Consider the following 72,089-nt stretch of genomic DNA (forward strand, 5'->3'; position numbering starts at 1 on the left):
GGCTACAGTCCATGGGGTCGCAAAGAGTTGGACACTACTGAGCGACTTCACTTTCACTTTCACTTTTTACCTTATACTTTATTCTATCCTGGATGGATAGCAAGATTTGGACCAACACATTGAAAGTTAGAATGAGGGAATGTTTTCTAGGTCACTATGAATTCAAATTTCTTCATCTCATTATGGATACATCTTTCAGAAGATGGTAATAATGCTTTCAGAAACAATAATTCTGTTTTAAACTCTAATATGTAGTATAGAAAAATAGTAATTATAAAGCCAAGGAATGTGTAAATTGTTCCCACTCTCTACTTGAAGATTAAATGAATGCATACTAAAGCCCAGCAAAATCTGCAAATATCTTAATTGTATTTTACCATATTTTACACTGAGAATACTGTTGATTAGCTAAGGATTTAATCTTTGACCATTGTCTAAAGCAAATCATTTATGTTTCATGTTTATGTAAGTTAACATGAAGCTAAAACAACTTAACTAAAACTAATGTTCATTTCAAAAAGTTCCTCAAATTAAGCAGCATGTTCTTATATTCAAACTCATTTCCACTCAATAGTTCCAAAAGATTGAAATTAAAAAACATATGGGAATCTTGTTTTATATATGCATTTTTTTACATTTGTAAAGACACACTGCCCTCTTTTGAACAAATGTTGTTAAATTTCAGGGGAAAACATTTCCGTGTAAAGCAAAATCAGAACACACAGAATGAAATAGGGAGAGGATGCTAAACAGACCAGAGTATCGTTCCTTTTTTACAAAGGATTAAAGAATGATTACTATGTTGGATATTAATTTCTTAAAATCAAAATTTCTTTAGTAGACTTGTCTTTGTTTACCTTCATGAAAGCATTTGAACATTACTTTCTGTTTAGAGAATTTTTATACATATGCAAACCCTTATCTTAAATATATCCAATAATTATAATACTTGATTTTAAAAATTCTGAAATTCTCTGCAGAACCTTTATAATTTATCTGAAGCTGTTTATGACCACATCACTGTTTATTATCACTCACCTCTAAGAATTTTTTGTCCTTAACAACTGTGTACCCATAGTTTAGCAACAAGGCCATTTCAATAAACCTGTCAGTGTGAGGTATATTTTATGTTTATAAGTTTATGAGATAGTCTCTCTAGTAGATGGCGCCTTCAAATTTATTTCTTGAATTTCTTGAATGCTACAATTATATTAACTTTTTCTCTTATTTTATAACCTTTGGACATTTTGCATTGAAAAACTGATATAGATTATAAAATGAATGTGGAAATTTCATAATGATTGCCAGGGTTCCTTTTTTTTAATAGAAAGACTGCAATAACATGACAAAGGCTAAGACCTCATTTTCCATGAAATATTGATGTTATAGAGATTTTAATCACCAATTCCTTAGTGAAAGTGGATGAGTGCAGAATGGGATAACACTGTAGTATATTTATTGCAATGACTATCTTAAATAGATATAATACTCATTGCACTTAATTTTATTATTCACATTCATTAAACTCTATTGTCCTTTGGTGATCCAGTATACTCCTTTGTAAAGAGTGGGTCAAAATATTTTCTTCTTGCCCTCCCCCAAGATGAAGTGTCAGATACGCACTTCCTCTGTTATAGTCAAATGTGAATGATTGACTAATGAGTTAATGCAATAGATACTGATTTATAAATTTCATTGGCAATAAGAATGACTATGTGATTGAATGTACAGCTAATTATCATTGCTTCTGTTAAAAAGTAATAGGTACCTTTAATTTCTGGACAAGGTGATAAAGACAATCACCAATGAGTTGAAAATTTCAACAAGTACAAAGATGATAAAAAGAAGATGAAGTAAATGAATAAAGTTAATTAAGATAATAACAACCTAATATAATTAAAGAGAAGGAGAGGAGGCAATGGAAATACAGAGGCTCTGTCCAGGGTTCAAAGCTATCAGTATAAGCTGGGGTGAAAATAGTGTGTTAATCGTGTCTCCACTCTCAAGAACGGAATTGACCTCACTCAGTACATATTCCACTACACTTTATCCCTATCTCTAGGAAAAATAAAATGAAACCAAATTTAAAGAATCTAACAATAGCAACAGCATAATGTCGATAATTTAGGGTATGTTCTACTTAAAGAGAAAAAAGATTGTCTCTCCTGATAGACTAGAAATTCTTCAAATTTATATTAGACCCCTCACAAAATGGCAATCAGAAAAGTTCCTAGGTGTCTTAGTCCATTCAGGCCACTGAACAAGATGCCATAAACAATAGCAATTGATTTCTCACAGCTTGGAGCCTGGAATTGCAAGATCAGAGTGCCCTCTATATTAGTTTCTGCGTCTGGTGAATGCCTGTTATCTGGTTCATAGATAACCATCTTGTCACCATAACTTCACTTGGGGAAAGGGGCTAAGGAGCTTTCTCATGCCTTTTGTGTCGGACACTTATCCCATTCATAAGAGTTTCAGCTTCATGACCTAATCACCTCCAAAGTTTCTGTCTCCAAATACCATCATCTTGGGGTGAGGTCATAAAATATGAATCAGGGAGACACAAATATCCTGTTCATAGTATTAGATTTAACTGGATATTGCAGACATAAATGCATTTGTTTTTCCTGAGATTCCAAAACCTCTTTAGCTACTTGACTAAATACTGAACCTAAACATAATGAGTCCGTTTAGAACTTGAAAGACTCTTCAACAGCTAAGTATCCCTAATGGAATGTCTTTTATACATGAGTGACCTGGAATTCTTATAATTTTAACTCAATTTCAGGGAAAATATAAAAATTCATTGTTTATTACAGCTTCATCCTTGCTCAGGTTGCAAAGGCCTATCTCTGCTTTATTTTAGGCCAAAAAATATTGATGCTCTCACTACTAGTTCTAAGCTCTACACTTTACCTCATGGTTTTTCACACAGTATGTACACTACTAACTAAAGAAACACACATGTTTAAGCTGAGAGATTAACCTGTTATCTGAATCTATTCATCTCTTTCCAGCATTGTTATCCACATTGTAACACCTTAAATGTCACCATTCTCTGGGCTTTACCGGAAAAATAGAATACTTGCTATTGTCATAATCATTTAAGAAAGTTTATCCTTCTCAGATTTATTAAAGATTTCCACTAAGAACACTGACCTAATATTATTAGTTCATGAATCATGTCTCAATACCAAAACTAGAGGTTAATAAAAAGCTTGTTCTATCATTAACAAAAATCCTTCTTTATTATACAGTCCTATATCTGAGATAAAATTAGTCCAGATGGCACAAAGACTGCACGATCTAGCAGGAAGAAGGCAATTCTGATTCCATGTTGGAACTGTTTCTTTGCTGTGCTTTTTGTTTGTGTTTTGCTATTATAATTATACATAATGGCCTGACTCAGAAGATCCTGTCTCTCTGCCTGACTGTTAAACTAAAGTTCCTATATTCAGACCTCTGTTCACCTGTAGATGGCAAGAAGGAAGAAATTAACACATTTCCCTCCTAAGACTTGGCATTCTAGGAGATACTGGGCAAGATTAATGGCCTTTTTACTTTGTTTCCTCACCTCACCCCCATCTCTGATCCATAAAAGAACCTGGCATCCAGACCCCAGTAAGATGGTTATTTTGAGACATTAGTCTGTCATCTTCTTGGTCTGCTAGCTTTCTGAATAAAGTTGTATTTCTTGCTCATCTTTCAGATTCGTTGGCCTCTCCGGCAGTGAGAAGAGTGAACTTGGATTTGGTAACATTAGGGCTTGTCAACTAAACAACATCCTTGAGTACACATATATGCAAATAGTAGACATGTTTTTCAGTAGTAGATGACCTTGTTATGCTTTGGAAAACAAAAGGGAATTTCTCACTTCTGATGGAAACTTCATCAGAATTATACAAATTAAAGAACACTCAAATGCACTATTGCATGCTAGAGAGACATTATTCTAAAATCTGAGGGCAAAGTGGAAAAGAAAATATTAAAAAAATATGGAAGACAAAGAAAAATCTCTAGCAGGTTATAATATCAAACAAATAACTAAATATTTAAAGGATAAATATCTCCAGGGATTCAAAGAGGACATTATAAGGTAGTAATGTTTAGCTGCTGATTTTGAAAAGGACAGATGGAAAAAAAATCTGCTTGCATCATTCACTCAGATCATGTTTAATGTTCCCTAGACTTCAACTTGTTCACATCAGATGATTTCAAATGAATATGAGCTAAATTTCCTCACAAAACCATATATCACAATACAGGAAAATCATTTACTGTTTCAAATTGGCAAAATGGGAAAACACTGAAAGAAAACTTGAGGTTACTTTTGAGTTACAGCGGATGTGCCAACCACATAATTCTGAAAAAAAAAAAAAAAGGTGGCACTTGGCCAGAAACCAAATCTTTACTTGCCATTTGAATATCTCCAGATGTAATTCATCAAGTTTCTGCCATCTGTGGGATAGAAAAATGTCTCAATCAGTTACATCTATTTTCAGGGTGGGTTAAAACATTTTTTTTTTAAAGGTACATCTTTTACAGTTGCTAAAAACCTGCATGATTTTAAGTATTCAACCCCAGGGCAACCCCAGGGCATACCAATTTTTATATTAAGTGAGGGAGACACACACTTTTTGGGAACCATTTAAAAAGAACTATTTATGTATGGATATACCATTACTTAGCTGCAAAATCTGCACTGTAGTGACCACTCAGGATCATCTGGAAAGGTGGAAGAAGGAGCAATATCTATGTATAAAAATTGACAAGATTTCAGAAAATTTTGAACTCCCTTGTCTAAAGATAGACCCATAGACATTATATACATATAGTCTGCTCCCTCAAGCACACTCTCTTAACCCTTTTGAACTGATAACTGGAAGATACATGCATTTAGTGGTTTATTTCTGACACCAGACTTTGCCTTACTAAATGGGTATGCAAAATATTGTCAGGGATTCACATACTGTAACCAAATCTCCTCAAGAAATTCAGATGTTCTTCCTACAACATCTTACAAAACATATTTTTTGTGATCTTCAACCATGGGATTGTATTTATTGAAAAAGAAATAAAACATTTGAACATCATTGAAGGAATCATTTTAGGTTCTGTTAAGAAAAAAAAAAAAGGAAGTCAATACTTGGATTCACATTTCATAACTAAAGAGATACAGTTCCTAATTCCACACATTTGGAAGGCTACTCTAAGATGGGAGCTCAAACTGAAGATTCTTGGAGATCCCCTAGAAACAGCCAATTTCAGAACTATACATCTAAGCCAAGACCATTGGAACAAAGCAGTGATGTTAGTGGAAATATTCCCTCCAAGATGTTGGACCAAGACCTCTGTGTAATCTTGTATTCTTTCTTTTGCCTGGTTGTGTATAGTCTTTTTTTTCCTCCCTCATTTTCTATAGACCCCTTGTTGTTACCCACTCATAGCGACCTTTTGCTCTGTTTTCTTCTCCATTTAGTATAATTGTTGGATCACAAGATACCCAAAACTATCCTTGAAGAAAGTGAAAGTGTTAGTTGCTCAGTTGTGTCTGACTCTTTGCAAGCCTGTGGACTGTAGCCCGCCAGACTCCTCTACCCATGGAATTCTCTAGGCAAGAATACTGGAGTGGGTAATCATTCGCTTCTCCAAGATATCTTCCCAGCCTAGGGATCAAGCCCAGGTCCCCTGCATCACAGGTGAATTCTTTATCATTTGAGCCACTATCCTTAGTTTATCTCAAATCTTCAGCTTTAGCTGATTGCTAGATATGACATCCATTACCAGGACTACATCATAAAACCCTCTGGAAAAATTTGGCTCCATTAAATATGACAATATAGAGTTTACCTTGTGACATTTTCTCTTGTACCTGTAAAGGGGGATGACCTTAAAAATTCAAACTGTCAATTTTATAAGTTCCCCTATCACCACAACCCCCATAAAAAGAGCCAAGTATTGCAATTTATAGATCAAATTGTAGATAATTTAAAATTTAATTCCATCTAACACACTTTGTAAGAAAATGAGTCAATTTCTTTTAAGAAAATGAGCCTTTTGAAAGAGATTAAAAGACACCCAAATATGTTACCCAAGTTATTATTTCCACAGTTAATAATAGACATAGTCATATTAAGTGTTTCTCTTGATCACAATCTCTCTTTTCTAAAAGTAAGGCAAAAAGTATTACTGGTAAATTTTCAGAACTAATCATAACTTTGAAGGATGTTTAAACATAATTTTTAAGCCAAATAAATAAAACATGGTCTCTTGACAATTATAAAATGGAGGAATAGTCCTAAATTGATGGATTAATTTGACTTCCAAATTAGTAAACGTTATGTAAGGATACCAATCAAGGTTTTTCCTTCTTTGTTGCCCTCCTTCCTTTTTATTGGCAAAGATTATATTTACTTTGTTACAAAATGAAATACAAGACATTGCACCATGTTAAAGACAGAAATGTGCACATTGAACACTTAGTGCATTACCAAAATCGCTGATGACTGATACTAGCAAAATTCAGAGGGACTCTATCAACACACACACACACACACACACACACACACACACACACACACAGGCACTTGCTTTGTATTACCAACTCCAAGCATTTCTGCTGATATGAAGTGATATAACTTGCCCTGCCACTTGGAATCAATTATTATTTCCAACTATCATCATTTGTCCTGTAAATGAAGCTATAGGTGATTGTTTTTTGTTTAGTCTCTAAGTCATGTCTGACTCTTTTGCAACTCCATGGACTGTAGCCCACTGGGCTCCTCTGCCAATGGGATTTCCCAGGTAAGAACATTGGAGTGGGTTGTCATTTCCTTCTCCAGGAATTGAACCCACACCTCCTGCATTGGCAGGAGGATTCTTTACCGCTGAGCCACCAGGGATGTCGTACTAATGTTTGACTCTTTGCTACCCCATGGACCATAGCCATCAGGCTCACCTGTGTATGGGATTCCCAGGCAATAATACTGACATGGGTTGCCATTCCCTTTTCCAGGGGATCTTCCTGACCCAGGGATCAAACCTGGGTCTCCTTAATTTTAAGCAGATTCTTTACCCTCTGAGCCACCAGGGAAGACTTTGATATCATAGTACTTTCTAAAAAAGAAGAATCTATGTTACATATGAATATTTAATTATACAAATGTTCAAGTTAATAAGGTAATGTAAAGACACAGATAGAACTCAGAAACTTTTGTATGAAGAATTATCTTGCTCTGAAATGAAAAACAATGCTAAGTTTAGTATCATTTTAATATATACTTCTACTTAAATGTAAAATGGAAATATCAAAAACTGAAACACAGGAATATAATCTTTCTATTCAGTTAGGGAAAACACAGTTGTCTTTGACAGTATAACTACAAATATTTATTACAACCACATTTTAAAGAGACTAGGTATACTTTTCTGTGGTATTAATATAATTTATTAGTCACAGTTCATAGGTTATTGGATATTTGACATGGATGGTGGGTACTAAAAGCATCCTGAAGAAAAAAACAAAATATTTCTGCTTAGCCTTTTAGTTTTGAAGTAAGACAACAGGTTTCTTGTGACAATGAAAAATATTGTGTATTACACATCGCAATAACCTGAGGAATGGGATGGGGAGGGAGGTGGGAAAGGGGTTCAGGATGGGGGATACATGTACACCCGTGGCTGATCCATGTCAATATATGGCAAAAACCACTAAAATACTGTAAAGTAATTAGCCTCATCTCACATGCTAAAAGTAATGCTCAAAATTCTCCAAGCCAGGCTTCAGCAATATGTGAACCATGAATTTCCAGATGTTCAAGCTGGTTTTAGAAAAGGCAGAGGAACCAGAGATCAAATTGCCAACACCCGATGGATCATCAAAAAAGCAAGAGAGTTCCAGGAAAACATCTATTTCTGCTTTATTGACTATGCCAAAGCCTTTGACTGTGTGGATCACAATAAACTGTGGAAAATTCTGAAAGAGATGGGAATATCAGACCACTTGACCTGCCTCTTGAGAAACCTGTATGCAGGTCAGGAAGCAACATTTAGAACTGGACATGGAACAACAGACTGGTTCCAAATAGGAGAAGGAGTACGTCAAGGCTGTATATTGTCACTCTGCTTATTTAACTTAATGCAGAGTACATCATGAGAAATGCTGGGCTTGAGGAAGCACAAGCTGGAATTGAGATTGTTGGGAGAAATATCAATAACCTCAGATAGGCAGATTACCCCCAAGCTTATGGCAGAAAGTGAAGAAGAACTAAAGAGCCTCTTGATGAAAGTGAAAGAGGAGAGTGAAAATGTTGACTTAAAGCTCAACATTCAGAAAACTAAGATCATGGCATCCAGCCCCATCACTTCATAGCAAATAGATGGGAAAACAGTGCAAACAGTGGCTGACTTTATATTTTGGGGCTCCAAAATCACTGCAGATGTTGACTGCAGCATGAAATTAAAAGATGCTTACTCTTTGCAAGGAAAGTTATGACCAAACTAGACAGCATATTAAAAAGCAGAGACATTACTTTGCCAACAAAGGTCCATCTAGTCAAGGCTATGGTTTTTCCAGTAGTCATGTATGGATGTGAGAGTTGGACTATAAAAAAAGCTGAGCACCAAAGAATTGATGGTTTTGAACTGTGGTGTTGGAGAAGACTCTTGAGAGTCCCTTGGACTGCAAGGAGATCCAACCAGTGCATCCTAAAGGAAATCAGTTCTGGGTGTTCATTGGAAGGACTGATGTTGAAGCTGAAACTCCAATACTTTGGCCACCTGATGTGAAGAGCTGACTCATTTGAAAAGTCCCTGATGCTGGGAAAGATTGAGGGCAGGAGAAGAAGGGAACGACAGAGGATGATATGGTTGGACGGCATCACCGACTCAATGGACATGAGTTTGGGTAAATTCCAGGAGTTGGTGATGGACAGATAGGCCTGGTGTGCTGCGGTTCATGGGGTCCTAAAGAGTCAGACACAACTGAGTGACTGAACTGAACTTAATTAGCCTCCCATTAAAATAAATTATTTGTTTTAAAAAGAGAGATAAAATATACATATTATGGAATGAAGCTGGAAAGTAATCATATCTTTCCAGTAGTACTACTATTCTGTGTATGTGTGTTTGCTAAGTTGCTTCAGTCGTGTCAGACCCTTTGCAGTCCTAGGGACTGTAGCTCACGAGGCTTCTATGTCCATCGGATTCTCCAGGCAAGAATACTGGATTGGGTTGCCATGCCCTCCTCCAGGGGGGCTTCCTGACCCAGGGATCAAATCTGTGTCTCTTATATCTCCTGCATTGGCAGGAAGAATCTTTACTAATAGTGGCACTTGAGAAGCCCGCTACTATTCTACAATAGCTCAAAAGGTTATTGCTTAGTCATGTGAATATTGTTTCTCACACATACATGTGTGTGCACGCACACACACACACATACACAAATCGTGATAGTTTTATCAATTGTTTGTTCATTTTGCTGCCAAGTCGCTTCAGTCGTGTCCGACTCTGTGCAACCCCATAGATGGCAGCCCACCAGGCTCTGCCATCCCTGAGATTCTCCAGGCAAGAATACTGGAGTGGGTTGCCATTTCCTTCTCCATTTCCTTCTCTTGTTCATTTTACTCTTATTTAAATACAGGAGAATACCATGCTTTAAATTTTGGAAAATGGCATACTCAATTTGAATGGTGGATGTTGTGGCAAAGTCTTTCTGTCTAATAATTCTTAAAAGAATTTTAACTATAACTTCTTGGGCCAAGCATGGGAATCTTATACTCATTTTACTGTTTGGAACTTACTTAAATAAAACACAGTAAATAAAGTTCTGTCCAGTGGTGAGTGATATATTAATTCAAATACTAATAAAATAAATTTTCATGTTATATATATCACATTCAACCCATCTAATAAATTCATTATTATATTTATACTGCTTAAATAAAAATTAACCTTTCCTATAATTTCAATTCCTCTAATTCTTTCCTCGGAGCTTCCCTGGTGACTCTGGTAAAGAACCTGACTGCCAATGCAGGAGATGTGGGTTCGATCCTTGCATGGGGAAGGTCTTTTGGAGAAGGAAATGACAACCCTCTACAGCCTAGGGAAATCCTCTGGCTGGTGGGCTAGTCCATAGGGTCACGAAGAGTCAGACACAGCTTACTGACTAAACAATTCTTTCCTTAATAATATAGCTCTAACATTTTCTAAACAGGCCCTCCTATTTTAAACAATGTTCTCCTCTTTATTGTCAAAAAGCTAATAAATATCAGTAAATGTTAACATTTGTGTCAATACTCTGCCATACTGTTTGTGAAGCATTTTTAAGTTTTCTCTTTGTGAGCTACCCTGAGAGAGATTTTTGACATAATTGCAAGTCATATCTTTCACATTTATCTTTTGAGGGCTTGTTGAGTGTAATTTCCCAAGTACAAGTAAGAAATTTGTAATTGTTATTTATTAGTGTAATTTTTATTATATCAGAAAAATTTCTCACAATAAAACACAGACCTTTATAATTCTAACAAAAGCTCAATCCTCACTTTTAAAAAAAATAATATTTTCTACATCATAAAAATGTGACTATTGAATTACTTTAAGAAGCTAAATCATAAAATAACATTTACTTTTTGGTGCTGTGAATATTTAAATATTGAATTTAATCTAATATTTAGCTATACTGAAATTCTATAGATTTGTACTAAATATTGATTTAAGTAGTGTAATTTTTAAATTATTCTTGAAAAAACTTAATTTTGTTAATGTTTTAATTTTTAAATCTCATAACTCTAATGAGTCTGATAGCATCATCTAACAAATGCTGTATATAAATAAATTTCTGTCGCTTAAAATCATAAATGATGACAAATTAAAAATTGTTTCTTAAGCTATTTATTAATATTAGATTTTAGAGAATGTCAATATATCAAATTCTTAAAATAAATCTTACACCTGGGATTAGCAGCAGCCAGTGATTCTGCAAGCTTATACTAAATCAATACAGCATACGAAAAGCAAAACTACAAACTTTTGTTTGAATATGAGAGCTAATATTTGCACAAAAATATTTCCTATAACAGCAATATTGAAAGAAAAATTTGAATTTTATTTTAGGCTAGCAGTATTCGTTAATTTATAAGAATTTAAGTGTTGCTAGGATGCCATTAACTTAATTCAGGTATGTGTTCTCTATAGTCTACGTACTGTTTTTGAAAATTATTTCTATTACCCATTTTTCTTGAAATAGAAACTAAAACATATACAAGAATATTTAAGCAGGGAATGTAATATGTATCTTTTCATATGAAGCTAGTATTACAGGAGTCATCCTTTGATATATCAGTTACCTAGAATTTTCTACATGAATAATTAATGTTTTCAAGATGGTAATAACTTTTTATGCTTTTTGAATGGTAATACTACTGTATTTGAAAACATGCTTGTACAAATCTAAAATGTAAATTAAAAAATCAAAATGTAAATGCTCAAGTCCTGTAAATTCAATAAATATCGGGGCTTCCCAGGTGGGCTAGTGGTAAAGAATCAGCCTGCCAATGCAGGAGATGTAAGAGATGATGGTTCAACTACTGGATGGGGAAGATATCCTGGAGTAGGAAATGGCATTCCACTCTAGTATTCTTGCCTGGAAAATTCTATGGGTAGAGGAGCTTGGCGGGCTACAGTCCATGGGACTACAAAACTTGGACAGGACTGAGAGCACGACATGACAATTTTTCTGGAATAATTGTTTCAGAAAGTCTTATGTAACTTATTAAAATAGTTTTTACTAGAATAAGCATCATACTCTTTGTTACTTACGTGGTTATCATTATAGTTTCAGTAAACTACTTAAACTGCTGAAATTGTCTTGCTCCTTTACAAGCTTCCAGCGGGTATTAAATAAATCCACACATGCAAACGTCTTAGAGCAATGACTGACCCACAAAGACCATTCAGTATGTATTAACCATTATTAGAATAACTCTAGTCACTTGTAATTTAAAATGCACTGAGGCCTGCCAATAACAAAGCCAATTTTGCCCTTATTTTCTTTCCACCATCCTGCCTATACTTCTTTCCCAACATTCTCAAAATGGCATCATATTCAGAGATTATTTTGAACTCTGTGATATTCATAGTTTCACTTCTAAAACTGCCAGGCATTTTTTTTTCCCTCCTCTGAGTTAACAGTTAATGAAGATTCCCAGCAGAGTGTTAAGGTAGCAATTACAGTGGAATATTTGAGCTGTAGCACTGAGCTGAAAAGCAAATTCTGTCTTAATCAAAGCCCGATCAAGACACTGAAAGCAAAAGAAAATTCAGTAGCTACACTGGCGGGTTATCTGAAATAAAAATAATGCTGCTCTTATAGCCCTACAATACCTATTTTCAGGTAGCCATGTTTAGGGAAAAAATATCCATTCTTATTTTCACACATCAGTTCTGTTCTTGAAATACATTTTTAATAAAAAGAGATCAATGAGATTATTCTTTTTGTTTTCATTTTTCTAATCACTAAAGTAAATATGGTCATTGTATAAAATTTGGAAATCATGGAAGGGTGCCACAAAACAGTAAAAAGGATTGCAAATGACATGCTATTTAATGATATACTAATTTCAGCTAAAATAAAGTCATCTCAAAATGTATGTTCAGATTTTGCTTGTATCTAAATATTTTATACAATATTCACTGAAAATTGCCGGGAGCCAGCTCACGAGATCCCACCCATGACAGAGTCATGAGAAAGAGGACTGATTTGAGCACGGCTTCTCAGGCCTCGGGGATTCTCGAGAGGCTGCCTCAGCGCTCACCTTAAAAATTAGATCTCTCTTTCTGACGCTTGCTATAATAGACCTCTTCTTGTCTTCTGTGACTTGGACAAAAGGCTTTTCCTGATTCTCTTCTGAAATAGATCAGTCTGAAACCCCAATCAACAAGGCCCCTGAACGGTAGCACCCTAAATAAAATTATCTGGAATATAGAGCATGCTGATCTAAATTCCTTTTGCTAACATATTGGTTTGTTTAATAACTGTACCTGTGCCTTTGGAGCTAATGTGCATGACTGTTCCTTAATAATAAAACAGCATTGAGAGCCTCCACACGGAAAGCCCCTATGGGCACAAAACCCTTCGCAAGAAAAAAGGCTTGTTGGGAAACATAGGAAATGTTGCTTTGTGAAACTGTTGCTTAGTCTATATTTACTCGCTATGTTTTTACTCTTAACGTATTTAGCCTATATAATAAAAGCATAATAGTTGAAGATTTACATAAATAGAAGTTTAGCTGTAATACAAATAGTGAGACAATTGTTGATTTGACTGAAGATTCTTACTTAGAGCTGACCTTCAGCTTGCTGTTCTATGACTTTATGGGACCACATTCTTTTCTGTTAAGCTCGAGGCGTAGAGTAAATAACCGAAAACAGGTTTTGCCTTGAAACTTTCTATTGATGGATTCTTTCCTGCTGTGCCTGATACAAAAGTGTTCTGACTGATCAACCCTTATCAATAGGAGAGTCACAAGATGTTAGCAGGCCCCCAGGCCAGAAGATGATGTAAACAAAATGAACTAAGATATGCAAACGATGTTGGTAAATGTCAACACTGTTGACCCATTAAGCTGATTTGATATGACTCTATGCTTTTGTTTCTATGTACCACTAAAGATGTAAAAGCTGTCTTAAAAAACAATAAAGGCGGGAGACACTTGGAAACACCGATATTCGCTGTGTCTTCTCATTCACATCGCCGACGCCGTCCATCCTGAGGGAACCCCTGGACCAGCTGGAGCAGGACTCCGGCAGAAAATTTTCAGATGAACAAGTCAACTGCCAACTGACTTGTCAATTAAATTGATTTATCAATTAAATAGCTTTCCAAAGATAGGATGAGAAAAATACTGAAGCATAGGATTGAGTCTAAAACTGATTTATATAATGTGAAAATCATTTTTCAAATGGTGAATAATAATAATGATGATAATGATAATAATGAGCTTGCTGTGTAAATAAGCACAAGAGTCTAACTTGCATTTCCTAAATGTTTCATTCTTAAGTTCAACATTGGATAAGCTTTAGGATATTGAACACTCATTGTCTTAATAACACGTATAGCTACAGTTCAAGCAGAAGTAATTTAATTTACAAAAGTGAAAAGTCACTCAGTCGTGTCCAGCTGTTTGAGACCCCATGGACTGTAGCCTGCCAGTCTCCTCTGTCCACAGAATTCTCCAGTCAAGAATACTGTAGTGGGTAGCCATTTTCTTTTCCAGGGTTCTTCCCAACCCAGGGATCGAACCCAGGTCTTCTGAATTGCAGGTGGATTCTTTACCAGCTGAGCCACCAGGGAAGTGCTACTTTACAAATGGATTGTGGCAACTAGGCAATCTTATTCCCTATAGCATGAGAGTCACAAAGACTCTGGCATACACCAATTGACTTTCTCTAGACTTGCAAACAATCTGAAACAAGGTATGCAATGCAGTTGTATTGGCACTTTAAATAAAGTGATTCAACATTAAAAATTTCTGTTTGCTTAAATTGAAAAAGAGTTTCATGACAGTGAAAGGAGCTCTAAGTACCAAATGTTAAAAGATGTGATATTGGTATTGACTCCATATTTGAATAAGTAAAGACTTTATGCAGTACTTCTGAAAGATCGTCATAAAAGGTGTGAAGTAATGAAACAAAGGCAGGTGAATCAGATGCAATGTGGGCAGTTTCAAGTTTTACAAGTTAAAAAATTAAGTATAGTAATTTGCTAAAGATGAAACAGGTTCTGTAAATTCTCTAAGAATGAGAAATCAGGGCAGAGTTTGAACTAGAATTTATCTCCAATGATTTTTTTTTTTTTTTACAATTTTTTCCTTCAAAACAGTCAAATCATTTATATATTCAGTTGGTCACTGAAAAATAGAACATCATGTTGCATATAGGAAACAGTGTTCTTCTTTAAGTTCACATAAAAATATACTTTAGGATTATATTAGAGAAATTTTCTGAAAATTAAAATAAAATGGGTTTTGAGATATCATCCTAATTATTTGTAAAAGTGTGTTCATTACAAGCATTTATTTGCTAAGATAAAGGCATGATCAACAGCAATAAAACAAACAAGCTGATTGAAAAATGCGGAAAGAACTTGAGATATTTCTCCAGAAAAGAACCAATAATCACATGAAAAGATGCTCATCATCACCTGTCATTAAGGAAATACGATTAAAACTGTAATTAGATACCACATCACACCTATTACAATGGCTATTATTGAATAACCAAAACAAAAACAATAAAAAAAACAGAAACAAAGAAACAAAATCCAGAATAAACCAGCGTTGGCAAAGATTTGAAGAAACTGGAACCCTTGTGCATTGCTGGTGGAATTCAAAATGATGCAGTCATTTCTGAAAATAGTCACAATAGTCAATAAGAGGAAACAAACCTGTGCCCACCGATGTATAAAATTTGGCATATAAGTGCGAGGTAGTATCATTCAGCCTTAAAAAAGCAGGAAAATTCTGACACATATTACAACATAGATCATTCCTAAAGAAAGTATACTAAGTGGAATGAATAAGCCAGCTACAAAAGGACAAATACTGTATGGATCTACTTGCGTGAAGTTGCTATTATAGTCAAATTTATAGAGAGAGATTGGTGGTGGCCAGGGGCTGAGAGGAAGGAGAAAGGAGGATTTAGTGTTTAATGGGTTCAGAGTTTCAGTTGGGAAAGATGAAAAATTTCTGCAGATAGGTGGTGGCAATGGTTTCCCAATAATGTGGATGTATTTAATGTCTTAGGACTGCATACTTTAAAAAGATTGAAATGGTAAATTTTATGTATTTATACTATAATTTCACATATATGTACATACTTATAAACATAAGTATATGACTCCACGTGACTCTATAACATAATTTTACCCCCAAGAAAACTTACTTTTAGCTTTATCCAGATATTCAGCATAAACTATTCCATGGACAAATGTTTTGATTTTTCCATGAAGAAAAGCTATACAAATGTACCAAATGAGAATGACTGTCCTATAAAGTAGCAAAAAGAGTCACTTCCAGAAGAGAATTTAGACGAGTGTCAGCATCTTTGTGAACCAGCGAAATTAAAATTTACGCTCTTTTGTCTCTGTCTCAATATGTGATTAAAGCTAGATTTATTTTCTTTCAGCTGGTCACATTTCTGAGTCCAGTGAAAGTTTTTATTTGAGTGATTATTCAACTTAAAGCCATCCCACTCAAAAATATTTTGTCTCGGGAATGCAAATTGAACATTACCTTAAACAGAATCACTATCTTGGAAACAACCAGAATGTAGAAATCTGAATGGCCAGTTCTTTCTTACCAATAAGCTCCTTCAAGTGTCCTGTAAAAAACATTTGCCTTATCTGAGAAGAGATATCCGTTCTTTTTGGTTTGCTCTTGGACTGGCCTAATATTTTGCTTTGTTGATATTTCCATTAATGAAATATTGCAGTAATTATGAATGCAATATTTAATATATTTTATTAAATATAATTAAATATAAATATTCTTAAATTATCTTGTTTTCTAATTTTAGCTTTAATAATGTGCCTTATCTTTTAGTATTTGCCTTAAAATAAGAGAAATTATGTCAAGGAATTATTTCCACACACACAAAAATAAAGATAGCATTAGCATTAATGTGACATGCTGGAAAAAAACGGTGGTCTGGAAGTTGAGAACTCCACCTTCTTCTTTGCCATAAATCACCTCTGTGGTCTTGATCAAATCTGCCAATATCTGTGAGTGGCAATTAAATTTGTTAAATAAGCAGAATGGATTTGAATTAGAAGGTGTAAAGTTGATAGCAAACCCTAGTTCTTTAGCATTTATTTTAACACTTTTTACATATAATAACCTGATGAGGATTTTTAGTCTTTTAGCCATTCTATATTATTAGGCAAAGATATGCAGTTGAAAATGACAAAGCTGAACCATTCTCTCATATCTCAAGGGCTTATATACATTTTCTACATCAAATTTTCTAGACAGAACGCTGTGTCAGAACATTTCAGGAGATAACATTTCTGTACACTTGAAGGCCCTGGATAAATCTGTGTCATCAGTTAAAGGTCCCGCTGGCAGAGTCAAGGAGACGGTCCCAACCTTTTCAGGGAAACTTTCCAAGTCAGCATTAATATTCCCTGGGAATTAATCAGAAATGGACTAAGGACTAAGAGAATTGTCCTAATGCTGTACTCAAGTTAATTATTACCTGAGACCCAAGCTTGAAATCACTATTATAACAAACAAACAAATAAATGAATCAGACAGGATGAAAGAGAATAAGGTCAAAGGTGTGTTTTGTACTTTTCCTCAAAGAATTTATCCCCCTGAAACCTACATTTCTAAGGATTACAAAGGTAAATTGTACAGCTCAGGAATAAAGAGTCCTCCTCTAAAGCTTTATGGAAAAGCTATGAAACAATTTTTCAGTCTGATGTTTCCTGCAGCTAATTCTGATGAGAAAGAGATGTTAAGTCAGGGTGAACACTTCTCTGATATTCTTAGTGAGATGGCAAACTGGCCAGTGTAAAAACCTATGGCCAACCACAAGGCAAGGAGAGTTCATACAATCGCAGTTCAATAAGAAAAGAAGACACATTTTTGCTGTTATTTTGTCTGTGCTGTCGCTGGAAATTTTTTTTCTTTGATGATAGAAATTAGAAGGCACTAAACTTTCTTGTTACAAACATGCTCAGTTTTATTTAAGTCATTTGTCTTTTGTTAGACTCTTTTGCCTAACATGGGAAAACTATTATTTTAATGTTCCAAATATCAAGTTTATTCAAGATAACACTGTGGTTTCACAAAGGTTACACCAGGAAGGTAAAATGAATGTGTGATAGTATTTATTTTTAATTCACACAAAAATCCTTAACAAATATTAGACTATTAAAGTTTCACAAAATTTAATTTAGATTATATAAACTGGTTGTTTAGCACTGCTGATTTATGACTGCTGACTGGGGTTCTTGGCCTCTTTAATCAATAGAAATTGATCAGAGGCCAGAAATAAATTCAGGCAAGGCTTTATTGGGGGCCCTGATGCAGCAGGAGGGAGCAAGGACAAGTGACATGTTCCCTAGTTTGTTTGTTTGCTAAGGGGTGGAGGGCTAGTTGGCTTCTTGTAGATTGTGAGAGTAGGGGTGTGTCCAGGGGTCAGAGTAGGTGTGGGTTAGGTGGTTTGCCCATCCATTTGGTCGTGTTGTATGCAATACCCTGCTTTTGCTCCCAGCTTTTCAGAAATGGCAGTTGGAATTTTTTATATTTTGTTGTCCATAATTTGCCCCAACTGTGCAAGCACACAGTTATTTTTAGCCCCTTATAGTTTCTTTGTACTATATACACACAATCTATAACATATTGTATACACATGTTACACATAATTATAAAGACAGTGCATATTATGTAAGTATTCAGTTCAGTTCAGTTGCTCAGTCCTGACCAAATCTTTGCGACCCCATGAACTGCAGCACGCCAGGCCTTCCTGTCCATCACCAACTCCCGGAGTCCACCCAAACCCATGTCCATCGAGCCGGTGATGCCATCCAGCCATCTCATCCTCCGTTGTCCCCTTCTCTTCCTGCCCTCAATCTTTCCCAGAATCAGGGTCTTTTCCAATGAGTCAACTCTTCGCATCAGGTGGCCAAAGTATTGGAGTTTCAGCTTCAACATCAGTCCTTCCAATGAACACCCAGGATTGATCTCCTTTAGGATGGACTGGTTGGATCTCCTCGCAGTCCAAAGGACTCTCAAGAGTCTTCTCCAACACCACAGTTCAAAAGCATCAATTCTTCAGCTCTCAGCTTTTTTTATAGGCCAACTCTCACATCCATACATGACCACTGGATAAACCATAGCCTTGACTAGATGGACCTTTGTTGGCAAAGTAATGTCTCTGCTTTTAAATATGCTAAGTTGGTCATAACTTTCCTTCCAAGGAGTAAGCGTCTTTTAATTTCATGGCTGCAATCACCATCTGCAGTGATTTTGGAGCCAAGAAAAATAAAGTCTGACACTGTTTCCACGGTTTCCTCATCTGTCTGCCATGAAGTGATGGGACCGGATGCCATGATCTTAGTTTTCTGAATGTTGAGCTTCAGGCCAGCATTTTCACTCTCCTCTTTCACTTTCATCAAGAGGCTCTTTAGTTCTTCACTTTCTGCCATAAGGGTGGTGTCATCTGCATATCTGAGGTTATTGATATTTCTCCTGGCAATCTTGATTCCATCTTGTGCTTCCTCCAGCCCAGCGTTTCTCATGATGTACTCTGCATATGAGTTAAATAAGCAGGTTGACAATATACATCCTTGATGTACTCCTTTTCCTATTTGGAATCAGTTTGTTGTTCCATGTCCAGTTCTAACTGTTGCTTCCTGACCTGCATACAGGCTTCTCAAGAAGCAGGTCAGGTGGTCTGGTATTCCCATCTCTTTCAGAATTTTCCACAGTTTATTGTGATCCACACATTCAAAGGCTTTGGCATAATCAATAAAGTAGAAATAAATGTTTTTCTGGTTCTCTCTTGCTTTTTCGATGATCCATCTGATGTTGGCAATTTGATCTCTGGTTCTTCTGCCTTTTCTAAAAGGCATTTCTAAAATGTCCAGCTTGGACATTTTGAAGTTCACAGTTCACGTATTGCTGAAGCGTGGCTTGGAGAATTTTAAGCGTTGCTTTACTAGCATGTGAGAGAAATGCAAAAAAAAAAGCAAAATGACTGTCTGAGGAGGCCTTACAAATAGCTGTGAAAAGACTGGAAGCAAAAAGCAAAGGAGAAAAGGAAAGATATATCCATTTGAATGCAGTGTTCCAAAGAATAGCAAGGAGAGATAAGAAAGCCTTCCTCAGTGATCAATGCCAAGAAATAGAGGAAAACAATAGAATGGGAAAGACTAGAGATCTTTTCAAGCAAATTAGAGATACCAAGGGAACATTTCATGCAAAGATGTGCTCAATAAAGGACAGAAATGGTAGGGACCTAACAGAAGCAGAAGATATTAAGAAGAGGTGGCAAGAATACACAGAAGACTTGTACAAAAAATTTCTTCACTACCCAGACAATCACGACAGTGTGATTACTCACCTAGAGCCAGACATCCTGGACTGTGAAGTCAAGTGTGCTTTAGGAAGCATCACTACGAACAAAGCTAGTGGAGGTGATGGAATTCCAGTTGAGCTATTTCAAATCCTGAAAGGTGATGCTGTGAAAATGCTGCACTCAATATGCCAGCAAATCTGGAAATCTCAGCAGTGACCACAGGACTGGAAAAGGTCAGTTTTCATTCCAATCCCAAAGAAAGGCAATGCCAAAGAATGCTCAAACTACCGCACAATTGCACTCATGTCACATGCTAGTAAAGTAATGTAAGCATTATATATGTATTATTCGATGCATGATAGAATAATACATATATGCATATATGCATAATTACACATACACATGTATATTATGCATTCATATTTGTGTTTGGACCACAGTGTATCTTTAGAAGCTGTTTATTGATTTAGGTATTGTAGGCAATTAAAGGACTCCCTCTATGAAAAGTAACTAACTATATATTTCAAAGGCTTCTCTGATAGCTCACTTGAAATCGTTTTATATTTTGGAATGGAATCAGAGACAGTGAATGACTCTTGAAGCTAAGGTGATGAATACTTGCTTAAATATATTATAAAGACTAAAAAAAAAAAATTGAAAGGCTAATGTTAAGCCTTTCACAGAGATATTTCATCATCTTCTGAGGGTATAATATTAAGTGCTAAAGAATGACTGACTTTTTGAAGGTTTGTCATTTAGTATTTAAAAGAAAATTAAAATAGCACTATCTTACATTCTGAGAGAAAAATTTTATAACAAACTACACTTAAACTTGACTTGACTTTAGACACAGATATAAAATTAATTATTTGAAAATTAATCAGAAAGAAATAATATGCAAAAGTATAACAAAAATCCTTCTGTTTATAAAAAATGCTATGGTATAAAAGCGGAAAATGATGTGTACGAGGAAATATTGACATATATCTATATGTATATTGCCTGAGTATTTGTTTGTTTAGATGTATATTAATATTTTAGGAAATAAAATATATCTTTTTTACTTACTAATTATAAGTAATAGCAAATAGGATTTAAGAAAATGATACTAAATCTTGACTTCATCATTGAAAGCGGTCAATAAACTAAACTCATAAACATAATAGACTTCATCCACCACTCATCATACCTTCACATTTTACTTTCAACCTTCTGTTACTGTTTTTTTCATCCTTCTACAGGGAAAACAGTTCACTGTGCACCAGTTTCTAATAATCCCAAAGGACTCTGTCTCTCTATCTTCAGTCAGTCAATTTTAGTCATTGTTGAAGCAACTTGTGACTTCCCTGGTAGCACAGCTGGTAAAGAATCCACCAGTTCGATTCCTGGGTCGGGAAGTTCCACTGAAGAAGGGATAGGCTATCCACTCCAGTATTCGTGGGCTTCCCTGGTGGCTCAGACAGTAAAGAATCTGCCTTCAATGCCGGAGACCTGGGTTTGATCCTTGGTTTGGGACGATCCCCTGGAGGAGGGCCTAACAACCCATTCCTATATTCTCCCATTGACAGAGGAGCTGACTGGCTAAGGCCCATAGGGTCACAAGAGTCGGACATGACTGAGCGACTAAGCCCAGTACAGCACAGCACAGAAGCAACATGGCTGTTCTTCTGAGGATGAGCAGTTATAATATCCAAAATCTACTTAAAACATTCATCTCCAGAAAGGTACAACAGAATTTTCACCACATTAAATCAGGAATAATTTATCAAATATCCATGCATCACAGTCTTGTCAGAACTATCCTCTCTGAACTTTCTCTTATCCAAAGCTGCCTTTCGCATCTTACTCTGAGGCTGTGACAATGACTCTTGCTTCTGAGCTCAGTAGTTTGCTCTCAGTTCTAGAAATATCAGTGATCTTCAGTTCCAACCAACAACCAAATTGCTCAGACAAAATGGGCCTCATGCAGTGCCAGATTTTAATTTTTCATTACATGAAAAACACAAAACATGGAAAAGATGCATTCACAGCAGTAGTATGTTGCAATTTTTGTGTTTCCTAAATGGAACTTCCAGAAGACCCATTTGTTGAGTTTAGGAACTACATAATCTCTAGAGAAACTTGATGGGTACTGAGAATATCAATCAACACAGAGAACCAAGCCATCAACCCAAGGAACCCTTTGGATTTCAAACTTTGCTAGTTATGAAGTCTCTCAGGAATATGGACTAGCTTCTGTTTTATGGCACAGCTATATCTTATTAATATTGCCAAAGTATTAGTTAAATAAAAAAATAAAATCTAGGGCTCTTCTGGTGGCTCAGTGGTAAAGAGTTCTCCTGCCAGTGCAGGAGACAGGTTTGATCCATAATCTGGGCAGATTCCAAGCCCATGCACCACAACTAATGAGACTATGCTCCGGAGCCTGGCGGTCGCAACTGCTGAAGCATAGCTCCTGTGCTCCACAACAACAGAAGCCCCCACAATGAGAAGCCTGCAAACCACAACTAGAGAGTAGGTTCTGCTCGCCAATACTAGAGAAAAGCCTGCACAAAAATGAAGAACCAGCACAGCCACAAATTAAATAAATAATCTAAAACATGTGCCCATTTCATGATAGCCTAGGCCAGATTCTAACTCAACTTGGACTTCCTAAGGAAGAGCTGCAAGATTTGTTCTATCAAGGGTCTAATCATTAAGCATCTCTAAGCAGAAATACATGGGTTTTAGAATCAGTTGTTAACCCCTTCCCTCAGTTTACATGCCTAGCCATTTTTAATTACATGCCTAGCCATTTTTAATCTCGTCTTTGTTGTTTAGGCATTTACCAGAATAAGACTAAATATATATATATATACACATATACATATATACATACATATATGTATGTATATATATATACATTTTTTTTTTCCTAATCAGTTCTGTCTGAACTTCAGTTAACCTTTTCAATCTACATATTTAAATCCATTCTTCGTTTCAGAGAGTAATTCTTCTAGTGCTTTTTCTTTAATTAATTCACCATCTCCTTCTACCTGGTATGTTTTATCATTCCTGTTATTCTATTATTCAAATATTATTTTCTAATATCTATCTACCAATTATTTTTCCTAAAATAATTGCATCTCTCTTTGTGTGTTTACTTCATATCAGTTCTTCTGCTTGATTTCCAGCCCCCTATCCAGTCTCAACATTTACATCCACCTAGTACATCTGTGAACTGAAGTGAAGTGAAAGTCGCTCGGTCATGTCTGACTCTTCGCGACCCCATGGACTATACAGTCCATGGAATTCTCTAGGCCAGAATACTGGAGTGGGTAGCCTTTCCCTTCTCCAGGGGATCTTCCCAACCCAGGGATAGAACCCAGGTCTCCCACATTGCAGGAGGATTCTTTACCAGCTTAGTCATAAAGGAAACCCAAGAATATTGGAGTGGGTAGCCTACCCCTTCTCCAGGGGATCTTCCCAACCTGGGAATCGAACTGGTGTCTCCCACATTGCAGGCAAATTCTTTACCAACTGAGCTATCAGGGAAGACCTTCATACATCTAGAAAATTTTCTTTTCATGATTTGTTAACTTTCTCTTGATAAAGATGAACTGTGGAATCTAAAAAATGTTACAAATGAACTTATTTACAAAATCTACTCACAGACACAGAAAACAAACTTGTGGCTACCAAAGGAGAAATGGTTGGGAAGGGCTAAATTAGGAGTTTGTAATTAATATATATACACTACTATGTATAAAATATATAACCAACAAGTTCCTACTGTATTACATAAAGAACTATACTGAATATCTTGTAATAACCTAGAATGGAAGAGAATGTAAAAATATGTATATGTATGTATATATATATATATATATATATATATATGAATAATGGAATCACTTTGCTGTACATCTGAAGCTAACATATTATAAATCAACTATATTTCAATTAAAAATATAGAAAGTTGAGCTGTTCTTCCAAAGAGAACTCAAGTAGCCAGCATGTGCTTTTAATTCTGAGAAATTTAAATCTGAAGGATTCAGGGATTCAGGATGTCTCCAGAGCCTCATTCAGAACTTTGTTTTTTTTACACTTTATCATCTTTTCTTCTGAACCAGAGAAGAAAATTTCGATGCTGACCTTCTTTTTGACCAAAGCAGAACCTAGAGAATTTCACATATTGAGGATACAGAAATTGTTAAACTAAAGGAAGAACATTGAATAGATTAGAGTTGAGGAAAAGGGACAGGTAGTTGCTTCTTCGTATTTCTATAATCTCAGACATATGTTCCCATTTTTGATCCATTATAAAATGTCATCTTTTCATGCATATTGACCATCTATTTCTTAAACTCACATAAAAACTTTTAACTGTATTAAAATCTCCATGAGCCTTTATGAGTCAAGATTTTTTTGCTGTGCGATTGAATAGAACTGCATTTTCCCCTGTAAATCATTAGCTTCACAATCAAATGTCTAATTATGGTAAATGCCCTTGTAGAATAAAAAAGTCACTTTTTTTTTCTTTAGTAGTTGATAAACTTATCTAGAACTTCCTAAGTGTGCAGTGGTAAAGAATCCACCTACCAAAGCAGGAGACGCAGGAGACATGGGTGATTCCTGGGTCAGGAAGTTCCCATGGAGAAGGAAATGGTGATTCATTCCAGTATTCTTACCTGGAAGATCCCAGGGATAGAGGAACCTGGTGGGCTACAGTCCACGGTGCTGCAAAGACTGGAACACAACTGAGCCACTGCACATGCATGCACATTTACCTCAAATATAAAAATAATTATGCTTATAATACTCTGGATTTTAAGGGTAAATTCATATATTAATCTGATTTGAAATTAATTATTCTTGAAAAAATAATTATAAATATTTAAGAAGGAATATATAATATGATCTAAGTTACATAGGTAATTGGGCTTCCCTTGGGGCTCAGATGGTAAAGAATCTGCTTGCAATGAGGAAGACCCAGGTTCAATCCCTGGATCAGGAATATCCCCTGGAGAAGGGCATGACTACCCACTCCAGTATTCTTGCCTGGAGAATTCAATGGACAGAGACTGGAAGGGTATAGTACATACAACCTGAAAGAGTCGGACATGACTGAGAAACTAACATTTTCACTTTCAAATAGGTAATAAACTGGACAATAAAATATTAGCTAAGTCAATGTGAAAATATCATTTAAATATATTAATTATCGAGAAAATATTTTAAAATTATTCAAAAGAATGGTTCATATTTACCAGTAGCACGGGCTTTGGAATCAGAAAAATCTATGTTTTAATTTCAGACGTTATAATTTTTATGCCTTCAGACAAGTAATTCATTCACTTGACCCCAGTACTAGTTCCTGTAAAACTGAAGTAATGGTCTTGCACTAAATTCTAATCCCTCCTTCTTTGTGTTTAATCTTTCTCCTTACTCCATATTTTTCCCCTTAAAAAAAAATGAAGCAGTCACCGGGTTTCAGAAGATTCTTAAAGATTCAAATGTATATTTCATGCAGAAAAGTGGTTAAGTAACACATCCTTTTAAGGAAGTCCTGTATCTTTTATTTGTAAGTTATGAGAAGGACAGTGACTGATGGATAAAATGTTGCTTATTTGCTTACCTTACTGAAATATTTATTTTCTGTCCCTCTTTACCGTATACATTGAGTGAAAACAGGGACTAGTGTGGAATATGATTTTTAAGTGATATAAAAATAATCTCCACTGAATTCAGATCACATGTAGATCTGATTCAATTATCTTAACAAGCTGACTTTTCTGATGATTTAACCGTATTACTAATGTCTGTAGATGGCTAAGGTATGACATGATTATTAATTAATCAGGAAGGATATGGATGATTTATCTTAATCTTGGACAAATTGAGTCTAAAGATCATTGAAATAAATAAAATGTCAAATTGTTAGCATAATATAACTCTTTATACAAACATCAGAAAATAGAGATAGGTGAATAAAATGTAATGAAAAGAAGAGCATTAACAATAGTTAAAGAATATAGCACAAGAATTTTTAGCTAAAGGAAATGTGTTGTTCTTAAACTCAGATGTAGCCTTAAATTTCTAATCTTCATCAAAACTAGGAATAACTTTTCATGAATGAATGGTTTTTCTCAAAAGTACCAGAGCAACACAATATATTTTTACAAAACTCAAGCAAAAAATAGAGCTTCACTGACTCATTAGAGGATCTGCTTCTCATCAATATGCTCATGCAGTTTGCTTCTCCCAGAGCTTACTGAAAGAGATTAATTTTTCCAGTGTATGTGCATTTTAGATTTGTGCCTTTTTATGTATGTCTATTCTCTAACATCCATTTTCAGACATTGAATTATTCTGAATGTTAAAACCAGAACACACAGCCATGGATAAGCCCTGAAACAGTCATTTTTGTTTATATCTTCAAGCTTTAGTTCCACTTTTATAATATTTAATAAGATAATAAGTAGAAAAATTTAAGCCAGTAAAATGTTTCTTCTTCTTTTTTTTTTAACTGCTTGGAGAGAGAGAGAGAAATAATGCATTGTGTGGATGTTAACTTACTGTTTGAAATGTGTTAGCTGGTTTCTAGTAACTTCTAACAGTTTCCATATAAATGACTTTGCTTGGTTGTTGGTGTCAGATCACTGGAAGGTAATAGCACTCATTCTCAAATTATTATACAACACCAGAATTTTTCAATTACTTCTGTTGCAATTTAAGGCACTTTTTACTCTTTCAATCTGACCATCTTTAAGTCACTTTTAAAGAAAGAGATAAACTAGTGTACAAACTATATTATTTTTTACATGCTTATTTTATTTAAAAATGTTATATCTTATTCTGTGATAAATTACAAATGATATTCCATCTTCTGCTTCCTTGGAAATCTTCCATTTAGATTCTACCTCAGAGAGCCTATTGAAAGTATATCCTTTCAAGATTTTACCTCTTTTCATTGGATCAGATGTGAAATTCAATGTTTATTTAAATTCATCAAGGTAGGAACAGATGCAAAGAACACATTTAAAATCCTTCTTCTCAAGATTAGAAAAAAAATTTTTGCCAATTTATTAGTCATAGCTCTTGTTTTATTTTTTGTTTGCACCCAGGAAGAGATTTTAAATAAGAAACTTTATTTTCTTTGAAAAAGAGTGTTAACTGTGCTTTAAATCATATCTTGGCAGCTGGTAGTCAACTTCCAAATGGTCTGCTTCTGTTGTGAGAGATAACAGAAGCCCCACTGAGACCATTGTCCATGGGATTTGCTCACAGCCAAAGGAACCAGGGGAAGACTGTAATGCAGTGCATCTTCCAAAACTCACACAGCTAAATAGATCATATGCATGATTTTATACATTTCCAAGGGCATTTTTGTTATAAATATAATAATTATCTATTATAAATATATCAACTTATACATATTAAACGCATGCACACATGTAACTATTTTTAATTTTTTTATTGGGGTGTAGTTGCTTTATAATATTGTGTTAGTTTTTGCTGTACACAAAATGAATCAACTATATAGAAGATGCAATCAGTCAATCCTAAAGGAAATCAGTCCTGAATATTCATTGGAAGGACTGACGCTGAAGCTGAAGCTTCAATATTTTGGCCACCTGATGTGAAGAAATGATTCATTGGAAAACACCCTGATGCTGGGAAAGATTGAAGGCAGGAGGAGAAGGGGACGACAGAGGATGAGATGGTTGGATGGCATCATCAACTCGATGGACATGAGTTTGAGCAAGATCCGGGAGCTGGTGATGGCCAGGGAAGCCTGGCGTGTTGCAGTCCACTGGGTCTCAAAGAATTGGATACGACTGAGCGAGTGAACTGAACTGATACATATATGCCCCACATCCTGGAACTCCCTCCCGTGCATGTTTTAAAAAAGAAAAAATATTTCTCTTCTCACTGTAATTTCTCTCTGCTCATTACAACAAATCAAGAGATAATGCTTTAAAAAGTTGAGTGAACCTCTGCACCAACTTTCTATAGCCGGTCGGTAATACTTGAGAGGTAGAATATAGGGCTAAAGACAGTTTTAAGGCAGAAATTGAGTATCTTCCTCAAAGGATTTGGTTTGAGGACTGCAGTAGATCGTGTGTGTGAACTCTAGGCCCACAGTAAACAAAATGTAGGTGTCTGATTTTAATTAATTAACTAATTAACCATAGATAATTAAGGCACTATATTTTAAGAATAGGAAGGAAATGCACAGTCTGGAGTCTGGAGTCCTGAGCTCAGATTTCAGACCTCCCACTTACTGTCCCTGTGACCTTGGACTAGGTACTTAGCATCCCCAGCAGCTCACTTCCATTCTTGTTCTCTGAAATGAGGTTGATGTCGGGTCTCTGACTCAAGAGCTTGTAATAAGGATGAAAAAAATGACTGTTTGTAAAGTGCTGAGAATGCTGTATAAGTACCTACTACAATATTGTAAAGTAATTAGCCCCCAACTAAAATAAATAAATTTATTTAAAAAAAAAAAGTACCTATGGAATAAAGTACCAACTACAAAATAGAAGATTCATAAGAAATAATTAATAGAACTGAAGCATCTCAACAAATTAAAGTAAATCTAATGACATATATAAGACACAAGGAGATTAATAATTAGTTTTATGTTGTATTAACACTCGTCACAGAGATATTCATTCTTCATATACACGTGCCTATATATATATATATACATGTATATATATATGTGTGTGTGTGTGTGTGTGTGTGTGTGTGGTGTGCTCAGTTGTGACTGACTCCTTGCAACCCCATAGACTGTAGCCCACCAGGCTCCTCTGTTCATGGAATGTTGCAGGCAAGAATACTGCAGTAGGTTGTCAATTCCTTCTCCAGCGGATCTTCCCATTGGCAGGCAGATTCATTACTACTGTGCCACCTGGAAAGTCCACATATATATGTATATATGTATATGTATATATACCAGTTATATTATCTATGGTGAGGATCCTGATGAAATTCCAGACTTCCTATGTACTCTGTGTTCACTTGTCCTTAACATGCTTACTTCATCAGCCTCTGCTGGTGAGATGCCCAGCCGCTGCTTCATCGAGAGGTCACTGGCTGCCCCATGTTTGTGGCAATGCAAGCTCCACCTCCCACCTTGGGAAGCACTCACACTGCCTCCTTTGAAGCCAACCCAACCTTCCAGCCACAGCTTCTCTATCAAGTGCCCCTCTTCTCTTTTCCCTACAGTCTCCTCTACAGTGACTTCAGTAGCTGCTCTTTCCTTTATGACAGCCCCTGATGTGAACAGCCTACGCAGCAGTGTGTGTGGAAGTATGACTGTTACCAAGCTTGCCAGCAGTACGCACAATGAAGTGCAGGTTGGGGATGACACTTTAAAAGATGGGGGAGGAGCAAGATCAAGAGAAAACAGTTACAGACCCGTGGTTTTCCAGGCCATAGGGTTGAGCTGGGTTTCAGGATGAAAGCAAAGTGCTAGTTCAAGCAAAAAGAGAATTTGGGGCAAGGTGACACAATGGAGCGAATTGGGGTACAAGTAAATTGTTAAGTTAGTCTCAATACTGAGAGTCCCCCAGTATCTCAGATTGTAGAAATTTCTGAGAACATTAAATATAGTACTATGAACCATATTTCAAAATGTTATAAAAGCACATTTTTCCTGTTTCATTTTCTCTGAAGTTCATCATCACTGAGCATGCCTACTGAGACCCTGTTAAATGCATGTTTGATTAAGCAGCACTAAAATTAAGATCAAGAAAAATCTTCTTCACTAGCTAATACTTTGTTGGCTAAGCAAAGGCAGTTATTGTCTATCATTCTAATTTCGTTTTCACTGAGATTATTTTTGTTTCTTTTGGTTTTAATTATGCCTCCCATCCATGCACTTTTATTTACATTTATATTTTAAATCAATGTTGTATATCATTTAAAATTACACATTTTGAAACATCTGGTTTAATTATGCTTTCTCTCTTATTACCATCTCTGCTGCAGCTGTTTCCCTCATTGACTGCTACCAGAAGTTTATTTTGCCTTATTTTGCAATTTTGTTTCCTTGTTTTATGTAAGAACATTTTGTTTCCCCCACATTAGAGAATCTATTCTCTTCATTATTTTCTTTTTCTAATACTTGATTATACGTCCTACAAGGAAGATACAGTGTTGATGCAAACCACAGGGGATAAACAATAGTGAATGTACTGCAGGAGGAGAATAGCTTTGCCTGTTTAGCTGGAGATTTGCTGCACTTGACTATGGCTTCCACCCAGCCTGACCCCACCTTTGGCAGGGCTTGATGAGCAGAGAACCTGAAACTGGGAACACAAGACTGAGGCAAATTTCCTGGCGTCTGACACTACCTCAGGAACTCTCACTGAGATCTTAAATAACATTAGGAAATACTCATGAAACAGATACTCATGGAGGTTTCCATTTTAGAGGCATAGTTGTTTTTTGTTTTGTTCTTTTAATTTGCTGAGCTGGCAATTACTTTAGTGCTTAAGAAAGAAGCAAAAGAGATAAGGGTTGGGTATAACTTCTTCTAGGTTAGATAAAATACACTACAATACATGAACCGTGAAATTCCAGATGTTCAAGCTGGTTTTAGAAAAGGCAGAGGAACCAGAGATCAAATTGCCAACATCCAAAGGATCATCTAAAAAGCAAGAGAGTTCCAGAAAAACATCTATTTCTGCTTTATTGACTATGCCAAAGCCTTTGACTGTGTGGATCACAATAAACTGTGGAAAACTCTGAAAGAGATGGGAATACCAGACCATCTGACCTGCCTCTTGAGAAACCTGTATGCAGGTCAGGAAGCAACAGTTAGAAGTGGACATGGAACAACAGACTGGTTCCAAATAGGAAAAGGAGTACGTCAAGGCTGTATTATCACCCTGCTTATTTAACATATATGCAGAGTACATCGTGAGAAACACTGGGCTGGAAGAAACACAAGCTGGAATCAAGATTGCCGGGGGAAATATCAATAACCTCAGAAATGCAGATGACACCACCCTTATGGCAGAAAGTGAAGAAGAACTGAAGAGCCTCTTGATGAAAGTGAGAGAGGAGAGTGAAAAAGTTCGCTTAAAGCTCAACGTTCAGAAAGCTAAGATCATGGCATCTGGTCCCATCACTTCATGGGAAATAGATGGGGAAACAGTGGAAACAGTGTCAGACTTTATTTTGGGGGGCTCCAAAATCACTGCTGATGGTGATTGCAGCCATGAAATTAAAAGACGCTTACTCCTTGGAAGGAAGGTTATGACCAACCTAGATAGCATATTTAAAAGCAGAGACATTACTTTGCCAACAAAGGTCCATCTAGTCAAGGGTATGGTTTTTCCAGTGGTCGTGTACGGATGTGAGAGTTGGACGGTGAAGAAAGCTGAGTGCCGAAGAATTGATGCTTTTGGACTGTGGTGTTGGAGAAGACTCTTGAGAGTCCCTTGGACTGCAAGGAGATCCAACCAGTCCATCCTAAAGGAGATCAATCCTGGGTGTTCATTGGAAGGACTGATATTGAAGCTGAAACTCCAATACTTTGGCCACCTCATGCGAAGAGTTGACTCATTGGAAGAGACCCTAATGCTGGGAAGGATTGGGAGCAGGAGGAGAAGGGGACGACAGAGGATGAGATAGTTGGATGGCATCACCGACTGGATAGACAAGGGTTTGGGTAAACTCCAGGAGTTGGTGATGGACAGGGAGGCCTGGCGTGCTACGATTCATGGGGTCGCGAGGAGTCGGACATGACTGAGCGACTGAACTGAACTGAACTGTTTAAATCTTCTTAATACAAAGTTGAGTTTTAAGCCCAAGATGGCTAATACAATATTGAGATTAAACATAGATCCTATGTTGTACCATTAGAATAATATCTAAAATTAAAATATCACTTCTTAAAGGAGAGCTGACTCATTTGAAAAGACCCTCATGCTGGGAAAGATTGAAGGCGAGAGGAGAAGGGGATGACAAAGGATGAGATGGTTGGATGGCGTCACTGATTCAATGGACATGAGTTTTAGGAAACTCCGGGAGTTGGTGACAGACAGGGAGGCCTGGAGTGCTGCAGTTCATGGGGTCGCAAATAGTCAGACATGACTGAGCAACTGAACTGAACTGAACTGAACTGAAAGGAGACACGGAGCAGTGCTTCTATATTTATAGCATTATATCAGAAACACCTACAGTGAAAAAATGTTTGTGATAATGAAATAACTGATGTTCAATTGCACTGCATACGTGCATGCTCAGTCACTCATTTGTGTCTGACTTTTTTGTGACTCCATGGACTATAGCCCACAAGGCTCCTCTGTCTATAGAACTTTCCAGGCAAGAGTACTGGAGTAGATTGCTATTTCTTACTCCAGATGATCTTCTTGACCCTCGGATCGAACCCACGTCTCTTGCATCTCTTGCACTGGCAGGCAGATTCTTTACCACTGCACTACTTAGGAAGCCCCAGTGAAGTGTGTGTGTGTGTGTATGTGTGTGTGTGTGTTAGTCACTTAGCCATGTCCAACTCTTTGTGACTCGATGGACTATAGACCGCCGGACTCATCTGTCCATGGAATTCTCCAGGCAAGAATACTGGAGTGTGTTGTTATAAAAGTAATTTGTTGTTGTCATTCAGTCGCTCAGTCATGTCTGATGCTTTGCAACCCCATGGACTGCAACACATCAGGCTTCCCTGTCCTTCACCATCTCCAGGGGTTTCTTCAACTCATGTCCATTGGATCCATGATGCCATCCAACCATCTCATCCTCTGTCATCTCCTTCTCCTTCTGCCTACAATCTTTCCCAGGATCAGGGTCTTTTCCAATTGAGTTGGATCTTCACATCATGTGGCCAAAGTATTTAAGCTTCAGCTTCAGCATCAGTCCTTCCAGTGAACATTCAAGGTTGATTTCCTTTAAGATTGACTGGTTTGATCTCCTTGCTGTCCAAGGGACTCTCAATAGTATTCTCCAACATCACAGTTCTAAGGCATCAATTTTCAGGGGTCAGCCTTTTTTATTGTCCAGCTCTCACATCTGTACGTGACTCCTGGAAAAATCATAGCTTTAACTATATGGACTTTGTAGGTAAAGTAAAGTCTCTACTTTTCAATAAGCTGTCTAGATTTCTCATTGCTTTTCTTTCAAGGAGCAAGAAATTTTTTAATTTCATGGCTGCAATCATGGTCCATTGTGATTTTGGAGCCCAAGAAAATAGTCTGTCACTGTTTCCATTGCTTCCCCATCTATTTTCCATGGAGTGATGGCACTGGATGCCATAATCTTAGTTTTTTGAATGTTGAGTTTTAAGTCAGCTTTGTCACTCTCTTGTTTCACCTTCACCAAGAAGCTATTTAATTCTTCTTTGCTTTCTGCCATAAGGTGGTGTCTTCTGCATATCTGATGTTATTGATATTTATCCTGGAAATCTTGATTCCAGCTTGTGTTTCATCCAGCCTGGCATTTGATATAATGTTTTCTGCATAAAAGTTAAATATGCAGGGTGACACATACAGCCTTGAAATACTCCTTTCCCAATTTTATATCATCAAATCTTCATAAAGATGCTAAATTATTATAGTCTTCACTAAGCACATGAGAAAGGTGAAAATTAGAAAATATAATGAATTTGCTGAACATCACAAATATTTTAAGAAACAGAAGTGGCATTGGAATTCTAGCCTGTTGACTGCTCCAGTAAGGTTCTTTCCTCCTTTGTGGGGGTAATAAAGTTTCAGCAGTCTATGGGTCAGGAGGCTGAGATTCTAACTCAAGATCTGTCATTCATGAGATATTTGACCAATGAAAAGTCATTTTGCATCTCTGGGACCAGATCCAGATATAAATTTCAGTGTTTCCCTTTTTAACAATAATGGTAAATGATCTAACAACACTAAAATGCTGCAGAAAGCACACAATGTCACTGAGACCATATTTTCTTAGTATTTGTGACAAATTAATGTTATAATCACATGGTAATGAAATTTCCAAAATGTATTTATTTAACTTACCTATCATATAAATGAATGGACCAAAATGTTTATTTGATTTTAAAAATTGTTGCCTTAAATAAGAGTGAAATATTTAACAAGAGATTCTGAAATTTCCAAATTTCAGTGGATATTATCTTATTTAACCCTTCTAAATCAAACCAGTAAATGTCAAACTTTTAAAAATAGCTATTTTAGGAACAGAGATTCCAAATGCATTTTCATTTGAGATTATTTTGGTTATAGTAATAACTTCTTAATATTTAATACTTGGTTTTTCATTATGTCTTTGGTCTGCCAGAGTTTTCACATATTGCAACAATATAAAAGAAGAGAACTTAGCGAAATACACTTTTAATTGTCAAATTCTAAATTACAGGAATGAAAAGCTTTTCTTTTACTCTTTAAAAGCTATATTTGAACAGCTTGCATTTAAATAGATTGCATTTTTACAAACTGATTTCTGTTTGAAACAGTACACTTATTCATTTAAATGTACAAGTATAGAAATCTTTTATTATGGCAAATTACTTCATTTTATTTTGTAATTATTACAGAACCATATTTTGAGGTTTATATTCATGGATTCTGATTATGGATAATATTCCTCTTATAATAGTACAAAAGAGGATAAGAGGAATTTATCATAATTTAGTATCTAAATGGAATGAGAAAAATCTTGCATGATTGCTGTGCTAATTGCTTGGGCAGTTCCTAGCTAAGAGAGCCATCTGTCAGGAACACAATGAAAAATGAACTAATGCTTTAAAAATTCTTTTGAAAACATTAAAATAAATACTTCATTTTATAATCAGATGGCTAAATGTAAGAGGTAGTCAAATATTAAAAAAAAAAAATTCAGAATTTCACTGACCTAAATACACACATTACTTTTAAATGAATTATTGGAATGATGAACATATTAACCCTTTTCAGACATGCAAGTACTAAGAAACCATCATAATAAATTTCAGCTAAGATTTTTGAGCAAATTTAAAATATAATTTATTAAAGAATGAAATTTGATGAGCTTGTGATTCTAGAGTAGAAAAATTCTGAATATTTTGATAAAGACCAGATCATTTTACAATCTCTTCATCTGAGCTGTAAAGTTGTTTATGTTTTTGCCATGGGCTAATTGACTCCTTTCTTTTTAGTTCCTCTGGCTGCAAGTAGTAGTCATATGTGTGTGCTAAGTTGCTTCAGTTGTGTCCGACTCTGTGTGATCCCATGCACTCTAGCCCACCAGGCTCTTCTGTCCATGGGATTCTGCAGGCAAGAATGCTGGAGTGGGTTGCCATGCGCTTCTCCAGAAGTAATCATATAAGTGGCTTGAATAAGAACCTTTTTGTTAATACCTATGAAGGATTATCATATTGGTGGCCTATTTTGGCCAATTTTTCTCTTTATTACATTTTTACTTATACCCCCTAAAACATCAGTATTAGCTAACTGTAGGTTTCTCAAATAGTTTCTTAGGACATGAATAGTGGCTGGTTAATAATATTTACATTTATGTTTCTGAAAGATGTGAAGGGGTTGGGGAAAAGATACTAAACAGTGAAGGGGTTTGGAAAAGATACTAAACAGACACAAATGTTTTAATATTCATCTAAGTTTGGACTGTTCTGAATTATGTTTAGGGGCATACCAGTTGCAGTATAACCTCTTTTTTTTTTTTTCATTTCTCCAATTTATTGCTTTAAAACTCTCCACCTTTACTCAGCACAATATTTATAAATTATGTTCTAAACACAGAAATAGTGAAGTGTTTGGGCTTCCCTGGTGGCTTAGATGGTAAAGAATCCACCTGCAATGTGGGAGACCTGGATTTGATCCCTGGGTTGGGAAGATTCCCCTGGAGGTGAGCAGTGCAACCCACACCAGTATTCTTGCCTGGAGAATCTCCATGGATAGAGGAGCCTAGCAGGATACAGACCACAGGGTTGCAAAGAGTCAGACACAACTGAGCAGCTAAGCCCACAGAGTGAAGTGTTTAATTTCTTTAGTAGTAAATACAACTCATGCAGGAGAGAATTTAGGTAGGCATAAAGTCTGGACATTCTCACTAATCAGTGCTAAGAAATAGAGGAAAACAATAGAATGAGAAAGACTAGAGATCTCTTCAAGAAAAGTTGAGATACCAAGGGAACATTTCATGTAAAGTTGGGCTCAATAAAGGACAGAAATGGTAGGGACCTAAGAGAAGCAGAAGATATATTTAGAAGAGGTGGCAAGAATACACAGGAGAACTGTACAAAAAAGACCTTCACAAGCCAGATAATCATGATGGTGTGATCACTCACCTAGAGCCAGACATACTGGAATGTGAAGTCAAGCGGGCCTTAGGAAGCATCACTACGAACAAAGCTAGTGAAGGTGATGGAATTCCACTTGAGCTATTTCAAATCCTAAAATATGATGCTGTGAAGGTGCTGCACTCCATATGCCAGCAAATCTGGAAAACTCAGCAGTGGCCACAGGACTGGAAAAGGGCAGTTTTCATTCCAATCCCAAAGAAAGGCAATGCCAAAGAATGCTCAAACTACCACACAATTGCACTCATCTCACACGCTAGTAAAGTAATGCTCAAAATTCTCCAAGCCAGGCTTCAGCAAAACGTGAACCGTGAACTTTCCAATGTTCAAGTTGGTTTTAGAAAAGACAGAGGAACCAGAGATCAAATTGCCAATATCCGCTGGATCATCGAAAAAGCAAGAGAGTTCCAGAAAAATATCTATTTCTGCTTTATTGACTATGCCAAAGCCTTTGACTGTGTGGATCACAATAAACTGTGGAAAATTCTGAAAGAGATGGGAATACCAGACCACCTGACCTGCCACTTGAGAAATTTGTATGCAGGTCAGGAAGCAAAGGTAGAAGTGGACATGGAACAACCGACTGGTTCCAAATAGGAAAAGGAGTACATCAAGGCTGTATATTGTCACTCTGCTTATTTAACTTATATGCAGAGTACATCATGAGAAAGCTGGGCTGGATGAAGCACAGGCTGAAATGAAGATCGCTGGGACAAATATCAATAATCTCAGATATGCAGATGACACCACCCTTATGGCAGAAAGTGAAGAACTAAAGAGCCTCTTGATGAAAGTGAAAGAGGAGAGTGAAAAAGTTTGCTTAAAGCTCAACATTCAGAAAACTAAGATCATGGCATCTGGTCCCATCACTTCATGGCAAATAGACAGGGATACATTGGAAACAGTAGCTGACTTTATTTTTTGCGTCTCCAAAATCGCTGCAGATGGTGAGTGCAGCCATGAAATTAAAAGACAATTACTCGTTGGTAGGAATGTTATGACCAACCTAGACAGCATATTAAAAAGCAGAGACTTTACTTTGTTAACAAAGTTCCGTCTAGTCAAGGCTATGGTTTTTCCAGTAGGCATGTATGGATGTGAGAGTTGGACCAAAAGAAGGCTGAGCACTGAAAAATTGATGCTTTTGAACTGTGGTGTTCGAGAAGACTCTTGAGAGTCCCTTGAACTGCAGGGAGGTCCAACCAGCCCATCCTAAAGGAGATCAGTCCTGAGTGTTCATTGGAAGGACTGATGTTGAAGCTGCACCTCTAATACTTTGGACACCTGCTGCGAAGAGCTGACTCATTTGAAAAAACCCTGATGCTGGGAAAGATTGAAGGCAGGAGGTGAAGTGGATGAGAGAGGATGAGATGGTTGGATGGCATCACAGACTCAATGAACATGAGTTTTAATAAACTCTGGGAGGTGGTGATGGACAAGGAGGCCTGGCATACTGCAGTCCATGGGGTCACACAGAGTTGGCCACAGCTGTGTGCCTGAACTGAACTGAACTGAAAGTCTGGACTGAGCAGGGTTATGTAATATCTCAGAAACTGACCTTGTAAGATCAATCTTCTGTCCCATCATTTTTGTGTAAAGAGGTGCCTACAAGTCCTGGATACCAGTATTATTCAAGGGAAAGCTTCCTCCACTAGTTGGGAAAATGTGGATGAATTTTCTAATCAACAGTGGAGGAAGATGTATAATGTAATATTTTTCTTTTTGTAAAAACATGGTCAAATAAATAACATAGCCTTAGCTAGTTACACATTTCTTCAATGTTCAAGCCTTCTTGTAGCTTCATTATAGGATTATATAAAAAAATATAACATGTCCTGAGTATCTGTTTCAAAGAGTGTCTCTTCTTCCCTTACTTTTGTGGTGATTCATGAATATAGTTTCAGTTGGGAAAATGGTTCACCTGCCCTATGGAAACATTTAGAAAAATGAGCCAGTAATTTACTTTTCCTTGAAATATCATGAACTCTAAACGGCTGCCAATTCACTAAATAAATATTCTTTACTATTTGAGCCCTAGGGCATGGCTGAAGTGAATCTGCCTGCAATGCTGGAGACCTAGGTTCAATCCCTGGATCAGGAAGATCCCCTGGTGAAGGAAATTGAAACACATTGCAGTATTCTTTCCTGCAGAATTCCACAGATAGAAGAGACTAGCCAGTCCATGGGGTCGCAAAGAGTTGGACATGATTGAGTGACTCATACAGACACACAATTAATTATTCCTTGAAATAACACAAACTCTGGATGGCTCCCATTTCACTAAATATCAGTGAATAGTTCACTGTAAACTTATAAAAATTGTCTTAGATGGAAGGAAAAAAGTTCAATCTCAAATTTATTATACAAGTGGAAAATAGTCTTTATGCCAAAATCAAAAAACCAGTGGGAATAAAAAGAGTAGGTGTACATTTACCACACTCATAGCAATTGATTCAAGAATCCTAATATAAATATTAGTAAATTGAGCTCAGTGACACATGAAACCAGTCCATCCTAAAGGAAATCAATCCTGAATATTCATTGGAAGGAGTGATGCTGAAGCTGAAGTTCCAATACTTTGGCCACCTGATGGGAAGAGCTGACTCTTTAGAAAAGACCATAATGCTGGGAAAGATTGAAGGCAGGAGGAGAAGGAGATGACAGAGGATGAGATGTTTGGATGGCATCACAGACTCAGTGGACATGAGTTTGAGCAAGTTCCGGGAGATGGTGAAGAACCTGGGAAGCCTGGCATGCTGCAGTTCATGGGGTTGCAAAAAGTCAGACTGAAGGAATATATATATTTTATTACTGGTTAAACCAACTTGAGACTAAATTCTGTTGCTTGTAGGCAAAAATATCCTAAAATGTATGTAATATGAAATAGTGGCATTCATTGCTTCAGGGAGAAAAGTAGATTTCTAAATAAATTATTTTTCATGTTTACAAGAGATACTAGTCTGAAAGCAGAAACACTTTGTTAGTATGAAAGCTAGGCTGTTTTACAAGTGAATTTTAGCACACCAATGCCAAGAGTCTGAAAGATTCATAGCCTAGAGTTTACACCATGAAAAATACAGAGTGGGAAACAATGGAAAATTACACAAATGCTAGAATTTCTCCCCTAGATGAAAGAAATGCGCATTCAGAAGACTAGAGGAAAGAAAAGAGTAAGAATGTTTGAGGTGAGAAGACAGTGTGCTTACATCCCCAAAGAGTAGTTAGGGTGACTGCCCAACTAACAAAATGTCCAATTCCATTGTCAATTATCTATATTTTATGATACTGAAGTTAAAAGTAGACATAAAAATGCCATAGAGTAACATTACAGAGACCTTCACACCTCAACAGAGTGTACCTGAGCAGTCCAATGGTCAGGAATAAAAGCCAAAAGCCTGAGGATGTTTGGGTGGATCAGGTGGAAAAGCCTGCAAAGTGTATGGCCCAGGAGAATGGAGCCCATGACACAAGCATGGATTTCAGTATCTGATTCCAGTGCATGATTATTCAGAATGATTTGAGCAGAACAATATGAGATTCAACTCAGCAAATGCCACCCAGAGAAACAGTGGTGGTTAAAGATAAACTACCCAAACTGGGCAATATTTACACTTCCCTGCTTACCTCCAATAACATGTGGGATCGTCCTTGTTAATCTGGAAGTTAGTATATTCTGAAAGAGGATGATCAGCAACAGAAAAAAACATAAATTACCGGCATCACTGTTCATTGGAAGGACTGATGTTGAAGCTGAAACTCCAATACTTTGGCCACCTGATGCGAAGAGCTGACTCATTGGAAAGGACCCTGATGCTGGCAAAGATTGAGGGCAGGAGGAGAAGGGGACAACAGAGGATGAGATGGTTGGATGGCATCATTGACTCAATGAACATGGGTTTGGGTGGACTCCAGGAGTTGGTGATGGACAGGGAGGCCTGGTGTGCTGCGGTTCATGGGGTCGCAAAGAGTCGGACACGACTGAGTGACTGAACTGAACTGAACTGTTCTTTAAACGTTAGCATTTGGATTGAGAAACTATGCTGCTTTTTAAATTTTTTATTTATTTATTTTAATTGAAAGATAGTTTACAATATTGTGATGGCTTTTGCCATCCATCAACATGAATCAGCCATCAGTATACATATGCACTCGCATCCTGAACTCCAACCTCCCTTCCCACCCTATCCCTCCAAATTGTCACAGAGCACAAGCCCTGGGTGCCCTGTTTCACTCACCGAACTCTCAGTGGTCATTCATTCTACATATGGTAATGCACAAGTTTCACTGCTATTCTCTCCAATCATCCCACCCTCAATTTCTCCCACTGAGTCCAGAACTCTGTTCTTTATGTCTGTGCCTTCTTTGCTGCCCTTTATGTAGGATCATCAGTACCATCCTTCTAGATTCCACATATATGTGTTAATATTACATTATTTGTCTTTCTCTTTCCAGCTTACTTCACTCTGTATAACAGGCTCTTAGTTCATCCACCTCAGTATAACTGACTCAAATGTGTTCCTTTTTATAGCTGAGTAGTGTTCCACTGGGTGTTCTCATGGGGGAAGATGATCGCACGTCCTTCTACTCCACTGTCTTACCCTTACCTCAACTTCTTTATCCATTTATCTGCTGATGGACATCTAGGTTGCTTCCATGTCATAGTTATTGTAAATAGTGCTGCAGTGAACCTTGGGGTACTGATCTCTACTTCCCCAATTCGTGTGATTGATTTCTATTTGAAGATAACCTTGTGTCTGTCTCTGGGTATGATGATAACTAAGAAAGCTCAGGAGTTCACTGTTAGTCACTAATCATCAATCAACCACTTGTAGGAAAGGTCCATCAGTGAGTCTGAATTGACCGGAGCTGAAATATTTAACCCCTTTACCTTAACTGACTAGGAGAGTATGCAGTCATTTTTAATAATTAAGTGAAGTTGAGGTAGAGGTCAGATTTATCAGGATGACCATGATGATCCCTCATGGAAGAGGTTCAGAATTTCATTAAAATGAACTCTTAAAAACACATATGCAAAATTATTTTTCCAGACTCAAAGTTTGTGCCCAAGTTGTGTAAGTGATCCATATGTGTTAAGTCACTTCAGTCACGTCAGACATTTTGCAACCCCATGGACTGTAGCCTGTCAGTCCTTTGTCCACAGGAGTCTCCAGGCAAGAATACTGGAGTGGATTGTCCTGCCCTCTTCCAGGGGATCTTCCCAACCCAGGGATCAAACCCACATATCTTAAATCTGCTGCATTGCAGCCGAGTTCTCTACCACTAGCTCCACCTGAGATCAGTTCAGTTCAGTCGCTCAGTCGTGTCCAACTCTTTGCGACTCCATGAACAGCAGCACGCCAGGTGAGATGGGTCTCCCTAAGTTAAAAAGCTAAGATTGTGGAGAAGTTATAGATGTGGTTGACTCCTACTTAATGATATTGAGGAAAGGGCCACCAAAATCTTCGTTATGGTGAGGACCACTTTTTGAAAACAAATTATAGGAAAGAGAAAACAATATATCTGAAGCAGATGAGGAGAAATAGAAAGTTGTGGAGTTAAAGATCCCAAACTGATTTGGAAAGACATAGCCACTGAGAATGAGGGAAAAAGACAAAATAACACATGTTGTTAAGATTCTAGCTTATTGAACTATATGAAGGGGAATGTCATGAACCAAAATGCATTAAAAATGTTCTTTGAGGGATATTGATGAGGATGAGTTTAGTTTTGAGCCTATAAAATTGAACATTCCCTTCTAATTTAGTCAGATCCCATGGTTAAACAAGTATTATATTCACTTATACAGAAGTGGTCTGGAATAGGTGATTTCTGTGTTCTTTATTTTTTTTTTTAAGGAAGAAGGTGTAATATTTTTAATTCTGCTTTACATCACAGAGAACACAGTTACACACACACATTGACACAGACACATGTGCATATATACATATATTCATGGTGTGAACACACACATCTGTTTTTGATCCTCTTTCATATCTTCTTCTCCAGTTGAGTACTTAGCGGTGACAACCAACTTCAAGGCTAGGCAAAAAAAGAATATGTTTGTTTTCTTAATCGTGCCCTGCCCCCATCCTCCACCCCTTGAGTACTTTACTCTTCTCTGTGCATTTTCTAAACACTTACACACCATTATAAGTACTCTGTTCATTGAATTTCTCAACATTCTCAACATGAAAGTAAGTTGTATGTGTACGTATGTTTCCTTCCAGAAATAAGAAGTTTTAAGGCTGTGGCTTCTTGACTTACAATATGGCATATATTGTCTATTACTCAAAATATACTTCTATACATTAACTGACTGATTAACTTGTATATCTCCTCAATATAAACTTATCCCTTGTTCTATTTCCCGTGTGTCCTAGTGTCTAGAACACAGTAGTATATGTTTACTTAATTAATGAATTAATTAGCTATTTGTAAAGAAGCTTGCCCCACGAGGGCTTTGGTGTACGTATCAGAATATGTAAATGAAATGGTAAATTTTTAAATTAATCTACTTAGTATTCTACCACCTAAGTTGCCATTGTAAGTAAAGTTCAATTTTACCCATTCGTTTGAAACTAACTCAGATTCCATAAACATTATTCACTAATTCAGCAAACATTCGTGTTCAAATTCTGTAAAGATTTCTCTCTAACTCCTAAGCATCAATACAATCACTACTACTGCCAATGTGATTGTTGAAGGTTTTGTTTCTTTAAACACTCTGTAATCTAATCTAAATAGATCCTTTAAAAATCACTGACTTACATTTTCACTACAAAGTGCATACTTCCATTTCATCCCATGACCTCTCTTTATCATTCTTTACATATCCTTGTCATGAGCCCTACAATCATAGCCAAGAAACAGTGATATGTAAACAGCAATAGATGTGATCTCAAGTGAAACAAATGTCTAAGAGCAGTCACGCATAGTGAACACAGAAGCACCATATAAAGTTCTCCAGGTAATTGTTCCTGCAGGACTGACAGGGACATGAGGCAGTAAATACAAACAAACAGATTCAAGAACACTTTAAGTTGACCTCTTATTGACCAATTCTTTCACATTCTATAAATGAACTCACCTAAAGAACTGTACAAAAAAGATCTTCACGACCCAGATAATCACGATGGTGTGATCACTCACCTAGAGCCAGACATCCTGGAATGTGAAATCAAGTGGGCCTTAGAAAGCATCACTACGAACAAAGCTAGTGGAGGTGATGGAATTCCAGTTGAGCTATTTCAAATCCTAAAAGAAGATGCTGTGAAAGTGCTGCACTCAATATGCCAGCAAATTTGGAAAACTCAGCAGTGGCCACAGGACTGGAAAAGGTTAGTTTTCATTCCAAGCCCAAAGAAAGGCAATGCCAAAGAATGCTCAAACTACTGCACAGTTGCACTCATCTCACACACTAGTAAAGTAATGCTCAAAATTCTCCAAGCCAGGCTTCAGCAAAACGTGAACCGTGAACTTCCAGATGTTCAAGCTGGTTTTAGAAAAGGCAGAGGAACCAGGCATCAAATTGCCAACATCCACTGAATCATCGAAAAAGCAAGAGAGTTCCAGAAAAACAACTATTTCTTCTTTATTGACTATGCCAAAGCCTTTGACTATGTGGATCACAATAAACTGCAGAAAATTCTGAAAGAGATGGGAATACCAGACCACCTGACCTGTCTCTTGAGAAACCTGTATGCAGGTCAGGAAGCAACATTTAGAACTGGACATGGAACAACAGACTGATTCCAAATAGGAAAAGGAGTACATCAAGGCTGTATATTGTCACTCTGCTTATTTAACTTATATGCAGAGTACATCATGAGAAATGCTGGGCTGGAAGAAACACAAGCTGGAACCAAGATTGCCAGGAGAAATATCAATAACCTCAGATATGCAGATGACATTGCCTTTATGGCAAAAAGTGAAGAAGAACTAAAGAGCCTCTTGATGAAAGTGAAAGAGGAGGGTGAAAAAGTTGACTTGAAGCTCAATGTTCAGAAAACTAAGATCATGGCATCGGTCCCATTACTTCATGGGAAATAGATGGGGAAACAGTGGAAGCAGTGTCAGACTTTATTTTTGGGGCTCCAAAATCACTGCTGATGGTGATTGCAGCCATGAAATTAAAAGACGCTTACTCCTTGGAAGGAAGGTTATGACCAACCTAGATAGCATATTTAAAAGCAGAGACATTACTTTGCCAACAAAGGTCTGTCTAGTCAAGGCTATGGTTTTTCCACTAGTCATGTATCGATGTGAGAGTTGGATGGTGAAGAAAGCTGAGTGCCGAAGAATTGATGCTTTTGAACTGTGGTGTTGGAGAAGACTCTTGAGAGTCCCTTGGACTGCAAGGAGATCCAACCAGTCCATCCTAAAGGAGATCAGTCCTGGGTGTTCATTGGAAGGACTGATGTTGAAGCTGAAACTCCAATACTTTGGCCACCTCATGTGAAGAGCTGACTCATTGGAAAAGACCCTAATGCTGGGAAGGATTGGGAGCAGGAGGAAAAGGGGACGACAGAGGATGAGATGGTTGGACGGCATCACCGACTCGATAGCCGTGGGTTTGGGTAAGCTCCGGGAGCTGGTGATGGACAAGGAGGCCTGGCATGCTGCGATTCATGGGGTTGCAAAGAGTCAGACACAACTAAGCAAATGAACTGAACTGAACTGAAAAAACAGTTATTGTGGACTCTGATTGGATTTTCTCTTTTGAATTATAAATAAACTGATCACCGCTTTATGAGAATTGAAAGTTGTTTTCCTCTTATCATAGAATGAATGTGTATAAATAGTAGCCTAACAAAGCTTAAGGAAGTATTTTAAGATTCAAGTGCAGGTGACGTTTACAGGTGGCCTGACAGAACCTTGTTATATGTGGTAGTGTGGCTTGCTCACAATGTGGATCACAAATGAGAACTAGGGCAGTGTCTACAACAAAGAATTCAGGACACATGAAGTTATATCAGCTAGAGTTGTTAAAGGTCAAGACCAGCAGGAACTTAACTGATGTGCAGAGAAATACCTAAGGAAAGAAAGCATCCACAACCTTAGAATTATAGTGTCCAAACTGTAAAGGCAAGGGAAAAGAGAAGGTTATACCTGTGGTCATGATGAAGCAATAGGTCACATTTCTAGAAAATTTGCATATGAAAAACTATTTTCTTCCCTAAACCTGAATAATTTAAGTAGTTTTGATTGTAATTTAAAATCAAATTACAAATGTTAAATTATATATATGATTTATATGTCCAATATCCCCAATTATTTTTTATAAGTGAGATATATACGTATATATGCTGTGCTCAGTGGCTCAGTCACTCCTCTGTCCATAGGGCTTCTCCAGACAACATATATATATATATAAACATGTATATATATAAACATATATATATAAATGTTTATTAGTGTGAGGTAAAGATTTCTGGTGGATCAGTCAGTGAAGAATCCACCTGTCAATGCACGAGACCCAGGTTAGATCCCTGGGTCGGAAAGACCCCCTGGAGAAGTAAATGGCAACACAATCCAGTTTTCTTGCCTGGAGTATCCCCATGGACAGAGGAGCCAGCGGGGGATGGGGGCTACAGTCTATGGGATCTCAAAAGTAAGACACGATTTAGTGGCTAAACAATCACCACCACATTAGTGTGATTACTTTATCATTTTGACTTTTGAGACTACAGTAGTAAAAACAACTTGAATTGAGTAAAAGTTGTGAGACAGAAATTTTACAAATATTTTCTCTAGGCTTTAAAACACTCTTGAAAGATTACTCTTTCTGTTTTCTCATTGTTAGTGTATAGGAATGCAAGGGATTTCTGTGTGTTGATTTAATATCCTGCAACTTTACTATATTTATTGATTAGCTCTAGTAATTTTCTGGTGGCTTCTTTAGGGTTTTCTATGTAGAGCATCATGTCATCTGCAAACAGTGAGAGTTTTACTTTTATTTTCCAGTCTGGATTCCTTTTATTTCTTTTTCTGCTCTGATTGCTGTGGCCAAAACTTCCAAAATGATGTTGAATAGAAGTGGTGAGAGTGGGCACCCTTGTCTTGTTCCTGACTTTAGGGGAAATGCTTTCAATTTTTCGCCATTTAGGATAATGTTTGCTGTGGGTTTGTCATATACAGCTTTTATTATGTTGAGGTGTGTTCCTTCTATTCCTGCTTTTTGGAGGGTTTTTATCATAAATGGATGTTGAATTTTGTCAAAGGCTTTCTCTGCATCGATTGAAATAATCATACGGTTTTTATTTTTCAATTTGTTAATGTGGTGTATTACATTAATTGATTTGCGGATACTGAAGAATCAATTCCATTCACCATCGCAACGAAAAGAATAAAATATTTAGGAATATATCTGCCTAAAGAAACAAAAGACCTATAGAAAACTATAAAACACTGGTGAAAGAAATCAAAGAGGACACAAATAGATGGAGAAATATACCGTGTTCCTGGATCGGAAGAATCGATATAGTAAAAATGAGTATACTACCCAAAGCAATCTACAGATTCAATGCAATCCCTATCAAGCTACCAATGGTATTTTTCAGAGAACTAGAACAAATAATTTCACAATTTGTATGGAAATACAAAAAACCTCGAATAGCCAAACCACTCTTGAGAAAGAAGAATGGAACTGGAGGAATCAACCTGCCTGACCTCAGTCTCTGCTACAAAGCCACAGTCATCAAGAAAGTATGGTACTGGCACAAAGACAGAAATATAAATCAATGGAACAAAATAGAAAGCCCAGAGCTAAATCCACCTCACCTATGGACACCTTATCATTGACAAAGGAGGCAAGAATATACAATGGAGAAAAGACAATCTCTTTAACAAGTGGTGCTGGGAAAACTGGTCAACCACTTGTAAAAGAATGAAACTAGAAAACCGTCTAACACCATACACAAAAATAAACTCAAAACGGATTAAAGATCTAAATGTAAGACCAGAAATTATAAAACTCCTAGAGGAAAATATAGGCAAAACACTCTCCGACATAAACCACAGCAGGATCCTCTATGACCCACCTCCCAGAATATTGGAAATAAAAGCAAAAATAAACAAATGGGACCTAATTAAAATTAAAAGCTTCTGCACAACAAAGGAAACTATAAGCAAGATGAAAAGATAACCTTCAGAATGGGAGAAAATAATAGCAAACAAAGCAACAGACAAACAATTAATCTCAAAAATATACAAGCAACTCCTGCAGCTCAATTCCAGAAAAATAAACGACCCAATCAAAAAGTGGGCCAAAGAACTAACCAGACACTTCTCCAAAGAAGACATACAGATGGCTAACAAACACAAGAAAAGATACTCAACATCACTCATTATCAGAGAAATACAAATCAAAACCACAATGAGGTACCATTTCACGCCCGTCAGAATGGCTGCTATCCAAAAGTCTACACGCAATAAATGCTGGAGAGGGTGTGGAGGAAAGGGAACCCTCTTACACTGTTGGTGGGAATGCAAACTAGTACAGCCACTCTGGAGAACAGTGTGGAGATTCCTCAAAAAACTGGAAATAGAACTGCCATATGACCCAGCAATCCCACTGCTGGGCATACACACTGAGGAAACCAGATTTAAAAGAGACACGTGTACCCCAATGTTCACCGCAGCACTGTTTATAATAGCCAGGACATGGAAGCAGCCTAGATGTCCATCAGCAGATGAATGGATAAGGAAGCTGTGGTACATATACACAATGGAATATTACTCAGCCATGGAAAAGAATACATTTGGATCAGTTCTAATGAGGTGGATGAAACTGGAGCCTATTATACAGAGTGAAGTAAGCCAGAAAGAAAAACACCAATACAGTATACTAACACATATATACGGCATTTGGCAATGGCACCCCATTCCAGTACTCTTGCCTGGAAAATCCCATGGAAAGAGGAGCCTGGTAGGCTGCAGTCCATGGGGTTGCTAAGAGTCGGACACGACTGAGTGACTTCACTTTCACTTTTCACTTTTGTGCATTGGAGAAGGAAATGGCAACCCACTCCAGTGTTCTTGCTTGGAGAATCCCAGGGACGAGGGAGCCTGGTGGGCTGCCCTCTGTGGGGTCACACAGAGTCGAACACTACTGAAGCGATTTAGCAGCAGTTAATCTGTAAAGGTAATCCTGTATGCAAGACATCAAAAGAGACACAGATAAATAGAATAGAATTATAGAATACATACATAGAAAAGAATACATTCGAATCAGTTCTAATGAGGTGGATGAAACTGGAGCCCATTATACAGAGTGAAGTAAACCAGAAAGAAAAACACCAATACAGTATACTAATGCATATATATGAAATTTAGTATATCAGTAAAGATAACCCTGTATGCGAGACAGCAAAAGAGACACAGATGAATAGAACTGTATTTTGGACTCTATGGGAGAGGGTGAGGGGGGAATGATATGGGAGAATGGCATTGAAGCATGTAAATTATCATATGTGAAATGATTCAGGTTCAATGCATGATAAAGAGTGCTTGGGGCTGGTGCACCAGGATGACCCAGAGGGATGGGATGGGAAGGGAGGTGGGAGGGGTGTTCTGGAAGGGGAACACATGTACACCCATGGTGGATTCATGTCAAGGTATGCCAAAACAAATACAATATTGTAAAGTAAAAATAGATAAATAAATAAATTTTTAAAAAAATAAATAAAATTCATCTCAGTCAAAAACAAAAAGAAAAGAAAGATTAGTCTTATATTTCCTATATTATCAATGACAATCTAGATCTGAAACCTAAGTCCAAAAATTTTCTCAAAATCAACAAAAAAAGCAATTGGCAGAACAATAATTCAAACTTGGAAAAAGAAACTATATTTCCAAAAGTTGAAGTCATCGTTCTACCTTCATTTTCCCACTATCAAACATAGATATAATCATGTATGATTTTATCCAAATTATGTTACATTGTTTATCTCTTAAGATCTTATTGCCATCTGGATAATTTACATAACAGAAAAAAATAAGACAATTGCATGAGGAAATTACAACAGCTCTGAGTTAATTTGCAGATTCATGCTGTGCTTTGGATGGCCATGTGAAATAAGTCTGATGTCACCAATCAGCAAAGGGGAAATGGAACTCAAAGACGTAATTTTCACATGAAATTACGATCTTAAAATAATCACTCCATGCTTTTCCCTCTCTTATGAAAATAAATTGAAGAAGAAGTAAATCGAATCAAGAATGCTACAACATATTTTGAGCTATAAGTAAATTTTCTGGTACAGATATCCTCTTAAATTTTCATTTAGATTAAGTATATATATACGTATACATGTATGTATATGATATATGGCATATATGATCATCTATTATTTTCTATAGCATTTATAGATTTATTATATAATATAATGATTTACTATCTATAGTATATAATATTTATTATATATCAATAATATGAAAGTGAAAGCATTAGTCACTCAATCGTGTCTGACTCTTCACAGCCCCATGGACTGTAGCCCACCAGGCTCCTCTATCCATGGGATTCTCCAGGCAATAATACTGGAGTGGGGTGCCATTTCCTTCTCCAGGGGATCATCCTGACCCAGGGATTGAACATAGGTCTCCTGCATTGCAGGCAAATTCCTTACCATCTGAGCCACAGGATGCTTATTAATAATAAACTTATACATTAACAATATATTCATTTAATATAAAGAATATATTTATTAATATTATATATTATGTATAGCATGCATTAGTATATATATTAATGATAGCTCTGAATTTCTAAGATTCATAGGTACTGCAATTTGACTTTTTAAAATGTTTGATGCCATTTTATCATTGTCATTATCATCCATGCATAGTATATGACATTAACCCTGTATGTGAGACAGTAAAAGAGACACAGATATATAGAACAGTCTTTTGGACTCTGTGGGAGAGGGCGAGGGAGGGATGATATGGGAGAATGACATTGAAGCATGTAAATTATCATATGTGAAACGAATCGCCAGTCCAGGTTCGATGCATGATACAGGGTGCTCGGGGCTGGTGCACTGGGATGACCCGGTGGGATGGGAGGGGGAGGGAGGTGGGAGGGGGGTTCTGGAAGGGGAACACATGCACACCCATGGTGGATTCATGTCAATGTATGGCAAAACCAATACAATAATGTAAAGTTAAAAAATAGATAAACTAATCTAATAAAAAAACAAAAACAAACAAACAAACAAAGACAAAATCAGTAACACAAAAATGTAGAACAGAATTAATCTGCCAACGTCACATTCTAAACAGGTGCAGTGATACCAACACATGTTGAACCTCAATTGGTAAGATATATTAAAATAGCTTTTAATTGCTTTTGCCAGGAAACTGCAGGTTAAGTGTCCCTGAGTTGTTGCCAGATTAAGGTGACTTGTTTAGCAAAAATTCTAAATGTAGTTTTAAGTTTTTCACTCTCCAGCTATGGAACACAGAGGGCTGGAAATCCATCAGTCTTTCAGGCTATAGATGCTCAAACAAGTGGGATCAATGTCACTGGAGAGTTACTAATTCATTGTCACTGTAGCCATGGGAGAAAAGGTGACCATGGAGGAGAGTTCAGCATCTTAGACTCTCAGAAGAGGGGCAAGCATCCAAGTCAGTAGATGATGTTGTTCCCACTCTGACTGATAATTCTAACAACCTGTCATACTTTATGAATGTACTGATTTATATCATTCAAGCTTGCCTAGTCTAAATTGGTAGTTTGGGTAGTATGACACTGGATTCTATACTTTTTTAAAAAGTCACAACTCCACCAAAAAAAAAAAAATATATATATATATATATAATGAAGATCCAATTTTCAGAATCACTGATTTATTTAAGCCCTCTTTTTTCCCCTAAAAGTAAAAGTGAAAGTCGCTAAGTCCTGTCCAACTCTTTGCAACTCCATGGACTATAGAGCTCATGGAATTCTCCAGGCCAGAATACTGGAGTGGGTAGCCTTTCCCTTCTCCAGAGGATCTTCCCTACCCAGGGATCAAACCCAGGTCTCCCACATTACAGGCAGATTCTTTACCAGCTGAGCCACAAGGGAAGCCCTTTTCCCTAAAACTCACCTCTTTCCTCACTTGCTATGTATATATCCCTGAAGAACAGAGGTCTTATTTTGCCCTAAGAGAACAAATGATGAAAAGATTAATGGAAAGGGAAAAGTTACATTATATTATTTAGCAACAAAGGTAATAGTGAAGCTGTGTTCCTTTGGCATCACTGACAGCCTGTTTTTTTTTTCTTTCTTTTTTTTATCGTTTGTATAAACTATTCATTGACAATGCTTTGTTCTCCCATCTTTAGAGTCCCCTTATATATCCAACATCCTTTTCTTATATTGAGTAATTTGATCTCAGATTCCAGGAAACTGTACACACACACACACACAGTGGTACTGTACTTTCCAATGAACCCCATTTATTAGGACCAAATAGTCCAGAAATCCATGGCTATATGCAATTAACAGAATAGCCAAGCTACACACTAAGCTCTCACAAAGAAATGGAAAGAACTTAATGAGGCAGATAGGAAACTGGATTTCAGAACAAGGTACTGGATAAAGTATATTTCTGATCTGGATTATTCTTGCTACATTATCATGCTTAATAAAACAAAACTTGGTCTATGGTTTTACCTAGGGAAGCAAGTAGACCCAGGACATACAAGTTAAGCTGCTTAACAGGACTGCTGGAGGAGACACTACCCTCACAAGTATTTTAAGATATTAGACATTTTCCTCCTTGATGTTGATAATGCTAAAGTCAATGCTTTATACTCCCATTCAGAATGATAAATCGTTTCAATATTTTTCTTATTTCTGGTTGGTCCACACTTTTCTAATATCATAAATACCATATTATGAATCATTTTTGCTACCTCTGATTGATATAATATGATAATTGTACATTTTACAATGTACAATCGTAATGATACAATTGTACAATGATACAATGTACAATGATAACTCCACTCAGAAGTCACTCAGCAACCCCTTAAAACAAAACAAGCAAGCAAAATAACTAACAAAAAATATAAATTATCTTCTGTTGTAGTTGAGAAATTTCTATTTGGTTTCAGAAAAAAAAAAAAAAACTTAGCTAGTTAACCATTCCACCAAAATGTATGCTGAAATAGTAGCTATCAGTCTAGACTAAATCTGGAACTTGGATACTATCTTACCCTAATAATGCAGAAATAATAATAAATCCCAGTTCTTAGGGATTTTGAAAGGAACAAATAAATTAATTCAAATGTGGTCATCAGAAATCTTGGTTTAATATCATAGTTCACATGACTTGTGTTGAAGATAACTATTTCATATTATGAGACAATCACTTTATGTTTCAATCATTTCTTTAAAATGAATTCAACCATCTATTTATTGATTTGTATCAATTAAAGAAATTTTTTGAAGATGTCCTAAATTTCAGACAATGTTCTAGGCACTGGGAATTTTAGAGAGATTAAGGTAAAGATCCCTGCCATCATGGAGATTATATACTAATTGAGGAGAAAACCACACATTCATAAGCACCTGAACATATGAACGTTCTCAATATGATAAACATCAGTAACGAAATAAAGCCAGGGTAGGAAAAGAATAAATTTGAGGCTGCATGTTAGGTGGGATGATCTGGGAAATTCTATTTGATGTTTTTACCTTTTAGCAGAGATTTGAACATATTGAGAGAACAGTGCACATAACTGGTAACAGACAATTTCAGTGAAAATAGCAAATGTGAAAGCTCAGTGCATTCTTGACATGCATGAGGAAATGAAAGTGGTCAATTAAGATGAAGTGAGCAATGGGTAAAGAGGTAAGACATGATATTGGAGAATTATTCAAGAGCCAAAACCAGGTAGGGCTTTGATGAAAATAGTAAGAAACTTAGAGTTGGAAATGAAGAAATGAGGGCTTTAGAAGAGATGTTTTTCTTTCTTCTAAAAATATAAATTTGAGCATATATCTGCTTTGAAACTCTTATATTCAGAATATTTACTAACTAAAGACTTAAAACTTCCAAAATCACAGGATGAAAAAGAAATAAAATACATTTGGTAGAGTGGTATACATATAAAATGGATGAACTAAAGCTGGTTTAAAAAATAATATACACAGCAGTTTAATAACTTTGTAGTGTTAATATTGAGTGATTAATGGTTTATAAATGATTTATTCTTATATTAAAATAGCATAATACTTTGTTCAACTCACAGTTACCTGTGCATTCTTTACCCATCACTGAGTGATTCAAATTCCACATTATGTTGTGGTTTGAAGGAAATTAATTTAAAAAGAAGAGTTTATAATATCACAACTATATTCCCCATTCACAGATAGCACATCTCAGGCAACTCATATCATACAGAGTGCTTTTTCTCATTCAGAAACCTTAGTTCTCAAATGTTCAGCTTAAAAATGTTCAGCTCAAATGTTGCAGCAGTATATGCGATGTGAGAATTGCATTGGGTGCAAATTAAACCATACCATTTCCTTAACTTCAAGAAGTGCAAGCATTAAGGATAACTCTGCTTTCCACTGGGACAGTCAGAAAAACTGAATTTATCTTACCCGCAGAGTTTTTCTCTTGTGGTCCAGAAGGAAATAATGCATTTAATAACAGTATTGTTTATTATCATATATTATATATACTATTTAGTACAGGGGCTCCCAATCTCTGGGATCTAATGCCTGATGATCTGAGGTGGAGCATATGTAATAATAATAGAAATAAAATACACAGTAAATGTAAAATGCTTGAATTATCCTGAAATGATCCTCTCCCCTGACTGGTCCATGGAAAAATTGTTTTCCATGAAACTGGTCTCTGGTGATAAAATGTTGGGAACCACTGATTCAGTACATAAATTATATATATATGATACTCATTGATATATGTTTCATATGTGTATGTGCATATATAAATAAAATAAGGAGCATTTAAATATTTTAAATATGGAGCATCCTGTCCATATTCCCCTTTTTCTTGACTTCCAACAGCAATATCTGGATCTCTTTACCAAGGGGCTTTCTCTTATTCCTGGAGCACTCAATCCTACTCTTGGGGCAGACTAAAAGTTCCAAGGAACTAATGTTCTTAATAGTGATAAATGGATGATAGTGCACAGAAATTTCACCTTCCTGTCTTCTTTGTTGATGACTTTGAATCCTCTTATTACCAAAGTTTCCAGCAAAAGTAAGCTACACTTGTAACTTCCTTTATAGTCTAACCTTTAGTGACTTCCACCTCTTATTCATTCAAATACCTCATTCCTCTTCCAGTGTTTCCTGGGTTCTCTAGCTGAATGAAGAACGTCTGTTTGATCTCTTGCTTTAGAGTTGCCTTTGGGGGAAAGCCAATCTAACAATGAAATACAAAAATACACATAAGTTTAAAAATTGGTGTAAATGCTGTGAAAGATATTACATTCCCTAGATATCCATGTATTACCTGGCATTTTACATTCCCTCTTGAGGTTGAATTGAAGACATACAAATACTTTAGGACAAAGGAATGTGACTGGAGTGATGTATTTCCGATTTAGGCCAAGGCAGATAAAACTAATCAGCTTCTTCCATCTTACTTTTCTTCTGCCTTCTTACACTGGAGGCCAAATACCCTCCATTGAATTAAAAGGAGCCACTGCTTATTTGAATTTTTCATTACTGAGAATTGTTATTTGTGTGTGTGTGTTAGGCCACAGAGAAATTAAAATTCACTTCTGTCCTATAGTAACCTAACATTATAACAACTAAAATAAAATATTGTAGCACTAAGTGGAAATCTGATGGAAAAAAATCTCAAATATAGGTCATTATCTTTGTGATAAGAAGTAACACATATTGTAAACTGAGACTAATATATTGTAAACTGTACTTATTTTTTATTACTCCCAATCAGTTCTTCATGGACTTCCCTGATGGCTCATTATGCTTTAGAATTGTGGTGCTGGAAAAGACTCTTAAGAACCCCTTGGACAGCCACAAGATTCAGCAGTCAATCTTAAAGGAAATCAATTCTGAATATTCATTGAAAGAACTGATACTGAAGCTGAAGCTCCAACAATTTGGCCACCTGATGTGAAGAGCCAACTCATTGGAAAAGCCCCTGATGCTGGAAAATATTGAGGACAGGAAGAGATGGGGATGACAGAGAATGAGTTTGTTGGATGGCATCACCATTTCATCTGCCATGAACTTGGGTAAACTGAGGGAGGTAGTAAAGGGAAGCCAGGTGTGCTCCAGTCCATGGGTTCATGAAGAGCTGAACACAACTTAGTGACTGAACAACAATAGTCAATGCTTCACCTCAGCTCTTAGCTAAGTTATGACAGGCAACTTACTAAGTTAACGTTTCTAAGTCTCAATTTCTACATCTATATAATGGGTTTATATTGTACAGGTTGCATGGGCTATTTTAATAGTGTGATGAGACAGTATATATAAGATTCTTAGAAATAATTTTGAACACAGAATTTTCAACAAATGTTCATCATTATATTGTTTTTCTTTTACTTGTATATATATAAAATAGATGTGCATATTTCATGTGTATAATTATACTTATTTTTTTGTTATTTGTATTCTAGTCACATTGAATTTCACTTAACAAATCCAAAATACAGAATTTCCCATCAATATAATTTTATCCCATCAAAAATTTTTCCCAAATACAGAAGAAATCTTACATTTATTATAATTATTAAATTTGTTCCTGTTCAAAAATTAGTCTAGTTAAAAGTTAAAACTATCTCAGTAGAAATGCAAAGTTTTCTAATGTTGAGTGGCTAAAAGAAATAAACTTGGGTCTGTAGGAAAAAATAGTTCTCTATTACTAAAGAGTCATTAATTTTAAACATTTTACTCCAAATATTGAAAAAGGTGGTTATAATCATTGTCAACTAAGTAAAATAATCCTAGTATTCCTAATATGTGATATTATGGGAACAATATGGTGTTTATTCAACTATGATTTACCTATCAATAAAATAATGAAAATATTTATTCTTTGTGCACGGAAAAATTCTTTTGTACAGGAGTATTTTCTCTCAGAAAGCTGAAGAATCTAATTATGCTAGACAAGCAAGATTTTGCCTCCATATAATTTCATTGGACAAAAAAATATGTTTCATTTGTTCTTCAAGCTTTAAAACAAGACAATATAATTTTGCAGAACTGTAAAAAGACCTCAGAGAGCAATAGGGATTGATGAAAACTATCATTCCACAGGCACTAAAGAAATTTGCCCTGCTATGGCCCTTCCTTATTGATAAACATTCAGTCCTAAAAGTAATCTTAAAATTGGCTTGTGGATGAACATAAACATTATTGGTAAAACTTAGGAAAATGGAAAATGTTCTTTTAATATTGCATATCAGCATGAAAATTTTACTACATTATTAGAAATGCATTCCTTTGAGAATTATTTAGTAAAAACAACCCAAAATATAATTGCAGCAATTGTGTTCTACCCTACAATGTAAGTTTGTGACATTAATTACTATGATTTGTCACAATGAAAACTGTACCAAGGAGACTAAGCAACCCTTTGGAAAGTTGTGCTCTTTTAAACCTCTTGGATATTATTTAGGAAATTAGCACACATTATACTGAATGATATACTTGAGGCTTAGAAAAGTCAGTAAAGCTTTCAAAAATTCTAACTTGTGAGATTATGACTGAAGTGGCCATATTACTTCAGCTACATATTTGCAAAGAAGGATCTTATTTAGTAATAAGAAAATTAATTTGTTCTTTGATTCAGCCACCTCAGTTTCTGAAAAGAAGATGGTATTTATGTTTACATAGGTAAATATAATAAATATTATGAAAATTTTTACAAAGATGAATATTTCTACAAAGAAGATGTATTTATGTTTATATAGGTAAATAAAATAAAATAAATATTATGCAAATTTTTACAAAGATGAATATTTCTGCAAGCTATATATATTTAATGGAGGGAAATAATCCATGTCCATTATCATGGGTCCCATTAGGAGCTCAAATTTGCCTGGATTTCAGAGTCTTAGAAAATGACTGAATATTCAAATTTCTAGAAAATATGTTTTTTTTTTACTATTATATGCATACATCCCAATGCATATCTAATTTATTGTAATTTCAATTCTTATAAAATTTAACAAAGATGTTTATCATTTCTATTTGACAATGCAAAAAAATTGCTTAGAATGTTTAATGTAGTAGACTGTTTAAGAGTTACAGACTAATTCTTTATATCTATGCATAGTGTAAATTCACTGTTTCCTGCATTTTGGCTAATTTTACATGTCAAATTTGCTGGGCCTCAGTTTGTTTAGACACTGGGTCCAACAATATTCTGGATGTGCCTGTAAGCATCATTCTGGATGAGCTTAATATTTGAATCAATCAGTACACTGAATCAAGTATTGACCTCCTTAGTATGAGTGCATACATGCTCAGTCGTGTCTGACTCTTGACCCCATAAAATCAAATGAAGACTTTAGCTGAGACATTGGTCTTTTCCTGCCACAAGACTCAAACTGAAACATTAGCTTTTCTTGGGTCTCAAACTTCCTGTCTTTCAAACTGGAGATTTCATGTCTCTGAGTGCCCAGACCTTCAGATCAGACTGAAACTATACCATTAGCTTCTTTGGATCTCCAGCATAATGTTAGATTTTAGGACATCTCAACCTCCAAAAATCATGTGAGTTCTGTTCACATTTAAGAGCAGGAAGAGTTGAAGTCAAGTCAGAAATAACACTATCCTGAACCATACATATAGCTAGCTGTCTTAGAAACGTCTTGTATATGTGTGTATTTTTTCAGACTGTATTACACACAACAGAGTGGCGAACTAACCTGTTCACTAAAATATCACTGATCTGAATCATATGTCCAATTTTGACTCTTCTAAGCAACTTTTATTCTTGTGTCCTAAGAGATGGTGTTGCATGCAGCACAGTTCAGTTCAGTTTAGTCACTCAGGCGTGTCCGACTCTTTGCGACCCCATGAATCACAGCATGCCAGGCCTCCCTGTCCATCACCAGCTCCTGGAGTCCACCCAAACACTTGTCCATCAAGTCGGTGATGCCATCCAACCATCTCATCCTCTGTCGTCCCCTTCTCCCCCTGCCCTCGATCTTTCCCAGCATCAGGGTCTTTTCAAATGAGTCAGCTCTTTGCATCAAGTGGCCAAAGTATTGGAGTTTCAGCTTCAACATCAGTCCTTCCAATGAACACCCAGGACTGATCTCCTTTAGGATGGACTGGTTGGATCTCCTTGCAGTCCAAGGGACTCTCAAGAGTCTTCTCCAACACCACAGTTCAAAAGCATCAATTCTTTGGCACTCAGCTTTCTTTATAGTCCAACTCTCACATCCATACATGACCACTGGAAAAACCATAGCCTTGACTAGATGGACCTTTGTTGGCAAAGTTATATCTCTGCTTTTTAATATGCTATCTAGGTTGGTCATAACTTTCCTTCCAAGGAGTAAGTGTCTTTTAATTTCATGGCTGCAATCACCATCTGCAGTGATTTTGGAGCCCAGAAAAATAAAGTCAGCCACTGTACAGAGCAGTGAACTAATCCAGTTCTCGCAGTCAAACACACCTAGCGGAAAGGAGCTGGAGAAGCACAAAAGGGCTAAACAGGCTATCAGTCGCTGTTCTCCCTCAGACTTATGATGAAACATGTGCTCACCGTAAACACAAAAAGTATTCTCAGAACATTGTTCTACAAAGTTTATTATCTTTGGCTATAATTTGTGTACTTCTCTTTAAGTAATGTACATTTAATTTAAAATATTTGAAACTCTGATTGACTTTTGTTTTCAGAAAATACACATTTTATTTGTAAATTTAACATCCCTATAAGCTAGAGAAATTCATTTTTAGAACATTCTTTATTGAAATTTCTGTTCTACAAATATCTATATCATAATTAGTATATTCTTCTTGATACAACTCATTAGTAAATTTTTTCAGTAAATATTAAAGTCCTTAGCAAAACAAAAGCTGATTTTTCTCTTACTTCTAGTGTTTGAGAAAGCTGATGTTTAATAAGAGTTGTTAGTCTAAAATAAATCATCTTGAAATCTATTTCTATTAACATGTTTTGTTGTATTCAACCAAAGTAACAATCAGAAATAATTTTATTGTATAGATCCTAGTGATTTATTTATTCATTCACTTAAGAAAATTTCATTAAATACTTACGATTAAAATAGTTTACTTAATTTTATTCTGCATGTAAGGGTTCCAACACTCTTATGTTACAAAATAGATTCTGAACCTAGTATTTGTACCAGGACTGTGTATACAGTTGTAGATCACATCCCTTAGCCTTATGTATATTTCTTTCTTCTGTTTTGTTTTCATAGATACTTTGGAAAATGGTATTACTAATCATGATGCTGCTATTTTTATTCCACTATCTTAAAAGTGTGTTTTAATTTATGATTCATAAGAATGGAATAATTAGAATAATTCATGGGGCAGAGAACAGTTATCAAGAGAAAATTGATAAAAATTGCCTATAGCATTCTTGCAGATAAACATTTTCCTGGGTTCATATCTATTTAACTTAGATCTACATCTTATAGAACTAATCCAAATACAAATTTCCTATACTCAGGCCAAGTTAAAAAAAATAGCATATTATTTTTTTGAGTTCCATAACGTTGCTCAAGAAGCAGATATATTTTCACCAGAAACTTTATGCTTCCATGTTTAATGCACTTGTGGGTTGAAGATTTATCAGATTTCTTTTCCCAAGAAACTACTACAGATAATGACTGGTCATGTCGGTTAATTACTTCCTAGAGTGTACTGAAAGTACTAAATCTATGTTTTTTTTGAAGGAAGGTGGGCTACAGTGCACAGGATCACAAAGAGTCAGACACACCTGAAGTGACTTAGCACACACACATCACAACCTTAGGTTAATAACATTTGTTTTCCAGATTATCAAAATTATAAAAATAAAGTCTATAAAGTAATTAAAATCATTTTTCATAAAAGCTTAGCAATCATTCACAAACTATCATATGTAAAAATCCAGAGAAGGAAAGTGTTTATAATATCAATATGCTAGAATAGGCAAAAATCTAATTAAATTTAATTATCTGTTGCTTTAAGTGTTTGGACCAATAAATAACCAAAAACCTGTCATAACCATATCAAAATTTTAAAGTCATCAATAAAACAAGATGTTTTCAAAAGTCAGAGCACTAGACAGAGTTTTCAGAGAAATGGAGATTATTTTAAATAACTCCAGTTCGCTAAGTTTCCCCTATACCTTATCCTCTGAGGCATTCCCTTATCTTTGTAGATCAACAAGCACCTTGCCTTAACAGAAATACTTTACCCTTCTGAGTTTTCTCAATCTCCTTATGTTTTCTTTCAAGGTGGCAATAGATATTTTAATAGATTAAGTTTTAGTTTTAGAAGTCATTTCTATAGAAAAGGTCAGTTGTTATTTCAAAGAGAAAGCAGCCATATACATGGTTGAGTTCTGTGGGAAAGAGGGGGATTCATCAGGCTAAACTCCTTTGGTGGGTTTCCATTGCTTTAGCTTAAAAATAAAATCTTTAATATTGTCCAGGAGGTCCCAATTGGGCCGGCAAATGAAGAGTTTTCTCATCTAATGACACTTTCCTTCTCAATCAGACTCTGCTTTTTTGTGATATTCTTAGAGGATTCAGTTGGCTTGGAATATTATTCCCTGCATATACTTTTTCCTCCTTGCAAGCCCATGGCAGCTAACACAGCACTTTTCCACAAAGTAATCCAAGCTGATTATACCAATAGTTCAGAAATGATTAATAAGATTAAACCTACTTATCACCCAGAGTCTGAAACTCCTTGAGACAGTTTCAATGCCATGGAATAGCTTAGAGTTACTGAAAACTGAACAGTGATTTAAAAATCTCCAAAACTTTCTTGGGAACATCCGGAAAGAATGACTTGTTAATAGTGCTCTTCTCAATACTCATTATGCAGTCTAAATTGAAAGACTGAAGGTAAATATCAGTCTAATATGGAGAGAAAAATGTCAAGAAATCATTGAAATATGTGAAATTTTGAAGATCAGATTTTTGTCTCTGAGAAAAAAGTCAAATAATGCACTAAGAGGCAAGTCACTATAATCTTTACTGGGAAAAAGTTGCAGTTTTTAAACACAAATCTAGAAAAGTACACTAGTACTTCCTAGTTGGAAAGCTAGAAATAACTATACTCATAAAAAGAGGAAGTTCTTTATAGGAATTCTTTCAGCAAATGCACATATCTATATATGGCATTTATAAGGGTGTAGGAGGCCAATCCATAGGTCATATGACAGAGAAAGCCTATGAGGTTATGCATTACTAGGATTCATCAATATGCAGGGCTCTTTTCTTCTGGAGAACTGAACCCAGGAAGTGCACACTACCTTCCCACTTGTTAGGGTCATGTGACAAATTCCAATGATGATTTTTGATGTGTCAATTTTGAGTTGAAGCATAAAAAGATAAGACTTTATTTTATTAGCATCTCCTAGATACATATAGAAACCTATGTTACAAACAGTACAGAAGGTGAGAAAATCAGGAGCTGTAATTTTACAGTATTTGCAGCCTAACCGTTAACTTGTCACAGTTTCATTTTTGAAAAATGATCAATCACCAGAAAATGTAATGTACATATTTACTCAACTTACTTATATGTTACTGATATTTTAAATCACTCCAGATTTTTGAGCTGCTATCAATTGGACTGCCTCTCTCAAATTATATATTTGAAAACTGACTTGAAAAAGAACTATCTAAAAACTAGAAATAAACACTGTTTAATAATTTTTGCCAGCCTCAATGACCAAATTACACTTTCTTTTTTTTTTATTTTTAGTATAAACCAGATCATGCATACATTGAAAAGTTAAGTTTTTTTAAATTTTATTGATTTCAGAGTAGACTTTATAATTCACCATGCAAATATACATATAGATATGTGTGTATATATTTTATATATATATATATGTATATATATACACATACACACACATATGGCATCAGAGTGTTATATGTTTGTGATATAGATTACATTAAGGTCACAGAAAAAGTTAAAAATGGAAATATATTGTTTGGATGCTAGCAGAACACTTGAGACTCCTGGGTCAGAGACAAATGACTTTATCGCTCACAGTACAACAAAGAGCAGGAGCTTCATGTTCACATAGGCTCCCCTTGCCCACAAGTCCCATAGGAAATATCCCAAGAGCTGCTGCAAGAGCTGTTTTGTCCAGTTGAGGAGCCCAGAGTTTCAGAAACCCTCAATATTTTAAAGGGACTTCTAGAAGATCAGTCTGGCCTTTGTTCCAGAGACAAAATTTTTATTATCTCAATCAGGAAAAAAGTCTGCCCTGTCTGTAAGAGATGATGATACTGCTGTTCTAAGACTATTATTCAAACATTCTTAAAAATAGAATCTGGAAAAAAAGCTTCTAACATCTCTATTAGGCTTACAGTGATTCAAGGAGAATTCTCTTCTAACAGACAGTGTCTCCAACTGCCCAGGTATCTGAATGACTGAGAAGCTGATATTACCCTGTTAACTCATAACTGATATATAACCAGATAGGGGAATAAATTTTTTTCTGTTTTAAGCCACTGAGATGTGGGGGTTAATTGAATGCTCTAATATGATCTAGTAGTAGTAGTAAAGGTCCATCTAGTCAAAGCTAGGGTTTTTCCAGTAGTCATGTATGGATGCGAGAGTTGGACTATAAAGAAAGCTGATCACCAAAGAACTGATGCTTTTGAGCTGTGGTGTTGGAGAAGACTCTTGACAATCCCTTGGACTGCAAGGAGATCAAACCAGACAGTTCTAAAGGAAATCAGTCCTGAATATCCATTGGAAGGACTGATGCTGAAGCTGAAGCTCCAATACTTTGGCCACCTGACGCAAAGAACTGACTCATTGGATAAGACCCTGAGGCTGGGAAAGATTGAAGGCAGGAGGAGAAGGAGACAACAGAGGATGAGATGATTGGATGGCATCACCGACTCTATGGACATGAGTTTGAGTAAGCTCCAGGTGTTGGTAATGGACAGGGAAGCCTGGTGTGCTGCAGTCCGTGGGGTCACAAAGAGTCAGACATGACTGAGTGACTGACCTGCACTGAACTGAGTAGTAGTAATGTTAGTCGCTCAGTTGGGTTTGATTCATTGCAATCCCATGGACTGTAGCCTGTCAGGCTCCTCTGCCCACTGGATTCTCCAGGCAAAAATACTGGAGTGGGTCACCCTTCCTTTCTCCAGGGAAATCTTCCCAACCAATGGATGGAGCCCAGGTCACCTGCATTGCAGGCAGATTCTTTACCATCAGAGCTACCAGTGAAGCCCAATACTTTGGCCACCTGATGCGAAGACATGACTCATTTGAAAAGACCCTGATGCTGGGAAAGATTGAAGGAGGTAGGAAAGGGGGATGACAGAGGAGGAGATGCTTGAATGGCATCACTGACTCAATGGACATGAGTTTGAGTAAACTCTGGGAGTTGGCGATAGACAGGGAGGCCTGGCGTGCTGCAGTCCATGAGGTTGCAAAGAGTCGGACACGACTGAGCAACTGAACTGAACTGAACTGACAGAACAATAGAATCCTAAAATGATATTTATTTTCATCCTACATATAAAATTAACAGTGATTTCATTTCTACTACTTGTACAATATATTAGAGTGTATTTCTAGTAGAAATTAATAAAGACATTGAAAAATCAGTATAACACAAAGATTACTCTTTGTAATCAATCCTAGACTCAAGACTTAGAGGCAACAGTGCAACTTTTGTAAAATATATCTATATATATCGCAAGTGGCATTTTGACACAGAGAGAGAGGTTCATCTGAAGTTTCCTGTTCAGAAATTTCAAAGGGTTTCAGCCATATAGTAACCACTCAACCACCTGGTAGAACTGCTTCCTGCTGATTTCAAAGAAATCTCTGCAATCAGTGTCTTGAAACCGAAAGCAAACCTACTTTGAAGAAAAAAATAGTAAATGTTTACTTACTAGGTTGAAAAACTGAAAACGAAATAACCATAAACTTATATTTTTATTTTAATCTTGTATTATGCTTAGTGTTTACATAGTAACTGGATACACAGTGAGAAATCAGGAGACTGTCATGCACACGTGAGCATTCTGTTTCTGGAAAGTAAATAGTATGTGGTTGTAAAAGACCTCTGATACCTGTAGAACTTGATGACTCCAGAACATTTATAGACTCTGCAGCTGCAACGCGGCTCCTAATTCAAATATTTATTGTTGTTGTTCAGTTTCTAAGTCATGTCTGGCTCTTTGGGATCCCATGGACTTTAGCATGCCAGGCTCCTCTGTCCTCAGTCTCACAGAGTTTGCTCAAATTCGTGTCCATTGAGGTGGTGATGCTATATAAGCATCTCATTCTTTGCAGCTTCCTACTCCTTTTGCCTTCATTCTTTTCCAGCTAATATGTACCACAGAGAATTTCAACATCTCTGGGAGGATGCTAGGAATCATATAGGAAATGAGAATTTGGTCCTGGACAATAGGGTTTTATGTTTTGCTCTGATTAAATAGTTCTAAAGTTACATCCTCAAATTTTAAAAATATTCAAACCAAAAATAAATAGAAACATTCTTCTCTATTCCAAACATCTTTCTCAGCAAGATCTATCTGTAACATCCCTTTTGGTATATGTGAAGAAATTGTTAAGCACTTTATTTTAAATCTTAAATGTTGTCATTCAAATTTTATATTTTTTAGAAAACAATAGAAAAAATAACTTTAAATAGGATAAAAATACATTGACATTAACAGCCTGAATAGCAATGAGTCACCTAGTCTAAATGCCACAGAAATATTTTCTATGGCGATAGAAGCAGTTTGAAGAACTGAGGCCACATATAAGGAGTGTAAAAATATGGCCCAATGGACATGAATTTGAGCACACTCCAGAAGACAGTGAAGGACAGGGAAGCCTAGCATGCTGTAGCCCATGGGGTCACAAAGAGTTGGACACGACTTAGTCACTGAACAACAACAACAAAAAAAGTAGCTGAAATTTCCTACTGCTCAGAAATATGAAATGATCCCAGTAGAGTGATGTGGAAAAGATTAATGTTTTCATGGTCAGATTAAAGATGAGTGTCTGCCCTGTGGTATGATGTAAAGAATGAATATCAGGATATGAGATCCAGAGAATGGAAGGGTTTGTAAACTTTGCTCACTGCATCCATCCTAGCTCCTGACCAATGTTGTTGTTTGGTGAGTATCTGCTCAAGTAGTGAATGTACAAAAAAAAAGAAAGAAAGAAACAGATAACAATTTAAAGAAGAAAAGACAAAAAATCCTTCAGAGCTGTAGCAAGCATTAAGGTAAAATCTTTATATATTTGAAAGAAGACTTTCAAAACTGGATAATGAGTCTGAGGAAGCCTTAGAGGTGGTAGCCATTTAGAGATGTTGTGTGAGTGTGAAAGTCACTCAGTTGTATCCAACTCGTTGCAACCCCATGGACTATACAGTCCATGGGATTCTAGGCCAGAATACTGAAGTGGGTAGCCTTTCCCTTCTCCAGGGGATCTTCCCAACCCAGGAATTGAATCCAGGTCTCCCACATTGCAGGTGGATTCTTTACCAGCTGAGCCACAGGGATGCCCAAGAATCCTGGAGTGGGTAGCCTGTCCCTTCTCCAGCAGATCTTCACCAAGCAGGAATTGAACTGGGGTCTCCTGCATTGCAAGTGGATTCTTTACCAACTGAGATATCAGGAAAGCCCTTAGAGATGTTAATAGCAACAGAATAGGATGAGAAAGCAATATACTGCTGTTCTCTTATTATACAACAGAATAATTTGTACATGGTGTGAGCACTCAGTATTTGCTTAAAGGCTAAATAGAATTTTGAAAGGGTCAGGTCTGAGACATTTTGTTCTACATGTTGTTAATAGATATAGTACGTATTAATCACTGACCACAAGAAGTAGGAGGCAAACACATATACCACAATTACTGAAGGGTTTTATACAGACAGTATTTATGAATGTGTAGGCAGACTGTGAAAAAACCACAGGGAACACTTCAGCAACACAGAAGCAGAATGATCAGTGTTGCCGCTTGTATTTCCTAAGTAAGATGAGAGGGAAAAGAGATTACCAGAGGAGAGACTCCTGTAGAGATATTACTGAAAGGGAAGCAGTTGAAGGACATTGCAGCTCCAGACAGGTGAAAAGGGGAAATATGTACATTGATCATATTCTCCATCATCTTTGGCCAAATAATACTGGGATGCAGAGGGCAGGGAATTATTTTAATATTTCCTGTGAGTTAAATTCCTTACACTGGCAAAAGTAGGAAGTAGCCATAGGGATTAAGCGGATAGTAAGGAAGCATAATGTTGTTGTTTAGTCATTAGTCGTATCCGACTCTTTGTGACTCTACGGCTCTTCTGTCCATAGGATTTTCTAGGTGAGAATACCGGAGAATACTGGAGAGGTTGCCATTTCCTTCTCCAGGGTGTCTTCCCAACCCAGTGATCGAATCTATGTCTCTTTCACTGGCAGGTGGATTCTTTACTGCTGAGCCACCAGGGAAGCCCAAGGAAGTATAATACCAAAATTTTAAAAATTGGGCATTCATAGTTATGAGAAAAATAGTTTGTTTTCTCTAAGGTATTTGATTGCCTTATATTTACCCAAATAATTGTCTATGGGAGCACAGTGTGATAGACATATTAATGTTCTGATGATTATTTCTAAACTATTTCATTTTTTTCATAGATCTAGATCTACTAGATCTACTAGATTGAAGTGTCACAATAGAGGTGTCACAGTAGACTGATTGAATATTCATAATGAACAGAACTTCTCATGATGTGTTCTAACGGTCAAAAACTGAACTGACACACAACAAAAAAATCTGAGAAAATACTTTATTCTTAGGAATCCCCTGTTCTTTTAAACCCCTACACAATGAATCTAGGAAAAAGAACACTAGGTGCTTCAAATGGATTGTCAAGCTTTAGATCTTATAAAGACTAGAATTTCTTTTTTCTATAATGCTGCTGCTGCTGCTGCTGCTAAGTCGTTTTAGTCTTGTCCGACTCTGTGCGACCCCATAGACAGCAGCCCATCAGGCTCCTTCGTCCCTGGGATTTTCCAGGCAAGAACACTGGAGTGGGTTGCCATTTCCTTCTCCAATGCATGAAAGTGAAGTCACTCAGACGTGTCCAACTCTTAGCGACCCCATGGACTGCAGCCAGCCAGGCTCCTCCATCCATGGGATTTTCCAGGCAGGAGTACTGGAGTGGGGTGCCATTGCCTTCTCCGCTTCTATAATAGCTATTATGAATTCATATTTGTGAAGTACTTAGGAAATAATTCAATTAATATATATTATAGCCATTGGCTATTCATCTGTTTCCTTCTAGTCATTCATTTTTATGATCAGAAAAAGTCATAGGGGTTCTATATGCAACTCAAAAGTGTTCTAAAATACAAAGAAAAAAGATTGCTTGTATTTCAAACTGTCTGAACAATGATTTATTGCTACATTTCCTCTGAGGACTTTATCGTTTTGTATTTCAGAAATACAGATTGTAAATTCTTAAGCCTTTCCATTTTTGTAAGTAATTAAATATAGATCAAACTTGTACATGTTTTGACTAGGGTGTAATTTAAGTCATCTTCTTCCTTCCCACCCTCACTAGTTTATCTGAGTTTGAAAAAGCTGAAGGTCACAGAGATCAAAGCCACACAGTTATAGTGTGGCTACATAGAAGCTATGTCAGGATAACACTGGCTTTCTAAATTTGGACTGAGGTCTTATCCACCATCCTAGTGATTTTCGAAATGATATATTTGGGAATTTTGGAATTCATGGAGAGAAAGTTCTTCTTGTGTAGTTGCTAAACTGTGTCTGATTCTTTGCAACCCATGGACTTTAGCAGCCAGGCTTCTCTCTCCATGAGACTTACAGGCAAGAACAATGGAGTGAGTTACCATTTCCTTCTCAAGGGGATTTTCCTGACACAGGGATCAAACCTGGGTTTCCTGCTTGGCCGGCAGATTCTTTACCACTGAGCCATCTGGGAAAATCATAGTAGAGAAAGTTATTGGGAGACAAAGGTGTAGAGAATCTAGGTCCTGCTATCTTGCTTGATTCAACCAGAGTCTGCCAATATTATATTACTTTATATGCCAGCTTTATGGTCTTATCCATTCTGTTATTTGGTATAGTTTTATATGGTTTCATGTTTGGGAGAAATGTTCCCTTGATATTTCCAATTTTCCTGAAGAGATTTCTAGTCTTCCCCTTCTGTTGTTTTCCTCTGTTTTTATGCATTGTTCATTGAAGAATGCCTTCTTATCTCTCCTTGCTATTCTTTGGAACTCTGTGTTTAGTTAGGCATATCCTTCCCTTTCTCCCTTGCTTTCCACTTTCTTTCTTATAGGATCTATTTTAATTTTTAATTAGCTTATTTGTTCACTAGTTGATTTTCTCCAAAATTATTTCCTCATGAAAACATAAGCTCCATAGAGGCAAGCTGAGTATAGCTAGTTTTTGTCAGTTCCTTGTAGCCAGTATAACTTGGTATATAGTAGGAGTTCAATAATAAGCTATTGAACAAATGAACTCATCAAGGACAGCTACATAATATAAAAACAATAACAAAAAATGAAACTACCAATTATACTAGAAACAGCTAACAGTTTCAATGCTAACAAGGCATTGAGCATAGTTTTGTACTTACGCTCTCATTTATATAGCAAAGCACCCCATGAAGAAGGTCTTATTTTTTCCCATATTTTAGATAAGAAATGAATGAACATGACTGTATAACATGTCTAATAAACAATTTAGATCCATTTGATTTCAAATTCTATAAAATTAGTAACCAGTATATGACACTCTCATAGCAATAGTAAAGCCATGATCTAACATTGTCATTGATCTTGGTTTATCTGATTTCATTGTGCTTTTGTAAATTATACTTTATATGCTCTTTAGCAGCTAATTTAAATATATTTTAGAGATAATTAATGAGATGTTTATATTGGATAGATGTAGAAGTAGACTTGAATCTATATGTAAAGATAAAGGAGCTTCCCAGGTAGCACCAGTGATAAAGAACTCTCCTGACAATGCAAGAGATGTGAGAGATGTGGGTTTGATCTCTGAGTCGGAAAGATCCCCTGGAGGTGGGCATGGCTATCCACTCCAGTATTCTTTCCTGGAGTATCACATGGATAGAGGAACATGACGGGTTACAAAATATATATAAACTATATATATATGTGTGTGTGTGTGTGTGTGTGTGTGTGTGTAACAAGACTAACAAAATTAATCTTAAGAAACCCTACTAAGTGTGAGCCAGTCTGCATTAATTGGGGTTTTCATGGAGATGTAAGATATGGTGGCTGCCAGAGAAAAGCTAAAACACTAAAAAATAAATTTCTATATTTAAAAAGTAAATTGGTAGTGCAAAGTAGTAATGAAGCAGACATCTGGATTTGTAAGCAGACACACTAAGCAGAAGATCAAGGAAGGGAAAACTTATTAGCATCTAAATCTGAAGCATAGTTAACCGCTAGAGAAGGATATGTAATTCAAGCTGAGCCTGACAATGACTCCCTCCTGGGAATGTGCATTGAGGCATTGCCAGTCTATCATGTGGTGTGGCCACTTAAACCAAAATATTGTATTGAGATGATCCTAGAGGTGTTGACTTGATCAGTCAGATCTATAAGTGAGGAAAAATCTGAGGGAAGAGAATTCACAAGTGAACAAAGGGAACTATTTTGCAAAGAAAGCATGAAGCAGATGCAGAGAAAAAAATCAAAGATGAAAGAGAAGAGTGGCCCCATTGGAAAGAGGAAGCAATTTCTGCTTCTGCTTTTCCTCTTAGCTATGTTATTTGGCTTTGCAAAACCTGTGAGGTTATCTGCTAATGCAGTGTGGAAATATCTGTGTTCTTGGGATAAAATCTATAATGTAAAGCTATAAAGAAAAATCTCTGATTAAGACAAGGTAGTTGTGGGACTCCCCTGGCTGTCCAGTTGTTAAGGCTTCACCATCCCGTGCGGAGACTGCATGCTCGATCTCTGGTCTGGAAGCTAAGATCCCACAAGCCTTGTGGCCCAAACACCAAAACAAAAGTAATACTGCAACAAATTCAATCGAGACTTTAAAAAATGGTCAACATCAAAAAAAACAATAATTTCAAAAAACAGACAAGGTAGTTGCTTAAAGAACTGAGTGTATGGTATATTTTGAGAGAGTACTTAAATAAAGAAGTGAAAGGGAAAGTTTTAGTATCAGTCTTGTCTGACTCTTTACAACGCGATGGACTATAGTCTGCCAGTCTTCTCTGTCCATGGAGTTCTTCAGGCAAGAATACTGGAGTGGGTTTCCATTAATACGCAAAAACTTGGAGGAACTCATTTCTGGAATTTAAGATATATCTTTGGTAAAAGTTTAGAAATGAGGTAGATATCTTTGGAGACTATTGATCTAAAGAAATTCAGAACAATGAAAAAATAACATTGGTTGAGGCAATAAGTAAGTGGATTTAATTATTTAATTTATATATAAATAAAATAAAAGTGGGTGTAGCTTGGTTAAGAATTAGTTTTCAGTCTCAGTCTCTAGGCAAGTCCAGTGTATTGTATATTTGTTAAGATCTTTGAATGTAAGAACAGAAGTTCAAATTGACTTCACTAAAAATAAAGTGTGTATATAATTTTGGTTCTTAGAATTCAAGGTCAAATTGAACTACTGGTGTAGGAAGGGCAGAGACAGATCCGGACCTCAGGGGTCTTATGAAGATTTAAATACTGTCAATCTTACTTTATCTCTGGCTCTTGTCTCTAAATCTGCATCTGTGCTTGATTCTCTTTACTGGCATATTGCCTCCAAATGGCAAGAAACATGTCAGCTAACAGTTTTATAATTTTAAAATGTATAGCTTTAGACACCATGAAAAAGAATGGCCAGCAAGCAGTTCCAAAACAAAATCCCATGGATGCACTCCTTGATCCAAATTAAATCAGGTATTCATACTTGGATGGGTCATCATCAACTGTCGGCAGACAGAATAGAAATTAAACTAGGATGAGAAGGATGGTTGGATATTACTGGATTATCTGAGCAGGGTATCATCTAATCAAGGGAGTCCTTAAAACTGGAGGACCTTTTTCAGCTGTGATCAGAGAGAGAAGGCAGCATGAGAAAAACATCCGGCCACACTGCTGATTCTGGCATGCAGGCAGGTATGTGCAAGAAACAGAGGGACACCTCCTCTAAAGACACGAAAAGTCAAGAAAAATAATCCTTATCTAGAGCACCAGAAAAAATGCAGCCCTCCTAATGCTGGTGAGACCCATATTGAATTTCTGATATACAGAATCTGGAAATACAAGTTTTGTTAGCTTTTAAGTCACTAGTTTGCAATAATTTGTCCCAGCAGCAATAGAAAAGCAATACAGGGAGGAAGGGAGATATTCTGTAAGAGGGATGCCATGATGACTCTCATATATACATCTAGTATCAATTGTATTTTCATGGGTGAGTCTGTCAAAGTCTATTATAATGCTTTACAGTTATAAAGGCTGATAGATGTGTAAATAATAGATAGACAGATAGGCTAGTATGACTCAAAATAGCCTTAAAAATCAAATCATCAAA

This window comes from Giraffa tippelskirchi, chromosome 2, assembly GCF_054371585.1.
Source record: "Giraffa tippelskirchi isolate mGirTip1 chromosome 2, T2T-mGirTip1v1.2.pri, whole genome shotgun sequence".
In the NCBI taxonomy this organism is placed as follows: Eukaryota; Metazoa; Chordata; class Mammalia; order Artiodactyla; family Giraffidae; genus Giraffa; species Giraffa tippelskirchi.